This window comes from Equus asinus, chromosome 1, assembly GCF_041296235.1.
Source record: "Equus asinus isolate D_3611 breed Donkey chromosome 1, EquAss-T2T_v2, whole genome shotgun sequence".
In the NCBI taxonomy this organism is placed as follows: domain Eukaryota; kingdom Metazoa; phylum Chordata; class Mammalia; order Perissodactyla; family Equidae; genus Equus; species Equus asinus.
The window spans coordinates 76,456,162-76,528,250 of record NC_091790.1 but is presented as its reverse complement, the minus strand read 5'-3'; positions in this window follow the sequence as shown (position 1 = coordinate 76,528,250).

Genomic DNA, 72,089 nt, shown 5'->3' with positions numbered 1-72,089 from the left:
AAGAGATGTTCCCGGTAGGCTGTTAGAGCACTGTGCAGAGCGAGTTGTTTCTTAGCTTCCCAAAGAGCTGGAAGCAAGATGCTTTGGGGCCCTTCTCACCCTTTGGAAAGAACGCAGCACTTTGTGCCTTACAGCTCTAGGGCAATGTAGCACACCCAGAGCAGAAGTTCTTCTTCAGCCAGATCAGGCCTGCAAAGAAACTGCGTTTCACAGGCCTTTGTAAGAGATGTTCCCTGTAGGTTGTTAGAGCACTGTGCAGAGCGAGTTCTTTCTTAGCTTCCCAAAGACCTGGAAGCAAGATGCTTTGGGGGCCATCTGCCGTAAAGTAAAGAAGGCAGCACTTTGTGCCTTTCAGCTCTAGGGCAATGCAGCACACCCCGAGCAGAAGTTCTACTTCAGCCAGATCAGGCCTGCAAAGAAACTGCGTTTCACAGGCCTTTGTAAGAGATGTTCCCGGTAGGCTGTTAGAGCACTGTGCAGAGCGAGTTGTTTCTTAGCTTCCCAGAGAGCTGGAAGCAAGATGCTTTGGGGCCCGTTAATTGTATCCCCTGCTACTTTGCTGTAGTTGTTGATTATTTCTAATAGTTTTTCTGTGGATTCTTTGGGGTTTTCTATGTATAAGATCATGTCGTCTGCAAACAACGCGAGTTTTACTTCTTCGTTACCTATTTGGATTCCTTTCATTTTTTTTTTTCCTGCCGAATTGCTCTGGCCAGCACCTCCAGTACTATGTTGAATAGGAGTGGTGAAAGTGGGCACCCTTGTCTTGTTCCTGTCCTCAGAGGGATGGCTTTCAGCTTTTGTCCATTGAGTATGATGTTGGCTGTGGGTCTATCATATATGGCCTTTATTATGTTGAGGTACTTTCCTTCTATACCCATTTTACTGAGGGTTTTTATCATAAATGGGTGTTGGATCTTGTCGAATGCTTTCTCTGCGTCTATTGAGATGATCATGTGGTTTTTGTTTTTCATTTTGTTGATGTAGTGTATCACGTTGATTGACTTGCGGGTGTTGAACCATCCCTGTGTCCCTGGTATAAATCCCACTTGATCATGGTGTATAATCTTTTTGATGTATTGCTGTAATCGGTTTGCCAAAATTTTGTTGAGGATTTTTGCATCTATGTTCATCAGTGATATCGGCCTGTAGTTCTCCTTCTTTGTGTTGTCCTTGTCAGGTTGGGGGATCAGAGTGATGTTGGCTTCATAGAATGTGTTAGGGAGTTCTCCATCTTTCTCAATTTTCTGGAACAGTTTGAGGAGAATAGGTACAAAGAACTCACACTGCTTAACAACAAAAAAACAAACAACCCGATCAAAAAATGGGCAGAGGACATGAACAGACATTTCTCAAAAGAAGATATGAATATGGCCAATAGATACATGAAAAGTTCATCATCGCTCATCATCAGGGAAATGCAAATCAAAACTACACTAAGATATCACCTTACCCCCGTTAGATTGGCAAAAACATCCAAAACCAAGAACGACAAATGTTGGAGAGGTTGTGGAGAAAGAGGAACCCTCATACACTGTTGGTGGGAATGCAAACTGGTACAGCCACTATGGAAAACAGTATGGAGATTTCTCAAAATGTTAAAAATAGAAATACCCTATGACCCAGCCATCCCATTACTGGGTATCTATCCTAAGAACCTGATATCAGATATCTCAAGAGTCCGTTGCACCCCTATGTTCATCGCAGCATTATTTACAATAGCCAAGACGTGGAACCAGCCTACATGCCCAGAAACTGATGATTGGATAAAGAAGATGTGGTATATATACACAATGGAATACTACTCAGCCATAAAAAAAGACGACATTGGCCCATTCACAACAATGTGGATGGACCTCGAGGGCATTATGTTAAGCGAAATAAGTCAGTCAGAGAAAGACGAACTCTATATGACTCCACTCATAGGTGGAAATTAGTATATTGAGAAGGAGATCTGATCGGTGGTTACCAGGGAAAAGGGGGGTGGGGGGAGGGCACGGAGTGGGAAGTGGTGTTCCCACAACATGACTAACAAAAATGTACAACTGAAATTTCACAAGCTTGTAATCCATCATAACATTAATAAACAAAAAAAAAAAAAGATGCTTTGGGGCCCATCTGCCCCTATGGAAAGAACGCAGCACTTTGTGCCTTGCAGCTCTAGGGCAATGTAGCACACCCAGAGCAGAAGTTCTACTTCAGCCAGATCAGGCCCGCAAAGAAACTTCGTTTCACAGGCCTTTGTAAGAGATGTTCCCGGTAGGCTGTTAGAGCACTGTGCAGAGCGAGTTGTTTCTCAGCTTCCAAAAGAGTTGGAAGCAAGATGCTTTGGGGCTCATCTGCCCCTTTGAGATGAAGGCAGCACATTGTGCCTTGCAGCTCTAGGGCAATGTAGCACACCCAGAGCAGAAGTTCTACTTCAGCCAGATCAGGCCTGCAAAGAAACTGCGTTTCACAGGCCTTTGTAAGAGATGTTCCCGGTAGGCTGTTAGAGCACTGTGCAGAGCGAGTTGTTTCTTAGCTTCCCAAAGAGCTGGAAGCAAGATGCTTTGGGGCCCTTCTCACCCTTTGGAAAGAACGCAGCACTTTGTGCCTTACAGCTCTAGGGCAATGTAGCACACCCAGAGCAGAAGTTCTTCTTCAGCCAGATCAGGCCTGCAAAGAAACTGCGTTTCACAGGCCTTTGTAAGAGATGTTCCCTGTAGGTTGTTAGAGCACTGTGCAGAGCGAGTTCTTTCTTAGCTTCCCAAAGACCTGGAAGCAAGATGCTTTGGGGGCCATCTGCCGTAAAGTAAAGAAGGCAGCACTTTGTGCCTTTCAGCTCTAGGGCAATGCAGCACACCCCGAGCAGAAGTTCTACTTCAGCCAGATCAGGCCTGCAAAGAAACTGCGTTTCACAGGCCTTTGTAAGAGATGTTCCCGGTAGGCTGTTAGAGCACTGTGCAGAGCGAGTTGTTTCTTAGCTTCCCAGAGAGCTGGAAGCAAGATGCTTTGGGGCCCGTTAATTGTATCCCCTGCTACTTTGCTGTAGTTGTTGATTATTTCTAATAGTTTTTCTGTGGATTCTTTGGGGTTTTCTATGTATAAGATCATGTCGTCTGCAAACAACGCGAGTTTTACTTCTTCGTTACCTATTTCGATTCCTTTTATTCTTTTTTCCTGCCGACTTGCTCTGGCCAGCACCTCCAGTACTATGTTGAATAGGAGTGGTGAAAGTGGGCACCCTTGTCTTGTTCCTGTCCTCAGAGGGATGGCTTTCAGCTTTTGTCCATTGAGTCTGATGTTGGCTGTGGGTCTATCATATATGGCCTTTATTATGTTGAGGTACTTTCCTTCTATACCCATTTTACTGAGGGTTTTTATCATAAATGGGTGTTGGATCTTGTCGAATGCTTTCTCTGCGTCTATTGAGATGATCCTGTGGTTTTTGTTTTTCATTTTGTTGATGTAGTGTATCACGTTGATTGACTTGCGGGTGTTGAACCATCCCTGTGTCCCTGGTAGAAATCCCACTTGATCATGGTGTATAATCTTTTTGATGTATTGCTGTAATCGGTTTGCCAAAATTTTGTTGAGGATTTTTGCATCTATGTTCATCAGTGATATCGGCCTGTAGTTCTCCTTCTTTGTGTTGTCCTTGTCAGGTTGGGGGATCAGAGTGATGTTGGCTTCATAGAATGTGTTAGGGAGTTCTCCATCTTTCTCAATTTTCTGGAACAGTTTGAGGAGAATAGGTACAAAGAACTCACACTGCTTAACAACAAAAAAACAAACAACCCGATCAAAAAATGGGCAGAGGACATGAACAGACATTTCTCCAAAGAAGATAGGAATATGGCCAATAGACACATGAAAAGATGTTCATCATCGCTAATCATCAGGGAAATGCAAATCAAAACTACACTAAGATATCACCTTACCCCCGTTAGATCGGCAAAAACATCCAAAACCAAGAACGACAAATGTTGGAGAGGTTGTGGAGAAAGAGGAACCCTCATACACTGTTGGTGGGAATGCAAACTGGTACAGCCACTATGGAAAACAGTACGGAGATTTCTCAAAAAGTTAAAAATAGAAATACCCTATGACCCAGCCATCCCATTACTGGGTATCTATCCTAAGAACCTGATATCAGATATCTCAAGAGTCCGTTGCACCCCTATGTTCATCGCAGCATTATTTACAATAGCCAAGACGTGGAACCAGCCTACATGCCCAGAAACTGATGATTGGATAAAGAAGATGTGGTATATATACACAATGGAATACTACTCAGCCATAAAAAAAAGACGACATTGGCCCCTTCACAACAATGTGGATGGACCTCGAGGGCATTATGTTAAGCGAAATAAGTCAGTCAGAGAAAGACGAACTCTATATGACTCCACTCACAGGTGGAAATTAGTATATTGAGAAGGAGATCTGATCGGTGGTTACCAGGGAAAAGGGGGGGTGGGGGGAGGGCACGGAGGGGGAAGTGGTGTTCCCACAACATGACTAACAAAAATGTACAACTGAAATTTCACAAGCTTGTAATCCATCATAACATTAATAAACAAACAAACAAAAAAAAGATGCTTTGGGGCCCATCTGCCCCTATGGAAAGAACGCAGCACTTTGTTCCTTGCAGCTCTAGGGCAATGTAGCACACCCAGAGCAGAAGTTCTACTTCAGCCAGATCAGGCCCGCAAAGAAACTGCGTTTCACAGGCCTTTGTAAGAGATGTTCCCGGTAGGCTGTTAGAGCACTGTGCAGAGCGAGTTGTTTCTTAGCTTCCCAACGAGCTGGAAGCAAGATGCTTTAGGGGCCATCTGCCCTTAAGGAAAGAAGGCAGCACTTTGTGCCTTGCAGCTCTAGGGCAATGTAGCACACCCAGAGCAGAAGTTCTACTTCAGCCAGATCAGGCCTGCAAAGAAACTGCGTTACACAGGCCTTTGTAAGAGATGTTCCCGGTAGGCTGTTAGAGCACTGTGCAGAGCGAGTTGTTTCTTAGCTTCCCAAAGAGCTGGAAGCAAGATGCATTGGGGCCCTTCTCACCCTTTGGAAAGAAGGCAGCACTTTGTGCCTTACAGCTCTGGGGCAATGTAGCACACCCAGAGCAGAAGTTCTTGTTCAGCCAGATCAGGCCTGCAAAGAAACTGCGTTTCACGGGCCTTTGTAAGAGATGTTCCCTGTAGGCTGTAAGAGCACTGTGCAGAGCGACTAGTTTCTTAGCTTCCCAGAGAGCTGGAAGCAAGATGCTTTGGGGCCCATCTGCCCGTATGGAAAGAACGCAGCACTTTGTGCCTTGCAGCTCTAGGGCAATGCAGCACACCCCGAGCAGAAGTTCTACTTCAGCCAGATCAGGCCTGCAAAGAAACTGCGTTTCACAGGCCTTTGTAAGAGATGTTCCCGGTAGGCTGTTAGAGCACTGTGCAGAGAGAGTTGTTTCTTAGCTTCCCAGAGAGCTGGAAGCAAGATGCTTTGGGGCCCGTTAATTGTATCCCCTGCTACTTTGCTGTAGTTGTTGATTATTTCTAATAGTTTTTCTGTGGATTCTTTGGGGTTTTCTATGTATAAGATCATGTCGTCTGCAAACAACGCGAGTTTTACTTCTTCGTTACCTATTTGGATTCCTTTTATTTTTTTTTCCTGCCGAATTGCTCTGGCCAGCACCTCCAGTACTATGTTGAATAGGAGTGGTGAAAGTGGGCACCCTTGTCTTGTTCCTGTCCTCAGAGGGATGGCTTTCAGCTTTTGTCCATTGAGTATGATGTTGGCTGTGGGTCTATCATATATGGCCTTTCTTATGTTGAGGTACTTTCCTTCTATACCCATTTTACTGAGGGTTTTTATCATAAATGGGTGTTGGATCTTGTCGAATGCTTTCTCTGCGTCTATTGAGATGATCCTGTGGTTTTTGTTTTTCATTTTGTTGATGTAGTGTATCACGTTGATTGACTTGCGGGTGTTGGACCATCCCTGTGTCCCTGGTTTAAATCCCACTTGATCATGGTGTATAATCTTTTTGATGTATTGCTGTAATCGGTTTGCCAAAATTTTGTTGAGGATTTTTGCATCTATGTTCATCAGTGATATCGGCCTGTAGTTCTCCTTCTTTGTGTTGTCCTTGTCAGGTTGGGGGATCAGAGTGATGTTGGCTTCATAGAATGTGTTAGGGAGTTCTCCATCTTTCTCAATTTTCTGGAACAGTTTGAGGAGAATAGGTACAAAGAACTCACACTGCTTAACAACAAAAAAACAAACAACCCGATCAAAAAATGGGCAGAGGACATGAACAGACATTTCTCAAAAGAAGATATGAATATGGCCAATAGACACATGAAAAGATGTTCATCATCGCTAATCATCAGGGAAATGCAAATCAAAACTACACTAAGATATCACCTTACCCCCGTTAGATTGGCAAAAACATCCAAAACCAAGAACGACAAATGTTGCAGAGGTTGTGGAGAAAGAGGAACCCTCATACACTGTTGGTGGGAATGCAAACTGGTACAGCCACTATGGAAAACAGTATGGAGATTTCTCAAAAAGTTAAAAATAGAAATACCCTATGACCCAGCCATCCCATTACTGGGTATCTATCCTAAGAACCTGATATCAGATATCTCAAGAGTCCGTTGCACCCCTATGTTCATCGCAGCATTATTTACAATAGCCAAGACGTGGAACCAGCCTACATGCCCAGAAACTGATGATTGGATAAAGAAGATGTGGTATATATACACAATGGAATACTACTCAGCCATAAAAAAAGACGACATTGGCCCCTTCACAACAATGTGGATGGACCTCGAGGGCATTATGTTAAGCGAAATAAGTCAGTCAGAGAATGAACGACTCTATATGACTCCACTCATATGTGGAAATTAGTATATTGAGAAGGAGATCTGATCGGTGGTTACCAGGGAAAAGGGGGGGTGGGGGGAGGGCACGGAGTGGGAAGTGGTGTTCCCACAACATGACTAACAAAAATGTACAACTGAAATTTCACAAGCTTGTAATCCATCATTACAGTAATCAACAACAAAAAAAAAAAGATGCTTTGGGGCCCATCTGCCCCTATGGAAAGAACGCAGCACTTTGTTCCTTGCAGCTCTAGGGCAATGTAGCACACCCAGAGCAGAAGTTCTACTTCAGCCAGATCAGGCCCGCAAAGAAACTGCGTTTCACAGGCCTTTGTAAGAGATGTTCCCGGTAGGCTGTCAGAGCACTGTGCAGAGCGAGTTGTTTCTTAGCTTCCCAACGAGCTGGAAGCAAGATGCTTTAGGGGCCATCTGCCCTTAAGGAAAGAAGGCAGCACTTTGTGCCTTGCAGCTCTAGGGCAATGTAGCACACCCAGAGCAGAAGTTCTACTTCAGCCAGATCAGGCCTGCAAAGAAACTGCGTTTCACAGGCCTCTGTAAGAGATGTTCCCGGTAGGCTGTTAGAGCACTGTGCAGAGCGAGTTGTTTCTTAGCTTCCCAGAGAGCTGGAAGCAAGATGCTTTGGGGCCCGTTAATTGTATCCCCTGCTACTTTGCTGTAGTTGTTGATTATTTCTAATAGTTTTTCTGTGGATTCTTTAGGGTTTTCTATGTATAAGATCATGTCGTCTGCAAACAACGTGAGTTTTACTTCTTCGTTACCTGTTTGGATTCCTTTTATTTTTTTTTCCTGCCGAATTGCTCTGGCCAGCACCTCCAGTACTATGTTGAATAGGAGTGGTGAAAGTGGGCACCCTTGTCTTGTTCCTGTCCTCAGAGGGATGGCTTTCAGCTTTTGTCCATTGAGTATGCTGTTGGCTGTCTGTCTATCATATATGGCCTTTATTATGTTGAGGTACTTTCCTTCTATATCCATTTTACTGAGGGTTTTTATCATAAATGGGTGTTGGATCTTGTCGAATGCTTTCTCTGCGTCTATTGAGATGATCCTGTGGTTTTTGTGTTTCATTTTGTTGATGTAGTGTATCACGTTGATTGACTTGCGGGTGTTGAATCATCCCTGTGTCCCTGGTATAAATCCCACTTGATCATGGTGTATAATCTTTTTGATGTATTGCTGTAATCGGTTTGCCAAAATTTTGTTGAGGATTTTTGCATCTATGTTCATCAGTGATATCGGCCTGTAGTTCTCCTTCTTTGTGTTGTCCTTGTCAGGTTGGGGGATCAGAGTGATGTTGGCTTCATAGAATGTGTTAGGGAGTTCTCCATCTTTCTCAATTTTCTGGAACAGTTTGAGGAGAATAGGTACAAAGAACTCACACTGCTTAACAACAAAAAAACAAACAACCCGATCAAAAAATGGGCAGAGGACATGAACAGACATTTCTCCAAAGAAGATAGGAATATGGCCAATAGACACATGAAAAGATGTTCATCATCGCTAATCATCAGGGAAATGCAAATCAAAACTACACTAAGATATCACCTTACCCCCGTTAGATTGGCAAAAACATCCAAAACCAAGAACGACAAATGTTGGAGAGGTTGTGGAGAAAGAGGAACCCTCATACACTGTTGGTGGGAATGCAAACTGGTACAGCCACTATGGAAAACAGTACGGAGATTTCTCAAAAAGTTAAAAATAGAAATACCCTATGACCCAGCCATCCCATTACTGGGTATCTATCCTAAGAACCTGATATCAGATATCTCAAGAGTCCGTTGCACCCCTATGTTCATCGCAGCATTATTTACAATAGCCAAGACGTGGAACCAGCCTACATGCCCAGAAACTGATGATTGGATAAAGAAGATGTGGTATATATACACAATGGAATACTACTCAGCCATAAAAAAAAGACGACATTGGCCCCTTCACAACAATGTGGATGGACCTCGAGGGCATTATGTTAAGCGAAATAAGTCAGTCAGAGAAAGACGAACTCTATATGACTCCACTCACAGGTGGAAATTAGTATATTGAGAAGGAGATCTGATCGGTGGTTACCAGGGAAAAGGGGGGGTGGGGGGAGGGCACGGAGGGGGAAGTGGTGTTCCCACAACATGACTAACAAAAATGTACAACTGAAATTTCACAAGCTTGTAATCCATCATAACATTAATAAACAAACAAACAAAAAAAAGATGCTTTGGGGCCCATCTGCCCCTATGGAAAGAACGCAGCACTTTCTGCCTTGCAGCTCTAGGGCAATGTAGCACACCCAGAGCAGAAGTTCTACTTCAGCCAGATCAGGCCCGCAAAGAAACTGCGTTTCACAGGCCTTTGTAAGAGATGTTCCCGGTAGGCTGTTAGAGCACTGTGCAGAGCGAGTTGTTTCCTAGCTTCCCAAAGAGCTGGAAGCAAGATGCTTTGGGGCCCTTCTCACCCTTTGGAAAGAAGGCAGCACTTTGTGCCTTGCAGCTCTAGGGCAATGTAGCACACCCAAAGCAGAAGTTCTACTTCAGCCAGATCAGACCTGCAAAGAAACTGCGTTTCACAGGCCTTTGTAAGAGATGTTCCCGGTAGGCTGTTAGAGAACTGTGCAGAGCGAGTTGTTTCTTAGCTTCCCAAGGAGCTGGAAGCAAGATGCTTTAGGGGCCATCTGCCCTTAAGGAAAGAAGGCAGCACTTTGTGCCTTGCAGCTCTAGGGCAATGTAGCACACCCAGAGCAGTTGTTCTACTTCTGCCAGGTCAGGCCTGCAAAGAAACTTCGTTTCACAGGCCTTTGTAAGAGATGTTCCCTGTAGGCTGTAAGAGCACTGTGCAGAGCGACTAGTTTCTTAGCTTCCCAGAGAGCTGGAAGCAAGATGCTTTGGGGCCCATCTGCCCCTATGGAAAGAACGCAGCACTTTGTGCCTTGCAGCTCTAGGGCTATGCAGCACACCCCGAGCAGAAGTTCTACTTCAGCCAGATCAGGCCTGCAAAGAAACTGCGTTTCACAGGCCTTTGTAAGAGATGTTCCCGGTAGGCTGTTAGAGCACTGTGCAGAGCGAGTTGTTTCTTAGCTTCCCAGAGAGCTGGAAGCAAGATGCTTTGGGGCCCGTTAATTGTATACCCTGCTACTTTGCTGTAGTTGGTGATTATTTCTAATAGTTTTTCTGTGGATTCTTTGGGGTTTTCTGTGTATAAGATCATGTCGTCTGCAAACAACGCGAGTTTTACTTCTTCGTTACCTATTTGGATTCCTTTTATTTTTTTTTCCTCCCGAATTGCTCTGGCCAGCACCTCCAGTACTATGTTGAATAGGAGTGGTGAAAGTGGGCACCCTTGTCTTGTTCCTGTCCTCAGAGGGATGGCTTTCAGCTTTTGTCCATTGAGTATGATGTTGGCTGTGGGTCTATCATTTATGGCCTTTATTATGTTGAGGTACTTTCCTTCTATACCCATTTTACTGAGGGTTGTTATCATAAATGGGTGTTGGATCTTGTCGAATGCTTTCTCTGCGTCTATTGAGATGATCATGTGGTTTTTGTTTTTCATTTTGTTGATGTAGTGTATCACGTTGATTGACTTGCGGGTGTTGAACCATCCCTGTGTCCCTGGTAGAAATCCCACTTGATCATGGTGTATAATCTTTTTGATGTATTGCTGTAATCGGTTTGCCAAAATTTTGTTGAGAATTTTTGCATCTATGTTCATCAGTGATATCGGCCTGTAGTTCTCCTTCTTTGTGTTGTCCTTGTCAGGTTGGGGGATCAGAGTGATGTTGGCTTCATAGAATGTGTTAGAGAGTTCTCCATCTTTCTCAATTTTCTGGAACAGTTTGAGGAGAATAGGTACAAAGAACTCACACTGCTTAACAACAAAAAAACAAACAACCCGATCAAAAAATGGGCAGAGGACAGGAACAGACATTTCTCAAAAGAAGATATGAATATGGCCAATAGACACATGAAAAGATGTTCATCATCGCTAATCATCAGGGAAATGCAAATCAAAACTACACTAAGATATCACCTTACCCCCGTTAGATTGGCAAAAACAATCAAAACCAAGAACGACGAATGTTGGAGAGGTTGTGGAGAAAGAGGAACCCTCATACACTGTTGGTGGAAATGCAAACTGGTACAGCCACTATGGAAAACAGTATGGAGATTTCTCAAAAAGTTAAAAATAGAAATACCCTATGACCCAGCCATCCCATTACTGGGTATCTATCCTAAGAACCTGATATCAGATATCTCAAGAGTCCGTTGCACCCCTATGTTCATCGCAGCATTATTTACAATAGCCAAGACGTGGAACCAGCCTACATGCCCAGAAACTGATGATTGGATAAAGAAGATGTGGTATATATACACAATGGAATACTACTCAGCCATAAAAAAAGACGAAATTGGCCCCTTCACAACAATGTGGATGGACCTCGAGGGCATTATGTTAAGCGAAATAAGTCAGTCAGAGAAAGACGAACTCTATATGACTCCACTCATAGGTGGAAATTAGTATATTGAGAAGGAGATCTGATCGGTGGTTACCAGGGAAAAGGGGGGTGGGGGGAGGGCACGGAGGGGGAAGTGGTGTTCCCACAACATGAGTAACAAAAATGTACAACTGAAATTTCACAAGCTTATAATCCATCATAACATTAATAAACAAACAAACAAAAAAAAAAAGATGCTTTGGGGCCCATCTGCCCCTATGGAAAGAACGCAGCACTTTGTGCCTTGCAGCTCTAGGGCAATGTAGCACACCCAGAGCAGAAGTTCTACTTCAGCCAGATCAGGCCCGCAAAGAAACTGCGTTTCACAGGCCTTTGTAAGAGATGTTCGCGGTAGGCTGTTAGAGCACTGTGCAGAGCGAGTTGTTTCTTAGCTTCCCAAAGAGCTGGAAGCAAGATGCTTTGGGGCCTTTCTCACCCTTTGGCAAGAAGGCAGCACTTTGTGCCTTGCAGCTCTAGGGCAATGTAGCACACCCAGAGCAGAAGTTCTACTTCAGCCAGATCAGGCCTGCAAACAAACTGCGTTTCACAGGCATTTGTAAGAAATGTTCGCGGTAGGCTGTTAGAGCACTGTGCAGAGCGAGTTGTTTCTCAGCTTCCAAAAGAGTTGGAAGCAAGATGCTTTGGGGCTCATCTGCCCCTTTGAAAAGAAGGCAGCACTTTGTGCCTTGCAGCTCTAGCGCAATGTAGCACACGCAGAGCAGAAGTTCTACTTCAGCCAGATCAGGCCCGCAAAGAAACTGCATTTCACAGGCCTTTGTAAGAGATGTTCCCGGTAGGCTGTTAGAGCACTGTGCAGAGCGAGTTGTTTCTCAGCTTCCAAAAGAGTTGGAAGCAAGATGCTTTGGGGCCCATCTGCCCCTATGTAAAGAAGGCAGCACTTTGTGCCGTGCAGCTCTAGGGCAATGCAGCACACCCCGAGCAGAAGTTCTACTTAAGCCAGATCTGGCCTGCAAAGAAACTGCGTTTCACAGGCCTTTGTAAGAGATGTTCCCGGTAGGCTGTTAGAGCACTGTGCAGAGCGAGTTGTTTCCTAGCTTCCCAAAGAGCTGGAAGCAAGATGCTTTGGGGCCCTTCTCACCCTTTGGAAAGAAGGCAGCACTTTGTGCCTTGCAGCTCTAGGGCAATGTAGCACACCCAAAGCAGAAGTTCTACTTCAGCCAGATCAGAGCTGCAAAGAAACTGCGTTTCACAGGCCTTTGTAAGACATGTTCCCTGTAGGCTTTTAGAGAACTGTGCAGAGCGAGCTGTTTCTTAGCTTCCCAAGGAGCTGGAAGCAAGATGCTTTAGGGGCCATCTGCCCTTAAGGAAAGAAGGCAGCACTTTGTGCCTTGCAGCTCTAGGGCAATGTAGCACACCCAGAGCAGTTGTTCTACTTCTGCCAGGTCAGGCCTGCAAAGAAACTTCGTTTCACAGGCCTTTGTAAGAGATGTTCCCTGTACGCTGTAAGAGCACTGTGCAGAGCGACTAGTTTCTTAGCTTCCCAGAGAGCTGGAAGCAAGATGCTTTAGGGGCCATCTGCCCTTAAGGAAAGAAGGCAGCACTTTGTGCCTTGCAGCTCTAGGGCAATGTAGCACACCCAGAGCAGTTGTTCTACTTCTGCCATGTCAGGCCTGCACAGAAACTTCGTTTCACAGGCCTTTGTAAGAGATGTTCCCGGTAGGCTGTTAGAGCACTGTGCAGAGCGAGTTGTTTCTTAGCTTCCCAAAGAGCTGGAAGCAAGATGCTTTGGGGCCCTTCTCACCCTTTGGAAAGAAGGCAGCACTTTGTGCCTTGCAGCTCTAGGGCAATGTAGCACACCCAGAGCCGAAGTTCTACTTCAGCTAGATCAGACCTGCAAAGAAACTTCGTTTCACAGGCCTTTGTAAGAGATGTTCCCTGTAGGCTGTAAGAGCACTGTGCAGAGCGACTAGTTTCTTAGCTTCCCAGAGAGCTGGAAGCAACATGCTTTGGGGCCCGTTAATTGTATCCCCTGCTACTTTGCTGTAGTTGTTGATTATTTCTAATAGTTTTTCTGTGGATTCTTTGGGGTTTTCTATGTATAAGATCATGTCGTCTGCAAACAACGCGAGTTTTACTTCTTCGTTACCTATTTGGATTCCTTTTATTTTTTTTTCCTGCCGAATTGCTCTGGCCAGCACCTCCAGTACTATGTTGAATAGGAGTGGTGAAAGTGGGCACCCTTGTCTTCTTCCTGTCCTCAGAGGGATGGCTTTCAGCTTTTGTCCATTGAGTATGATGTTGGCTGTGGGTCTATCATATATGGCCTTTATTATGTTGAGGTACTTTCCTTCTACACCCATTTTACTGAGGGTTTTTATCATAAATGGGTGTTGGATCTTGTCGAATGCTTTCTCTGCGTCTATTGAGATGATCATGTGGTTTTTGTTTTTCATTTTGTTGATGTAGTGTATCACGTTGATTGACTTGCGGGTGTTGAACCATCCCTGTGTCCCTGGTAGAAATCCCACTTGATCATGGTGTATAATCTTTTTGATGTATTGCTGTAATCGGTTTGCCAAAATTTTGTTGAGGATTTTTGCATCTATGTTCATCAGTGATATCGGCCTGTAGTTCTCCTTCTTTGTGTTGTCCTTGTCAGGTTGGGGGATCAGAGTGATGTTGGCTTCATAGAATGTGTTACGGAGTTCTCCATCTTTCTCAATTTTCTGGAACAGTTTGAGGAGAATAGGTACAAAGAACTCACACTGCTTAACAACAAAAAAACAAACAACCCGATCAAAAAATGGGCAGAGGACATGAACAGACATTTCTCCAAAGAAGATAGGAATATGGCCAATAGACACATGAAAAGATGTTCATCATCGCTAATCATCAGGGAAATGCAAATCAAAACTACACTAAGATATCACCTTACCCCCGTTAGATTGGCAAAAACATCCAAAACCAAGAACGACAAATGTTGGAGAGGTTGTGGAGAAAGAGGAACCCTCATACACTGTTGGTGGGAATGCAAACTGGTACAGCCACTATGGAAAACAGTACGGAGATTTCTCAAAAAGTTAAAAATAGAAATACCCTATGACCCAGCCATCCCATTACTGGGTATCTATCCTAAGAACCTGATATCAGATATCTCAAGAGTCCGTTGCACCCCTATGTTCATCGCAGCATTATTTACAATAGCCAAGACGTGGAACCAGCCTACATGCCCAGAAACTGATGATTGGATAAAGAAGATGTGGTATATATACAGAATGGAATACTACTCAGCCATAAAAAAAAGACGACATTGGCCCCTTCACAACAATGTGGATGGACCTCGAGGGCATTATGTTAAGCGAAATAAGTCAGTCAGAGAAAGACGAACTCTATATGACTCCACTCACAGGTGGAAATTAGTATATTGAGAAGGAGATCTGATCGGTGGTTACCAGGGAAAAGGGGGGGTGGGGGGAGGGCACGGAGGGGGAAGTGGTGTTCCCACAACATGACTAACAAAAATGTACAACTGAAATTTCACAAGCTTGTAATCCATCATAACATTAATAAACAAACAAACAAAAAAAAGATGCTTTGGGGCCCATCTGCCCCTATGGAAAGAACGCAGCACTTTCTGCCTTGCAGCTCTAGGGCAATGTAGCACACCCAGAGCAGAAGTTCTACTTCAGCCAGATCAGGCCCGCAAAGAAACTGCGTTTCACAGGCCTTTGTAAGAGATGTTCCCGGTAGGCTGTTAGAGCACTGTGCAGAGCGAGTTGTTTCCTAGCTTCCCAAAGAGCTGGAAGCAAGATGCTTTGGGGCCCTTCTCACCCTTTGGAAAGAAGGCAGCACTTTGTGCCTTGCAGCTCTAGGGCAATGTAGCACACCCAAAGCAGAAGTTCTACTTCAGCCAGATCAGACCTGCAAAGAAACTGCGTTTCACAGGCCTTTGTAAGAGATGTTCCCGGTAGGCTGTTAGAGAACTGTGCAGAGCGAGTTGTTTCTTAGCTTCCCAAGGAGCTGGAAGCAAGATGCTTTAGGGGCCATCTGCCCTTAAGGAAAGAAGGCAGCACTTTGTGCCTTGCAGCTCTAGGGCAATGTAGCACACCCAGAGCAGTTGTTCTACTTCTGCCAGGTCAGGCCTGCAAAGAAACTTCGTTTCACAGGCCTTTGTAAGAGATGTTCCCGGTAGGCTGTTAGAGCACTGTGCAGAGCGACTTGTTTCTTAGCTTCCCAAAGAGCTGGAAGCAAGATGCTTTGGGGCCCTTCTCACCCTTGGGAAAGAAGGCAGCACTTTGTGCCTTGCAGCTCTAGGGCAATGTAGCACACCCAGAGCCGAAGTTCTACTTCTGCAAGATCAGACCTGCAAAGAAACTTCGTTTCACAGGCCTTTGTAAGAGATGTTCCCTGTAGGCTGTAAGAGCACTGTGCAGAGCGACTAGTTTCTTAGCTTCCCAGAGAGCTGGAAGCAAGATGCTTTGGGGCCCATCTGCCCCTATGGAAAGAACGCAGCACTTTGTGCCTTGCAGCTCTAGGGCTATGCAGCACACCCCGAGCAGAAGTTCTACTTCAGCCAGATCAGGCCTGCAAAGAAACTGCGTTTCACAGGCCTTTGTAAGAGATGTTCCCGGTAGGCTGTTAGAGCACTGTGCAGAGCGAGTTGTTTCTTAGCTTCCCAGAGAGCTGGAAGCAAGATGCTTTGGGGCCCGTTAATTTTATACCCTGCTCCTTTGCTGTAGTTGTTGATTATTTCTAATAGTTTTTCTGTGGATTCTTTGGGGTTTTCTATGTATAAGATCATGTCGTCTGCAAACAACGCGAGTTTTACTTCTTCGTTACCTATTTGGATTCCTTTTATTTTTTTTTCCTGCCGAATTGCTCTGGCCAGCACCTCCAGTACTATGTTGAATAGGAGTGGTGAAAGTGGGCACCCTTGTCTTGTTCCTGTCCTCAGAGGGATGGCTTTCAGCTTTTGTCCATTGAGTATGATGTTGGCTGTGGGTCTATCATATATGGCCTTTATTATGTTGAGGTACTTTCCTTCTATACCCATTTTACTGAGGGTTTTTATCATAAATGGGTGTTGGATCTTGTCGAATGCTTTCTCTGCGTCTATTGAGATGATCATGTGGTTTTTGTTTTTCATTTTGTTGATGTAGTGTATCACGTTGATTGACTTGCGGGTGTTGAACCATCCCTGTGTCCTTGGTATAAATCCCACTTGATCATGGTGTATAATCTTTTTGATGTATTGCTGTAATCGGTTTGCCAATATTTTGTTGAGGATTTTTGCATCTATGTTCATCAGTGATATCGGCCTGTAGTTCTCATTCTTTGTGTTGTCCTTGTCAGGTTGGGGGATCAGAGTGATGTTGGCTTCATAGAATGTGTTAGGGAGTTCTCCATCTTTCTCAATTTTCTGGAACAGTTTGAGGAGAATAGGTACAAAGAACTCACACTGCTTAACAACAAAAAAACAAACAACCCGATCAAAAAATGGGCAGAGGACATGAACAGACATTTCTCAAAAGAAGATATGAATATGGCCAATAGACACATGAAAAGATGTTCATCATCGCTAATCATCAGGGAAATGCAAATCAAAACTACACTAAGATATCACCTTACCCCCGTTAGATTGGCAAAAACATCCAAAACCAAGAAAGACGAATGTTGGAGAGGTTGTGGAGAAAGAGGAACCCTCATACACTGTTGGTGGGAATGCAAACTGGTACAGCCACTATGGAAAACAGTATGGAGATTTCTCAAAAAGTTAAAAACAGAAATACCCTATGACCCAGCCATCCCATTACTGGGTATCTATCCTAAGAACCTGATATCAGATATCTCAAGAGTCTGTTGCACCCCTATGTTCATCGCAGCATTATTTACAATAGCCAAGACGTGGAACCAGCCTACATGCCCAGAAACTGATGATTGGATAAAGAAGATGTGGTATATATACACAATGGAATACTACTCAGCCATAAAAAAAGACGACATTGGCCCCTTCACAACAATGTGGATGGACCTCGAGGGCATTATGTTAAGCGAAATAAGTCAGTCAGAGAAAGACAGACTCTATATGACTCCACTCATAGGTGGAAATTAGTATATTGAGAAGGAGATCTGATCGGTGGTTACCAGGGAAAAGGGGGGTTGGGGGGAGGGCACGGAGTGGGAACTGGTCTTCCCACAACATGACTAACAAAAATGTACAACTGAAATTTCACAAGCTTGTAATCCATCATAACATTAATCAACAAAAAAAAAAAAAAAGATGCTTTGGGGCCCATCTGCCCCTATGGAAAGAACGCAGCACTTTGTTCCTTGCAGCTCTAGGGCAATGTAGCACACCCAGAGCAGAAGTTCTACTTCAGCCAGATCAGGCCCGCAAAGAAACTGCGTTTCACAGGCCTTTGTAAGAGATGTTCCCGGTAGGCTGTTAGAGCACTGTGCTGAGCGAGTTGTTTCTTAGCTTCCCAACGAGCTGGAAGCAAGATGCTTTAGGGGCCATCTGCCCTTAAGGAAAGAAGGCAGCACTTTGTGCCTTGCAGCTCTAGGGCAATGTAGCACACCCAGAGCAGAAGTTCTACTTCAGCTATATCAGACCTGCAAAGAAACTTCGTTTCACAGGCCTTTGCAAGAGATGTTCCCGGTAGGCTGTAAGAGCACTGTGCAGAGCGACTAGTTTCTTAGCTTCCCAGAGAGCTGGAAGCATGATGCTTTGGGGCACATCTGGCCCTATGGAAAGAACGCAGCACTTTGTGCCTTTCAGCTCTAGGGCAATGCAGCACACCCCGAGCAGAAGTTCTACTTCAGCCAGATCAGGCCTGCAAAGAAACTGCGTTTCACAGGCCTTTGTAAGAGATGTTCCCGGTAGGCTGTTAGAGCACTGTGCAGAGCGAGTTGTTTCTTAGCTTCCCAGAGAGCTGGAAGCAAGATGCTTTGGGGCCCGTTAATTTTATACCCTGCTCCTTTGCTGTAGTTGTTGATTATTTCTAATAGTTTTTCTGTGGATTCTTTGGGGTTTTCTATGTATAAGATCATGTCGTCTGCAAACAACGCGAGTTTTAATTCTTCGTTACCTATTTGGATTCCTGTTATTTTTTTTTCCTGCCGAATTGCTCTGGCCAGCACCTCCAGTACTATGTTGAATAGGAGTGGTGAAAGTGGGCACCCTTGTCTTGTTCCTGTCCTCAGAGGGATGGCTTTCAGCTTTTGTCCATTGAGTATGATGTTGGCTGTGGGTCTATCATATATGGCCTTTATTATGTTGAGGTACTTTCCTTCTATACCCATTTTACTGAGGGTTTTTATCATAAATGGGTGTTGGATCTTGTCGAATGCTTTCTCTGCGTCTATTGAGATGATCATGTGGTTTTTGTTTTTCATTTTGTTGATGTAGTGTATCACGTTGATTGACTTGCGGGTGTTGAACCATCCCTGTGTCCCTGGTAGAAATCCCACTTGATCATGGTGTATAATCTTTTTGATGTATTGCTGTAATCGGTTTGCCAAAATTTTGTTGAGAATTTTTGCATCTATGTTCATCAGTGATATCGGCATGTAGTTCTCCTTCTTTGTGTTGTCCTTGTCAGGTTGGGGGATCAGAGTGATGTTGGCTTCATAGAATGTGTTAGAGAGTTCTCCATCTTTCTCAATTTTCTGGAACAGTTTGAGGAGAATAGGTACAAAGAACTCACACTGCTTAACAACAAAAAAACAAACAACCCGATCAAAAAATGGGCAGAGGACAGGAACAGACATTTCTCAAAAGAAGATATGAATATGGCCAATAGACACATGAAAAGATGTTCATCATCGCTAATCATCAGGGAAATGCAAATCAAAACTACACTAAGATATCACCTTACCCCCGTTAGATTGGCAAAAACAATCAAAACCAAGAACGACGAATGTTGGAGAGGTTGTGGAGAAAGAGGAACCCTCATACACTGTTGGTGGAAATGCAAACTGGTACAGCCACTATGGAAAACAGTATGGAGATTTCTCAAAAAGTTAAAAATAGAAATACCCTATGACCCAGCCATCCCATTACTGGGTATCTATCCTAAGAACCTGATATCAGATATCTCAAGAGTCCGTTGCACCCCTATGTTCATCGCAGCATTATTTACAATAGCCAAGACGTGGAACCAGCCTACATGCCCAGAAACTGATGATTGGATAAAGAAGATGTGGTATATATACACAATGGAATACTACTCAGCCATAAAAAAAGACGAAATTGGCCCCTTCACAACAATGTGGATGGACCTCGAGGGCATTATGTTAAGCGAAATAAGTCAGTCAGAGAAAGACGAACTCTATATGACTCCACTCATAGGTGGAAATTAGTTTATTGAGAAGGAGATCTGATCGGTGGTTACCAGGGAAAAGGGGGGTGGGGGGAGGGCACGGAGGGGGAAGTGGTGTTCCCACAACATGAGTAACAAAAATGTACAACTGAAATTTCAGAAGCTTATAATCCATCATAACATTAATAAACAAACAAACAAAAAAAAAAAGATGCTTTGGGGCCCATCTGCCCCTATGGAAAGAACGCAGCACTTTGTGCCTTGCAGCTCTAGGGCAATGTAGCACACCCAGAGCAGAAGTTCTACTTCAGCCAGATCAGGCCCGCAAAGAAACTGCGTTTCACAGGCCTTTGTAAGAGATGTTCGCGGTAGGCTGTTAGAGCACTGTGCAGAGCGAGTTGTTTCTTAGCTTCCCAAAGAGCTGGAAGCAAGATGCTTTGGGGCCTTTCTCACCCTTTGGCAAGAAGGCAGCACTTTGTGCCTTGCAGCTCTAGGGCAATGTAGCACACCCAGAGCAGAAGTTCTACTTCAGCCAGATCAGGCCTGCAAACAAACTGCGTTTCACAGGCATTTGTAAGAGATGTTCGCGCTAGGCTGTTAGAGCACTGTGCAGAGCGAGTTGTTTCTCAGCTTCCAAAAGAGTTGGAAGCAAGATGCTTTGGGGCTCATCTGCCCCTTTGAAAAGAAGGCAGCACTTTGTGCCTTGCAGCTCTAGCGCAATGTAGCACACCCAGAGCAGAAGTTCTACTTCAGCCAGATCAGGCCCGCAAAGAAACTGCATTTCACAGGCCTTTGTAAGAGATGTTCCCGGTAGGCTGTTAGAGCACTGTGCAGAGCGAGTTGTTTCTCAGCTTCCAAAAGAGTTGGAAGCAAGATGCTTTGGGGCCCATCTGCCCCTATGTAAAGAAGGCAGCACTTTGTGCCGTGCAGCTCTAGGGCAATGCAGCACACCCCGAGCAGAAGTTCTACTTCAGCCAGATCTGGCCTGCAAAGAAACTGCGTTTCACAGGCCTTTGTAAGAGATGTTCCCGGTAGGCTGTTAGAGCACTGTGCAGAGCGAGTTGTTTCCTAGCTTCCCAAAGAGCTGGAAGCAAGATGCTTTGGGGCCCTTCTCACCCTTTGGAAAGAAGGCAGCACTTTGTGCCTTGCAGCTCTAGGGCAATGTAGCACACCCAAAGCAGAAGTTCTACTTCAGCCAGATCAGAGCTGCAAAGAAACTGCGTTTCACAGGCCTTTGTAAGACATGTTCCCTGTAGGCTTTTAGAGAACTGTGCAGAGCGAGCTGTTTCTTAGCTTCCCAAGGAGCTGGAAGCAAGATGCTTTAGGGGCCATCTGCCCTTAAGGAAAGAAGGCAGCACTTTGTGCCTTGCAGCTCTAGGGCAATGTAGCACACCCAGAGCAGTTGTTCTACTTCTGCCAGGTCAGGCCTGCAAAGAAACTTCGTTTCACAGGCCTTTGTAACAGATGTTCCCGGTAGGCTGTTAGAGCACTGTGCAGAGCGAGTTGTTTCTTAGCTTCCCAAAGAGCTGGAAGCAAGATGCTTTGGGGCCCTTCTCACCCTTTGGAAAGAAGGCAGCACTTTGTGCCTTGCAGCTCTAGGGCAATGTAGCACACCCAGAGCCGAAGTTCTACTTCAGCTAGATCAGACCTGCAAAGAAACTTCGTTTCACAGGCCTTTTTAAGAGATGTTCCCTGTAGGCTGTAAGAGCACTGTGCAGAGCGACTAGTTTCTTAGCTTCCCAGAGAGCTGGAAGCAAGAAGCTTTGGGGCCCATCTGCCCCTATGGAAAGAACGCAGCACTTTCTGCCTTGCAGCTCTAGGGCAATGTAGCACACCCAGAGCAGAAGTTCTACTTCAGCCAGATCAGGCCCGCAAAGAAACTGCGTTTCACAGGCCTTTGTAAGAGATGTTCCCAGTAGGCTGTTAGAGCACTGTGCAGAGAGACTTGTTTCTTAGCTTCCCAAAGAGCTGGCAGCAAGATGCTTTGGGGCCCTTCTCACCCTTTGGCAAGAAGGCAGCACTTTGTGCCTTGCAGGTCTAGGTCAATGTAGCACACCCAGAGCAGAAGTTCTACTTCAGCCAGATCAGGCCTGCAAAGAAACTGCGTTTCACAGGCCTTTGTAAGAGATGTTCCCCGTAGGCTGTTAGACCACTGTGCAGAGCGAGTTCTTTCTTAGCTTCCCAAAGACCTGGAAGCAAGATGCTTTGGGGGCCATCTGCCCTTAAGGAAAGAAGGCAGCACTTTGTGCCTTGCAGCTCTAGGGCAATGTAGCACACCCAGAGCAGATGTTCTACTTCTGCCAGGTCAGGCCTGCAAAGAAACTGCGTTTCACAGGCCTTTGTAATAGATGTTCCCCGTAGGCTGTTAGAGCACTGTGCAGAGCGAGTTGTTTCTTAGCTTCCCAAACAGCCGGTAGCAAGACGCTTTGGGGGCAATCTGCACTTAAGTAAAGAAGGCAGCACTTTGTGCCTTGCAGCTCTACGGCATTGTAGCACACCCAGAGCAGTTGTTCTACTTCTGCCAGGTCAGTCGTGCAAAGAAACTGCGTTTCACAGGCCTTTGTAGGAGATGTTCCCGGTAGGCTGTTAGAGCACTGTGCAGAGCGAGTTGTTTCTTAGCTTCCCAAAGAGCCGGAAGCAAGATGCTTTGGGGCCCTTCTCACCCTTTGGAAAGAAGGCAGCACTTTGTGCCTTGCAGCTCTAGGGCAATGTAGCACACCCAGAGCAGAAGTTGTACTTCAGCCAGATCAGGCCTGCAAAGAAACTGCGTTTCACAGGCCTTTGTAAGAGATGTTCGCGGTAGGCTGTTAGAGCACTGTGCAGAGCGAGTTGTTTCCTAGCTTCCCAAAGAGCTGCAAGCAAGATGCTTTGGGGACCTTCTCACCCTTTGGAAAGAAGGCAGCACTTTGTGCCTTGCAGCTCTAGGGCAATGTAGCACACCCAGATCAGAAGTTCTACTTCAGCCAGATCATACCTGCAAAGAAACTGCGTTTCACAGGCCTATGTAAGAGATGTTCCCGGTAGGCTGTTAGAGCACTGTGCAGAGCGAGTTGTTTCTTAGCTTCCCAGAGAGCTCTAAGCAAGATGCTTTGGGGCCCGTTAACTTTATACCCTGCTACTTTGCTGTAGTTGTTGATTATTTCTAATAGTTTTTCTGTGGATTCTTTGGGGTTTTCTATGTATAAGATCATGTCGTCTGCAAACAACGCGAGTTTTACTTCTTCGTTACCTATTTGGATTCCTTTTATTTTTTTTTCCTGCCGAATTGCTCTGGCCAGCACCTCCAGTACTATGTTGAATAGGAGTGGTGAAAGTGGGCACCCTTGTCTTGTTCCTGTCCTCAGAGGGATGGCTTTCAGCTTTTGTCCATTGAGTATGATGTTGGCTGTGGGTCTATCATTTATGGCCTTTATTATGTTGAGGTACTTTCCTTCTATACCCATTTTACTGAGGGTTGTTATCATAAATGGGTGTTGGATCTTGTCGAATGCTTTCTCTGCGTCTATTGAGATGATCATGTGGTTTTTGTTTTTCATTTTGTTGATGTAGTGTATCACGTTGATTGACTTGCGGGTGTTGAACCATCCCTGTGTCCCTGGTATAAATCCCACTTGATCATGGTGTATAATCTTTTTGATGTATTGCTGTAATCGGTTTGCCAAAATTTTGTTGAGAATTTTTGCATCTATGTTCATCAGTGATATCGGCCTGTAGTTCTCCTTCTTTGTGTTGTCCTTGTCAGGTTGGGGGATCAGAGTGATGTTGGCTTCATAGAATGTGTTAGAGAGTTCTCCATCTTTCTCAATTTTCTGGAACAGTTTGAGGAGAATAGGTACAAAGAACTCACACTGCTTAACAACAAAAAAACAAACAACCCGATCAAAAAATGGGCAGAGGACAGGAACAGACATTTCTCAAAAGAAGATATGAATATGGCCAATAGACACATGAAAAGATGTTCATCATCGCTAATCATCAGGGAAATGCAAATCAAAACTACACTAAGATATCACCTTACCCCCGTTAGATTGGCAAAAACAATCAAAACCAAGAACGACGAATGTTGGAGAGGTTGTGGAGAAAGAGGAACCCTCATACACTGTTGGTGGAAATGCAAACTGGTACAGCCACTATGGAAAACAGTATGGAGATTTCTCAAAAAGTTAAAAATAGAAATACCCTATGACCCAGCCATCCCATTACTGGGTATCTATACTAAGAACCTGATATCAGATATCTCAAGAGTCCGTTGTACCCCTATGTTCATCGCAGCATTATTTACAATAGCCAAGACGTGGAACCAGCCTACATGCCCAGAAACTGATGATTGGATAAAGAAGATGTGGTATATATACACAATGGAATACTACTCAGCCATAAAAAAAGACGAAATTGGCCCCTTCACAACAATGTGGATGGACCTCGAGGGCATTATGTTAAGCGAAATAAGTCAGTCAGAGAAAGACGAACTCTATATGACTCCACTCATAGGTGGAAATTAGTATATTGAGAAGGAGATCAGATCGGTGGTTACCAGGGAAAAGGGGGGTGGGGGGAGGGCACGGAGGGGGAAGTGGTGTTCCCACAACATGAGTAACAAAAATGTACAACTGAAATTTCACAAGCTTATAATCCATCATAACATTAATAAACAAACAAACAAAAAAAAAAAGATGCTTTGGGGCCCATCTGCCCCTATGGAAAGAACGCAGCACTTTGTGCCTTGCAGCTCTAGGGCAATGTAGCACACCCAGAGCAGTTGTTCTACTTCTGCCAGGTCAGGCCTGCAAAGAAACTTCGTTTCACAGGCCTTTGTAAGAGATGTTCCCGGTAGGCTGTTAGAGCACTGTGCAGAGCGAGTTGTTTCTTAGCTTCCCAAAGAGCTGGAAGCAAGATGCTTTGGGGCCCGTCTCACCCTTTGGAAAGAAGGCAGCACTTTGTGCCTTGCAGCTCTAGGGCAATGTAGCACACCCAGAGCCGAAGTTCTACTTCAGTTAGATCAGACCTGCAAAGAAACTTCGTTTCACAGGCCTTTGTAAGAGATGTTCCCTGTAGGCTGTAAGAGCACTGTGCAGAGCGACTAGTTTCTTAGCTTCCCAGAGAGCTGGAAGCAAGATGCTTTGGGGCACATCTGCCCCTATGGAAAGAACGCAGCACTTTGTGCCTTGCAGCTCTAGGGCAATGCAGCACACCCCGAGCAGAAGTTCTACTTCAGCCAGATCAGGCCTGCAAAGAAACTGCGTTTCACAGGCCTTTGTAAGAGATGTTCCCGGTAGGCTGTTAGATCACTGTGCAGAGCGAGTTGTTTCTTAGCTTCCCAGAGAGCTGGAAGCAAGATGCTTTGGGGCCCGTTAATTTTATACCCTGCTACTTTGCTGTAGTTGTTGATTATTTCTAATAGTTTTTCTGTGGATTCTTTGGGGTTTTCTATGTATAAGATCATGTCGTCTGCAAACAACGCGAGTTTTACTTCTTCGTTACCTATTTGGATTCCTTTTATTTTTTTTTCCTGCCGAATTGCTTGGCCAGCACCTCCAGTACTATGTTGAATAGGAGTGGTGAAAGTGGGCACCCTTGTCTTGTTCCTGTCCTCAGAGGGATGGCTTTCAGCTTTTGTCCATTGAGTATGATGTTGGCTGTGGGTCTATCATATATGGCCTTTATTATGTTGAGGTACTTTCCTTCTATACCCATTTTACTGAGGGTTTTTATCATAAATGGGTGTTGGATCTTGTCGAATGCTTTCTCTGCGTCTATTGAGATGATCATGTGGTTTTTGTTTTTCATTTTGTTGATGTAGTGTATCACGTTGATTGACTTGCGGGTGTTGAACCATCCCTGTGTCCCTGGTAGAAATCCCACTTGATCATGGTGTATAATCTTTTTGATGTATTGCTGTAATCGGTTTGCCAAAATTTTGTTGAGTATTTTTGCATCTATGTTCATCAGTGATATCGGCCTGTAGTTCTCCTTCTTTGTGTTGTCCTTGTCAGGTTGGGGGATCAGAGTGATGTTGGCTTCATAGAATGTGTTAGGGAGTTCTCCATCTTTCTCAATTTTCTGGAACAGTTTGAGGAGAATAGGTACAAAGAACTCACACTGCTTAACAACAAAAAAACAAACAACCCGATAAAAAATGGGCAGAGGACATGAACAGACATTTCTCCAAAGAAGATATGAATATGGCCAATAGACACATGAAAAGATGTTCATCATCGCTAATCATCAGGGAAATGCAAATCAAAACTACACTAAGATATCACCTTACCCCCGTTAGATTGGCAAAAACATCCAAAACCAAGAACGACAAATGTTGGAGAGGTTGTGGAGAAAGAGGAACCCTCATACACTGTTGGTGTAAATGCAAACTGGTACAGCCACTATGGAAAACAGTATGGAGATTTCTCAAAAAGTTAAAAATAGAAATACCCTATGACCCAGCCATCCCATTACTGGGTATCTATCCTAAGAACCTGATATCAGATATCTCAAGAGTCCGTTGCACCCCTATGTTCATCGCAGCATTATTTACAATAGCCAAGACGTGGAACCAGCCTACATGCCCAGAAACTGATGATTGGATAAAGAAGATGTGGTATATATACACAATGGAATACTACTCAGCCATAAAAAAAGACGAAATTGGCCCCTTCACAACAATGTGGATGGACCTCGAGGGCATTATGTTAAGCGAAATAAGTCAGTCAGAGAAAGACGAACTCTATATGACTCCACTCATAGGTGGAAATTAGTATATTGAGAAGGAGATCTGATCGGTGGTTACCAGGGAAAAGGGGGGGTGGGGGGAGGGCACGGAGTGGGAAGTGGTGTCCCACAACATGACTAACAAAAATGTACAACTGAAATTTCACAAGCTTGTAATCCATCATAACATTAATAACCAAAAAAAAAAAAAGATGCTTTGGGGCTCATCTGCCCCTATGGAAAGAACGCACCACTTTGTGCCTTGCAGCTCTAGGGCAATGTAGCACACCCAGAGCAGAAGTTCTACTTCAGCCAGATCAGGCCCGCAAAGAACCTGCGTTTCACATGCCTTTGTAAGAGATGTTCGCGGTAGGCTGTTAGAGCACTGTGCAGAGCGAGTTGTTTCTTAGCTTCCCAAAGAGCTGGAAGCAAGATGCTTTGGGGCCCTTCTCCCCCTTTGGCAAGAAGGCAGCACTTTGTGCCTTCCAGCTCTAGGGCAATGTAGCACTCCCAGAGCAGAAGTTCTACTTCAGCCAGAACAGGCATGCAAAGAAACTGCGTTTCACAGGCCTTTGTAAGAGATGTTCCCTGTAGGCTGTTAGAGCACTGTGCAGAGCAAGTTGCTTCTCAGCTTCCAAAAGAGTTGGAAGCAAGATGATTGGGGCTCATCTACCTCTTTGAAAGGAAGGCAGCATTTTGTGCCTTGCAGCTCTAGGGCAATGTAGCACACCCAGAGCAGAAGTTCTACTTTAGCCAGATCAGGCCCGCAAAGAAACTGCATTTCTCAGGCCTTTGTAAGAGATGTTCCCCGTAGGCTGTTAGAGCACTGTGCAGAGCGAGTTGTTTCTTAGCTTCCCAAACAGCTGGAAGCAAGATGCTTTGGGGCCCTACTCACCCTTTGGAAAGAAGGCAGCACTTTGTGCCTTGCAGCTCTAGGGCAGTGTAGCACACCCAGAGCAGATGTTCTACTTCTGCCAGGTCAGGCCTGCAAAGAAACTGCGTTTCACAGGCCTTTGTAAGAGATGTTCCCGGTAGGCTGTTAGAGCACTGTGCAGAGCGAGTTGTTTCTCAGCTTCCCAAACAGCCGGAAGCAAGATGCTTTGGGGGCCATCTGCCCTTAAGGAAAGAAGGCAGCACTTTGTGCCTTGCAGCTCTAGGGCAATGCAGCACACCCAGAGCAGAAGTTCTACTTCAGCCAGATCAGGCCTGCAAAGAAACTGCGTTTCACAGGCCTTTGTAAGAGATGTTCCCGGTAGGCTGTTAGAGCACTGTGCAGAGCGAGTTGTTTCTTAGCTTCCCAGAGAGCTGGAAGCAAGATGCTTTGGGGACCGTTAATTTTATACCCTGCTACTTTGCTGTAGATGTTGATTATTTCTAATAGTTTTTCTGTGGATTCTTTGGGGTTTTCTATGTATAAGATCATGTCGTCTGCAAACAACGCGAGTTTTACTTCTTCGTTACCTATTTCGATTCCTTTTATTTTTTTTTCCTGCCGAATTGCTCTGGCCAGCACCTCCAGTTCTATGTTGAATAGGAGTGGTGAAAGTGGGCACACTTGTCTTGTTCCTGTCCTCAGAGGGATGGCTTTCAGCTTTTGTCCATTGAGTATGATGTTGGCTGTGGGTCTATCATATATGGCCTTTATTATGTTGAGGTACTTTCCTTCTATACCCATTTTACTGAGGGTTTTTATCATAAATGGGTGTTGGATCTTGTTGAATGCTTTCTCTGCGTCTATGGATATGATCATGTGGTTTTTGTTTTTCATTTTGTTGATGTAGTGTATCACGTTGATTGACTTGCGGGTGTTGAACCATCCCTGTGTCGCTGGTATAAATCCCACTTGATCATGGTGTATAGTGTTTTTGATGTATTGCTGTAATCGGTTTGCCAAAATTTTGTTGAGGATTTTTGCATCTATGTTCATCTGTGATATCGGCCTGTAGTTCTCCTTCTTTGTGTTGTCCTTGTCAGGTTTGGGGATCAGAGTGATGTTGGCTTCATAGAATGTGTTAGGGAGTTCTCCATCTTTCTCAATTTTCTGGAACAGTTTGAGGAGAATAGGTACAAAGAACTCACACTGCTTAACAACAAAAAAACAAACAACCCGATCAAAAAATGGGCAGAGGACATGAACAGACATTTCTCAAAAGAAGATATGAATATGGCCAATAGACACATGAAAAGATGTTCATCATCGCTAATCATCAGGGAAATGCAAATCAAAACTACACTAAGATATCACCTTACCCCCGTTAGATTGGCAAAAACATCCAAAACCAAGAACGACAAATGTTGGAGAGGATGTGGAGAAAGAGGAACCCTCATACACTGTTGGTGGGAATGCAAACTGGTACAGCCACTATGGAAAACAGTATGGAGATTTCTCAAAAAGTTAAAAATAGAAATACCCTATGACCCAGCCATCCCATTACTGGGTATCTATCCTAAGAACCTGATATCAGATATCTCAAGAGTCCGTTGCACCCCTATGTTCATCGCAGCATTATTTACAATAGCCAAGACGTGGAACCAGCCTACATGCCCAGAAACTGATGATTGGATAAAGAAGATGTGGTATATATACACAATGGAATACTACTCAGCCATAAAAAAAGACGACATAGGCCCCTTCACAACAATGTGGATGGACCTCGAGGGCATTATGTTAAGCGAAATAAGTCAGTCAGAGAAAGACGAACTCTATATGACTCCACTCATAGGTGGAAATTAGTATATTGAGAAGGAGATCTGATCGGTGGTTACCAGGGAAAAGGGGGGGTGGGGGAAGGGCACGGAGGGGGAAGTGGTGTTCCCACAACATGACTAACAAAAAGGTACAACTGAAATTTCACAAGCTTGTAATCCATCATAACATTAATAAAGAAAAAAAAAAAAAAAGATGCTTTGGGGCCCATCTGCCCCTATGGAAATAACGCAGCACTTTGTTCCTTGCAGCTCTAGGGCAATGTAGCACACGCAGAGCAGAAGTTCTACTTCAGCCAGATCAGGCCTGCAAAGAAACTGCGTTTCACAGGCCTTTGTAAGAGATGTTCCCTGTAGGCTGTTAGAGCACTGTGCAGAGCTAGTTGTTTCTTAGCTTCACAAAGAGCTGGAAGCAAGATGCTTTGGGGCCCTTCTCACCCTTTGGAAAGAAGGCAGCACTTTGTGCCTTGCAGCTCTAGGGCAATGTAGCACACCCAGAGCCGAATTCTACTTCAGCTAGATCAGACCTGCAAAGAAACTTCGTTTCACAGGCCTTTGTAAGAGATCTTCCCGGTAGTCTGTTAGAGCACTGTGCAGAGCGAGTTGTTTCTTAGCTTCCCAGAGAGCTGGAAGCAAGATGCTTTGGGGCCCGTTAATTGTATCACCTGCTACTTTGCTATAGTTGTTGATTATTTCTAATAGTTTTTCTGTGGATTCTTTGGGGTTTTCTATGTATAAGATCATGTCGTCTGCAAACAACACGAGTTTTACTTCTTCGTTACCTATTTCGATTCCTTTTATTTCTTTTCCCTGCCGAATTGCTCTGGCCAGCACCTCCAGTACTATGTTGAATAGGAGTGGTGAAAGTGGGCACCCTTGTCTTGTTCCTGTCCTCAGAGGGATGGCTTTCAGCTTTTGTCCATTGAGTATGCTGTTGGCTGTGGGTCTATCATATATGGCCTTTATTATGTTCAGGTACTTTCCTTCTATACCCATTTTACTGAGGGTTTTTATCATAAATGGGTGTTGGATCTTGTCGAATGCTTTCTCTGCGTCTATTGAGATGATCATGTGGTTTTTGTTTTTCATTTTGTTGATGTAGTGTATCACGTTGATTGACTTGCGGGTGTTGAACCATCCCTGTGTCCCTGGTATAAATCCCACTTGATCATGGTGTATAATCTTTTTGATGTATTGCTGTAATCGGTTTGCCAAAATTTTGTTGAGGATTTTTGCATCTATGTTCATCAGTGATATCGGCCTGTAGTTCTCCTTCTTTGTGTTGTCCTTGTCAGGTTTGGGGATCAGAGTGATGTTGGCTTCATAGAATGTGTTAGGGAGTTCTCCATCTTTCTCAATTTTCTGGAACAGTTTGAGGAGAATAGGTACAAAGAACTCACACTGCTTAACAACAAAAAAACAAACAACCCGATCAAAAAATGGGCAGAGGACATGAACAGACATTTCTCAAAAGAAGATATGAATATGGCCAATAGACACATGAAAAGATGTTCATCATCGCTAATCATCAGGGAAATGCAAATCAAAACTACACTAAGATATCACCTTACCCCCGTTAGATTGGCAAAAACATCCAAAACCAAGAACGACAAATGTTGGAGAGGTTGTGGAGAAAGAGGAACCCTCATACACTGTTGGTGGGAATGCAAACTGGTACAGCCACTATGGAAAACAGTATGGAGATTTCTCAAAAAGTTAAAAATAGAAATACCCTATGACCCAGCCATCCCATTACTGGGTATCTATCCTAAGAACCTGATATCAGATATCTCAAGAGTCCGTTGCACCCCTATGTTCATCGCAGCATTATTTACAATAGCCAAGACGTGGAACCAGCCTACATGCCCAGAAACTGATGATTGGATAAAGAAGATGTGGTATATATACACAATGGAATACTACTCAGCCATAAAAAAAGACGACATTGGCCCATTCACAAAAATGTGGATGGACCTCGAGGGCATTATGTTAAGCGAAATAAGTCAGTCAGAGAAAGACGAACTCTATATGACTCCACTCATAGGTGGAAATTAGTATATTGAGAAGGAGATCTGATCGGTGGTTACCAGGGAAAAGGGGGAGTGGGGGGAGGGCACGGAGGGGGAAGTGGTGTTCCCACAACATGACTAACAAAAATGTACAACTGAAATTTCACAAGCTTCTAATCCATCATAACATTAATAAACAAAAAAAAAAAAAGATGCTTTGGGGCCCATCTGCCCCTATGGAAAGAACGCAGCACTTTGTGCCTTGCAGCTCTAGGGCAATGTAACACACCCAGAGCAGAAGTTCTACTTCAGCCAGATCAGGCCCGCAAAGAAACTGCGTTTCACAGGCCTTTGTAAGAGATGTTCCCGGTAGGCTGTTAGAGAACTGTGCAGAGCGAGTTGTTTCTTAGCTTCCCAAAGAGCTGGAAGCAAGATGCTTTGGGGCCCTTCTCACCCTTTGGCAAGAAGGCAGCACTTTGTGCCTTGCAGCTCTAAGGCAATGTAGCACACCAAGAGCAGAAGTTCTACTTCAGCCAGATCAGGCATGCAAAGAAACTGCGTTTCACAGGCCTTTGTAAGAGATGTTCCCTGTAGGCTGTTAGAGCACTGTGCAGAGCAAGTTGTTTCTCAGCTTCCAAAAGAGTTGGAAGCAAGATGACTGGGGCTCATCTACCTCTTTGAAAGGAAGGCAGCATTTTGTGCCTTGCAGCTCTAGGGCAATGTAGCACACCCAGAGCAGAAGTTCTACTTCAGCCAGATCAGACCTGCAAAGAAACTGCGTTTCACAGGCCTTTGTAAGAGATGTTCCCTGTAGGCTGTTAGAGAACTGTGCAGAGCGAGTTGTTGCTTAGCTTCCCAAAGAGCTGGAAGCAAGATGCTTTGGGGCCCTACTCACCCTTTGGAAAGAAGGCAGCACTTTGTGCCTTGCAGCTCTAGGGCAATGTAGCACACCCAGAGCCGAAGTTCTACTTCTGCCAGGTCAGGCCTGCAAAGAAACTGCGTTTCACAGGCCTTTGTAAGAGATGTTCCCGGTAGGCTGTTAGAGCACTGTGCAGAGCGAGTTGTTTCTCAGCTTCCCAAACAGCCGGAAGCAAGATGCTTTGGGGGCCATCTGCCCTTAAGGAAAGAAGGCAGCACTTTGTGCCTTGCAGCTCTAGGGCAATGCAGCACACCCAGAGCAGAAGTTCTACTTCAGCCAGATCAGGCCTGCAAAGAAACTGCGTTTCACAGGCCTTTGTAAGAGATGTTCCCGGTAGGCTGTTAGAGCACTGTGCAGAGCGAGTTGTTTCTTAGCTTCCCAGAGAGCTGGAAGCAAGATGCTTTGGGGCCCGTTAATTTTATACCCTGCTAATTTGCTGTAGTTGTTGGTTATTTCTAATAGTTTTTCTGTGGATTCTTTGGGGTTTTCTATGTATAAGATCATGTCGTCTGCAAACAACGCGAGTTTTACTTCTTCGTTACCTATTTGGATTCCTTTTATTTTTTTTTCCTGCCGAATTGCTCTGGCCAGCACCTCCAGTACTATGTTGAATAGGAGTGGTGAAAGTGGGCACCCTTGTCTTGTTCCTGTCCTCAGAGGGATGGCTTTCAGCTTTTGTCCATTGAGTATGATGTTGGCTGTGGGTCTATCATATATGGCCTTTATTATGTTGAGGTACTTTCCTTCTATACCCATTTTACTGAGGGTTTTTATCATAAATGGGTGTTGGATCTTGTCGAATGCTTTCTCTGCGTCTATTGAGATGATCATGTGGTTTTTGTTTTTCATTTTGTTGATGTAGTGTATCACGTTGATTGACTTGCGGGTGTTGAACCATCCCTGTGTCGCTGGTATAAATCCCACTTGATCATGGTGTATAATCTTTTTGATGTATTGCTGTAATCGGTTTGCCAAAATTTTGTTGAGGATTTTTGCATCTATGTTCATCAGTCATATCGGCCTGTAGTTCTCCTTCTTAGTGTTGTCCTTGTCAGGTTTGGGGATCAGAGTGATGTTGGCTTCATAGAATGTGTTAGGGAGTTCTCCATCTTTCTCAATTTTCTGGAACAGTTTGAGGAGAATAGGTACAAAGAACTCACACTGCTTAACAACAAAAAAACAAACAACCCGATCAAAAAATGGGCAGAGGACAGGAACAGACATTTCTCAAAAGAAGATATGAATATGGCCAATAGACACATGAAAAGATGTTCATCATCGCTAATCATCAGGGAAATGCAAATCAAAACTACACTAAGATATCACCTTACCCCCGTTAGATTGGCAAAAACATCCAAAACCAAGAACGACAAATGTTGGAGAGGTTGTGGAGTAAGAGGAACCCTCATACACTGTTGGTGGGAATGCAAACTGGTACAGCCACTATGGAAAACAGTATGGAGATTTCTCAAAAAGTTAAAAATAGAAATACCTTGTGACCCAGCCATCCCATTACTGGGTATCTATCCTAAGAACCTGATATCAGATATCTCAAGAGTCCGTTGCACCCCTATGTTCATCGCAGCATTATTTACAATAGCCAAGACGTGGAACCAGCCTACATGCCCAGAAACTGATGATTGGATAAAGAAGATGTGGTATATATACACAATGGAATACTACTCAGCCATAAAAAAGACGACATTGGCCCCTTCACAACAATGTGGATGGACCTCGAGGGCATTATGTTAAGCGAAATAAGTCAGTCAGAGAAAGACGAACTCTATATGACTCCACTCATAGGTGGAAATTAGTATATTGAGAAGGAGATCTGATCGGTGGTTACCAGGGAAAAGGGGGGTGGGGGGAGGGCACAGAGGGGGAAGTGGTGTTCCCACAACATGACTAACAAAAATGTACAACTGAAATTTCACAAGCTTGTAATCCATCATAAGATTAATAAACAAACAAACAAAAAAAAAGATGCTTTGGGGCCCATCTGCCCCTATGGAAAGAACGCAGCACTTTGTGCCTTGCAGCTCTAGGGCAATGTAGCACACCCAGAGCAGAAGTTCTACTCCAGCCAGATCAGGCCCGCAAAGAAACTGCGTTTCACAGGCCTTTGTAAGAGATGTTCCCGGTAGGCTGTTAGAGCACTGTGCAGATAGACTTGTTTCTTATCTTCCCAAAGAGCAGGAAGCAAGATGCTTTGGGGCCCTTCTCCCCCTTTGGCAAGAAGGCAGCACTTTGTGCCTTGCAGCTATAGGGCAATGTAGCACACCCAGAGCAGAAGTTCTACTTCAGCCAGATCAGGCATGCAAAGAAACTGCGTTTCACAGGCCTTTGTAAGAGATGTTCCCTGTAGGCTGTTAGAGCACTGTGCAGAGCAAGTTGTTTCTCAGCTTCCAAAAGAGTTGGAAGAAAGATGATTGGGGCTCATCTACCTCTTTGAAAGGAAGGCAGCATTTTGTGCCTTGCAGCTCTAGGGCAATGTAGCACAGCCAGAGCAGAAGTTCTACTTCAGCCAGATCAGGCATGCAAAGAAACTGCGTTTCACAGGCCTTTGTAAGAGATGTTCCCCGTAGGCTGTTAGAGCACTGTGCAGAGCGAGTTGTTTCTTAGCTTCCCAAACAGCTGGAAGCAAGATGCTTTGGGGCCCTACTCACCCTTTGGAAAGAAGGCAGCACTTTGTGCCTTGCAGCTCTAGGGCAATGCAGCACACCCAGAGCAGAAGTTCTACTTCAGCCAGATCAGGCCTGCAAAGAAACTGCGTTTCACAGGCCTTTGTAAGAGATGTTCCCGGTAGGCTGTTAGAGCACTGTGCAGAGCGAGTTGTTTCTTAGCTTCCCAGAGAGCTGGAAGCAAGATGCTTTGGGGCCCGTTAATTTTATACCCTGCTAATTTGCTGTAGTTGTTGGTTATTTCTAATAGTTTTTCTGTGGATTCTTTGGGGTTTTCTAGGTATAAGATCATGTCGTCTGCAAACAACGCGAGTTTTACTTCTTCGTTACCTATTTGGATTCCTTTTATTTTTTTTTCCTGCCGAATTGCTCTGGCCAGCACCTCCAGTACTATGTTGAATAGGAGTGGTGAAAGTGGGCACCCTTGTCTTGTTCCTGTCCTCAGAGGGATGGCTTTCAGCTTTTGTCCATTGAGTATGATGTTGGCTGTGGGTCTATCATATATGGCCTTTATTATGTTGAGGTACTTTCCTTCTATACCCATTTTACTGAGGGTTTTTATCATAAATGGGTGTTGGATCTTGTCGAATGCCTTCTCTGCGTCTATTGAGATGATCATGTGGTTTTTGTTTTTCATTTTGTTGATGTAGTGTATCACGTTGATTGACTTGCGGGTGTTGAACCATCCCTGTGTCCCTGGTATAAATCCCACATGATCATGGTGTATAATCTTTTTGATGTATTGCTGTAATCGGTTTGCCAAAATTTTGTTGAGGATTTTTGCATCTATGTTCATCAGTGATATCGGCCTGTAGTTCTCCTTCTTTGTGTTGTCCTTGTCAGGTTTGGGGATCAGAGTGATGTTGGCTTCATAGAATGTGTTAGGGAGTTCTCCATCTTTCTCAATTTTCTGGAACAGTTTGAGGAGAATAGGTACAAAGAACTCACACTGCTTAACAACAAAAAAACAAACAACCCGATCAAAAAATGGGCAGAGGACATGAACAGACATTTCTCAAAAGAAGATATGAATATGGCCAATAGACACATGAAAAGATGTTCATCATCGCCAATCATCAGGGAAATGCTAATCAAAACTACACTAAGATATCACCTTACCCCCGTTAGATTGGCAAAAACATCCAAAACCAAGAACGACAAATGTTGGAGAGGTTGTGGAGTAAGAGGAACCCTCATACACTGTTGGTGGGAATGCAAACTGGTACAGCCACTATGGAAAACAGTATGGAGATTTCTCAAAAAGTTAAAAATAGAAATACCTTGTGACCCAGCCATCCCATTACTGGGTATCTATCCTAAGAACCTGATATCAGATATCTCAAGAGTCCGTTGCACCCCTATGTTCATCGCAGCATTATTTACAATAGCCAAGACGTGGAACCAGCCTACATGCCCAGAAACTGATGATTGGATAAAGAAGATGTGGTATATATACACAATGGAATACTACTCAGCCATAAAAAAGACGACATTGGCCCCTTCACAACAATGTGGATGCACCTCGAGGGCATTATGTTAAGCGAAATAAGTCAGTCAGAGAAAGACGAACTCTATATGACTCCACTCATAGGTGGAAATTAGTATATTGAGAAGGAGATCTGATCGGTGGTTACCAGGGAAAAGGGGGGTAGGGGGAGGGCACAGAGGGGGAAGTGGTGTTCCCACAACATGACTAACAAAAATGTACAACTGAAATTTCACAAGCTTGTAATCCATCCTAAGATTAATAAACAAACAAACAAAAAAAAAGATGCTTTGGGGCCCATCTGCCCCTATGGAAACAACGCAGCACTTTGTGCCTTGCAGCTCTAGGGCAATGTAGCACACCCAGAGCAGAAGTTCTACTTCAGCCAGATCAGGCCCGCAAAGAAACTGCGTTTCACAGGCCTTTGTAAGAGATGTTCCCGGTAGGCTGTTAGAGCACTGTGCAGAGCGAGTTGTTTCTTATCTTCCCAAACAGCCGGAAGCAAGATGCTTTGGGGCCCTTCTCCCCCTTTGGCAAGAAGGCAGCACTTTGTGCCTTGCAGCTCTAGGGCAATGTAGCACACCCAGAGCAGAAGTTCTACTTCAGCCAGATCAGGCATGCAAAGAAACTGCGTTTCACAGGCCTTTGTAAGAGATGTTCCCGGTAGGCTGTTAGAGCACTGTGCAGAGCGAGTTGTTTCCTAGCTTCCCAAAGAGCTGGAAGCAAGATGCTTTTGGTCCAGTCTCACCCTTTGGAAAGAAGGCAGCACTTTGTGCCTTGCAGCTCTAGGGCAATGTAGAACACCCAAAGCAGAAGTTCTACTTCAGCCACATCAGACCTGCAAAGAAACTGCGTTTCACAGGCCTTTGTAAGAGATGTTCCCTGTAGGCTGTTAGAGAACTGTGCAGACCGAGTTGTTTCTTAGCTTCCCAAGGAGCTGGAAGCAAGATGCTTTAGGGGCCATGTGCCCTTAAGGAAAGAAGGCAGCACTTTGTGCCTTGCAGCTCTAGGGCAATGTAGCACACCCAGAGCAGTTGTTCTACTTCTGCCAGGTCAGGCCTGCAAAGAAACTTCGTTTCACAGGCCTTTTTAAGAGATGTTCCCTGTAGGCTGTTAGAGCACTGTGCAGAGCGACTTCTTTCTTAGCTTCCCAAAGAGCTGGATGCAAGATGCTTTGGGGCCCTTCTCACCCTTAAGGAAAGAAGGCAGCACTTTGTGCCTTGCAGCTCTAGGGCAATGTAGCACACCCAAAGCAGAAGTTCTACTTCAGCCAGATCAGACCTGCAAAGAAACTGCGTTTCACAGGCCTTTGTAAGAGATGTTCCCTGTAGGCTGTTAGAGCACTGTGCAGAGCGAGTTGTTTCTTAGCTTCCCAGAGAGCTGGAAGCAAGATGCTTTGGGGCCCGTTAATTGTATACCCTGCTACTTTGCTGTAGTTGTTGATTATTTCTAATAGTTTTTCTGTGGATTCTTTGGGGTTTTCTATGTATAAGATCATGTCGTCTGCAAACAACGCGAGTTTTACTTCTTCGTTACCTATTTGGATTCCTTTTATTTTTTTTTCCTGCCGAATTGCTCTGGCCAGCACCTCCAGTACTATGTTGAATAGGAGTGGTGAAAGTGGGCACCCTTGTCTTGTTCCTGTCCTCAGAGGGATGGCTTTCAGCTTTTGTACATTGAGTATGATGTTGGCTGTGGGTCTATCATATATGGCCTTTATTATGTTGAGGTACTTTCCTTCTATACCCTTTTTACTGAGGGTTTTTATCATAAATGGGTGTTGGATCTTGTCGAATGCTTTCTCTGCGTCTATTGAGATGATCATGTGGTTTTTGTTTTTCATTTTGTTGATGTAGTGTATCACGTTGATTGACTTGCGGGTGTTGAACCATCCCTGTGTCCCTGGTATAAATCCCACTTGATCATGGTGTATAATCTTTTTGATGTATTGCTGTAATCGGTTTGCCAAAATTTTGTTGAGGATTTTTGCATCTATGTTCATCAGTGATATCGGCCTGTAGTTCTCCTTCTTTGTGTTGTCCTTGTCAGGTTGGGGGATCAGAGTGATGTTGGCTTCATAGAATGTGTTAGGGAGTTCTCCATCTTTCTCAATTTTCTGGAACAGTTTGAGGAGAATAGGTACGAAGAACTCACACTGCTTAACAACAAAAAAACAAACAACCCGATCAAAAAATGGGCAGAGGACATGAACAGACATTTCTCAAAAGAAGATATGAATATGGCCAATAGACACATGAAAAGATGTTCATCATCGCTAATCATCAGGGAAATGCAAATCAAAACTACACTAAGATATCACCTTACCCCCGTTAGATTGGCAAAAACATCCAAAACCAAGAACGACGAATGTTGGAGAGGTTGTGGAGAAAGAGGAACCCTCATACACTGTTGGTGGGAATGCAAACTGGTACAGCCACTATGGAAAACAGTATGGAGATTTCTCAAAAAGTTAAAAATAGAAATACCCTATGACCCACCCATCCCATTACTGGGTATCTATCCTAAGAACCTGATATCAGATATCTCAAGAGTCCGTTGCACCCCATGTTCATCACAGCATTATTTACAATAGCCAAGACGTGGAACCAGCCTACATGCCCAGAAACTGATGATTGGATAAAGAAGATGTGGTATATATACACAATGGAATACTACTCAGCCTTAAAAAAAGACGACATTGGCCCCTTCACAACAATGTGGATGGACCTCGAGGGCATTATGTTAAGCGAAATAAGTCAGTCAGAGAAAGACGAACTCTATATGACTCCACTCATAGGTGGAAATTAGTATATTGAGAAGGAGATCTGATCGGTGGTTACCAGGGAAAAGGGGGGGTGGGGCGAGGGCACGGAGGGGGAAGTGGTGTTCCCACAACATGACTAACAAAAATGTACAACTGAAATTTCACAAGCTTGTAATCCATCATAACATCAAGAAACAAAAAAAAAAAAAAAAAGATGCTTTGGGGCCCATCTGCCCCTATGGAAAGAACGCAGCACTTTGGGCCTTGCAGCTCTAGGGCAATGTAGCACACGCAGAGCAGAAGTTCTACTTCAGCCAGATCAGGCCTGCAAAGAAACTGCGTTTCACAGGCCTTTGTAAGAGATGTTCCCTGTAGGCTGTTGGAGCACTGTGCAGAGCTAGTTGTTTCTTAGCTTCCCAAACAGCTGGAAGCAAGATGCTTTGGGGCCCTTCACACCCTTTGGAAAGAAGGCAGCACTTTGTGCCTTGCAGCTCTAGGGCAATGTAGCACACCCAGAGCCGAAGTTCTACTTCAGCTAGATCAGACCTGCAAAGAAACTTCGTTTCACAAGCCTTTGTAAGAGATCTTCCCGGTAGGCTGTTAGAGCACTGTGCAGAGCGAGTTGTTTCTTAGCTTCACAGAGAGCTGGAAGCAAGGTGCTTTGGGGCCCGTTAATTTTATACCCTGCTACTTTGCTGTAGTTGTTGATTATTTCTAATAGTTTTTCTGTGGATTCTTTGGGGTTTTCTAGGTATAAGATCATGTCGTCTGCAAACAACGCGAGTTTTACTTCTTCGTTACCTATTTGGATTCCTTTTATTTTTTTTTCCTGCCGAATTGCTCTGGCCAGCACCTCCAGTACTATGTTGAATAGGAGTGGTGAAAGTGGGCGCCCTTGTCTTGTTCCTGTCCTCAGAGGGATGTCTTTCAGCTTTTGTCCATTGAGTATGCTGTTGGCTGTGAGTCTATCATATATGGCCTTTATTATGTTGAGGTACTTTCCTTCTATACCCATTTTACTGAGGGTTTTTATCATAAATGGGTGTTGGATCTTGTCGAATGCTTTCTCTGCGTCTATTGAGATGATCCTGTGGTTTTTGTTTTTCATTTTGTTGATGTAGTGTATCACGTTGATTGACTTGCGGGTGTTGAACCATCCCTGTGTCCCTGGTATAAATCCCACTTGATCATGGTGTATAATCTTTTTGATGTATTGCTGTAATCGGTTTGCCAAAATTTTGTTGAGGATTTTTGCATCTATGTTCATCAGTGATATCGGCCTGTAGTTCTCCTTCTTTGTGTTGTCCTTGTCAGGTTGGGGGATCAGAGTGATGTTGGCTTCATAGAATGTGTTAGGGAGTTCTCCATCTTTCTCAATTTTCTGGAACAGTTTGAGGAGAATAGGTACAAAGAACTCACACTGCTTAACAACAAAAAAACAAACAACCCGATCAAAAAATGGGCAGAGGACATGAACAGACATTTCTCCAAAGAAGATATGAATATGGCCAATAGACACATGAAAAGATGTTCATCATCGCTAATCATCAGGGAAATGCAAATCAAAACTACACTAAGATATCACCTTACCCCCGTTAGATTGGCAAAAACATCCAAAACCAAGAACGACAAATGTTGGAGAGGTTGTGGAGAAAGAGGAACCCTCATACACTGTTGGTGGGAATGCAAACTGGTACAGCCACTATGGAAAACAGTATGGAGATTTCTCAAAAAGTTAAAAATAGAAATACCCTATGACCCACCCATCCCATTACTGGGTATCTATCCTAAGAACCTGATATCAGATATCTCAAGAGTCCGTTGCACCCCTATGTTCATCGCAGCATTATTTACAATAGCCAAGACGTGGAACCAGCCTACATGCCCAGAAACTGATGATTGGATAAAGAAGATGTGGTATATATACACAATGGAATACTACTCAGCCTTAAAAAAGACGACATTGGCCCCTTCACAACAATGTGGATGGACCTCGAGGGCATTATGTTAAGCGAAATAAGTCAGTCAGAGAAAGACGAACTCTATATGACTCCACTCATAGGTGGAAATTAGTATATTGAGAAGGAGATCTGATCGGTGGTTACCAGGGAAAAGGGGGGGTGGGGCGAGGGCACGTAGGGGGAAGTGGTGTTCCCACAACATGACTAACAAAAATGTACAACTGAAATTTCACAAGCTTGTAATCCATCATAACATCAAGAAACAAAAAAAAAAAAAAAAAAGATGCTTTGGGGCCCATCTGCCCCTATGGAAAGAACACAGCACTTTGTGCCTTGCAGCTCTAGGGCAATGTAGCACATGCAGAGCAGAAGTTCTACTTCAGCCAGATCAGGCCTGCAAAGAAACTGCGTTTCACAGGCCTTTGTAAGAGATGTTCCCTGTAGGCTGTTGGAGCACTGTGCAGAGCTAGTTGTTTCTTAGCTTCCCAAGGAGCTGGAAGCAAGATGCTTTGGGGCCCTTCGCACCCTTTGGAAAGAAGGCAGCACTTTGTGCCTTGCAGCTCTAGGGCAATGTAGCACACCCAGAGCCGAAGTTCTACTTCAGCTAGATCAGACCTGCAAAGAAACTTCGTTTCACAAGCCTTTGTAAGAGATCTTCCCGGTAGGCTGTTAGAGCACTGTGCAGAGCGAGTTGTTTCCTAGCTTCACAGAGAGCTGGAAGCAAGGTGCTTTGGGGCCCGTTAATTTTATACCCTGCTACTTTGCTGTAGTTGTTGATTATTTCTAATAGTTTTTCTGTGGATTCTTTGGGGTTTTCTAGGTATAAGATCATGTCGTCTGCAAACAACGCGAGTTTTACTTCTTCGTTACCTATTTGGATTCCTTTTATTTTTTTTTCCTGCCGAATTGCTCTGGCCAGCACCTCCAGTACTATGTTGAATAGGAGTGGTGAAAGTGGGCACCCTTGTCTTGTTCCTGTCCTCAGAGGGATGGCTTTCAGCTTTTGTCCATTGAGTATGCTGTTGGCTGTGGGTCTATCATATATGGCCTTTATTATGTTGAGGTACTTTCCTTCTATACCCATTTTACTGAGGGTTTTTATCATAAATGGGTGTTGGATCTTGTCGAATGCTTTCTCTGCGTCTATTGAGATGATCCTGTGGTTTTTGTTTTTCATTTTGTTGATGTAGTGTATCACGTTGATTGACTTGCGGGTGTTGAACCATCCCTGTGTCGCTGGTATAAATCCCACTTGATCATGGTGTATAATCTTTTTGATGTATTGCTGTAATCGGTTTGCCAAAATTTTGTTGAGGATTTTTGCATCTATGTTCATCAGTGATATCGGCCTGTAGTTCTCCTTCTTTGTGTTGTCCTTGTCAGGTTTGGGGATCAGAGTGATGTTGGCTTCATAGAATGTGTTAGGGTGTTCTCCATCTTTCTCAATTTTCTGGAACAGTTTGAGGAGAATAGGTACAAAGAACTCACACTGCTTAACAACAAAAAAACAAACAACCCGATCAAAAAATGGGCAGAGGACATGAACAGACATTTCTCAAAAGAAGATATGAATATGGCCAATAGACACATGAAAAGATGTTCATCATCGCTAATCATCAGGGAAATGCAAATCAAAACTACAATAAGATATCACCTTACCCCCGTTAGATTGGCAAAAACATCCAAAACCAAGAACGACAAATGTTGGAGAGGTTGTGGAGAAAGAGGAACCCTCATACACTGTTGGTGGGAATGCAAACTGGTACAGCCACTATGGAAAACAGTATGGAGATTTCTCAAAAAGTTAAAAATAGAAATACCCTATGACCCAGCCATCCCATTACTGGGTATCTATCCTAAGAACCTGATATCAGATATCTCAAGAGTCCATTGCACCCCTATGTTCATCGCAGCATTATTTACAATAGCCAAGACGTGGAACCAGCCTACATGCCCAGAAACTGATGATTGGATAAAGAAGATGTGGTATATATACACAATGGAATACTACTCAGCCATAAAAAAGACGACATTGGCCCCTTCACAACAATGTGGATGGACCTCGAGGGCATTATGTTAAGCGAAATAAGTCAGTCAGAGAAAGACGAACTCTATATGACTCCACTCATAGGTGGAAATTAGTATATTGAGAAGGAGATCTGATCGGTGGTTACCAGGGAAAAGGGGGGTGGGGGGAGGGCACAGAGGGGGAAGTGGTGTTCCCACAACATGACTAACAAAAATGTACAACTGAAATTTCACAAGCTTGTAATCCATCATAAGATTAATAAACAAACAAACAAAAAAAAAGATGCTTTGGGGCCCATCTGCCCCTATGGAAAGAACGCAGCACTTTGTGCCTTGCAGCTCTAGGGCAATGTAGCACACCCAGAGCAGAAGTTCTACTCCAGCCAGATCAGGCCCGCAAAGAAACTGCGTTTCACAGGCCTTTGTAAGAGATGTTCCCGGTAGGCTGTTAGAGCACTGTGCAGATAGACTTGTTTCTTATCTTCCCAAAGAGCAGGAAGCAAGATGCTTTGGGGCCCTTCTCCCCCTTTGGCAAGAAGGCAGCACTTTGTGCCTTGCAGCTATAGGGCAATGTAGCACACCCAGAGCAGAAGTTCTACTTCAGCCAGATCAGGCATGCAAAGAAACTGCGTTTCACAGGCCTTTGTAAGAGATGTTCCCTGTAGGCTGTTAGAGCACTGTGCAGAGCAAGTTGTTTCTCAGCTTCCAAAAGAGTTGGAAGCAAGATGATTGGGGCTCATCTACCTCTTTGAAAGGAAGGCAGCATTTTGTGCCTTGCAGCTCTAGGGCAATGTAGCACACCCAGAGCAGAAGTTCTACTTCAGCCAGATCAGGCCCGCAAAGAAACTGCATTTCACAGGCCTCTGTAAGAGATGTTCCCCGTAGGCTGTTAGAGCACTGTGCAGAGCGAGTTGTTTCTTAGCTTCCCAAACAGCTGGAAGCAAGATGCTTTGGGGCCCTACTCACCCTTTGGAAAGAAGGCAGCACTTTGTGCCTTGCAGCTCTAGGGCAATGCAGCACACCCAGAGCAGAAGTTCTACTTCAGCCAGATCAGGCCTGCAAAGAAACTGCGTTTCACAGGCCTTTGTAAGAGATGTTCCCGGTAGGCTGTTAGAGCACTGTGCAGAGCGAGTTGTTTCTTAGCTTCCCAGAGAGCTGGAAGCAAGATGCTTTGGGGCCCGTTAATTTTATACCCTGCTAATTTGCTGTAGTTGTTGGTTATTTCTAATAGTTTTTCTGTGGATTCTTTGGGGTTTTCTATGTATAAGATCATGTCGTCTGCAAACAACGCGAGTTTTACTTCTTCGTTACCTATTTGGATTCCTTTTATTTTTTTTTCCTGCCGAATTGCTCTGGCCAGCACCTCCAGTACTATGTTGAATAGGAGTGGTGAAAGTGGGCACCCTTGTCTTGTTCCTGTCCTCAGAGGGATGGCTTTCAGCTTTTGTCCATTGAGTATGCTGTTGGCTGTGGGTCTATCATATATGGCCTTTATTATGTTGAGGTACTTTCCTTCTATACCCATTTTACTGAGGGTTTTTATCATAAATGGGTGTTGGATCTTGTCGAATGCTTTCTCTGCGTCTATTGAGATGATCCTGTGGTTTTTGTTTTTCATTTTGTTGATGTAGTGTATCACGTTGATTGACTTGCGGGTGTTGAACCATCCCTGTGTCGCTGGTATAAATCCCACTTGATCATGGTGTATAATCTTTTTGATGTATTGCTGTAATCGGTTTGCCAAAATTTTGTTGAGGATTTTTGCATCTATGTTCATCAGTGATATCGGCCTGTAGTTCTCCTTCTTTGTGTTGTCCTTGTCAGGTTTGGGGATCAGAGTGATGTTGGCTTCATAGAATGTGTTAGGGTGTTCTCCATCTTTCTCAATTTTCTGGAACAGTTTGAGGAGAATAGGTACAAAGAACTCACACTGCTTAACAACAAAAAAACAAACAACCCGATCAAAAAATGGGCAGAGGACATGAACAGACATTTCTCAAAAGAAGATATGAATATGGCCAATAGACACATGAAAAGATGTTCATCATCGCTAATCATCAGGGAAATGCAAATCAAAACTACAATAAGATATCACCTTACCCCCGTTAGATTGGCAAAAACATCCAAAACCAAGAACGACAAATGTTGGAGAGGTTGTGGAGAAAGAGGAACCCTCATACACTGTTGGTGGGAATGCAAACTGGTACAGCCACTATGGAAAACAGTATGGAGATTTCTCAAAAAGTTAAAAATAGAAATACCCTATGACCCAGCCATCCCATTACTGGGTATCTATCCTAAGAACCTGATATCAGATATCTCAAGAGTCCGTTGCACCCCTATGTTCATCGCAGCATTATTTACAATAGCCAAGACGTGGAACCAGCCTACATGCCCAGAAACTGATGATTGGATAAAGAAGATGTGGTATATATACACAATGGAATACTACTCAGCCATAAAAAAGACGACATTGGCCCCTTCACAACAATGTGGATGGACCTCGAGGGCATTATGTTAAGCGAAATAAGTCAGTCAGAGAAAGACGAACTCTATATGACTCCACTCATAGGTGGAAATTAGTATATTGAGAAGGAGATCTGATCGGTGGTTACCAGGGAAAAGGGGGGTGGGGGGAGGGCACAGAGGGGGAAGTGGTGTTCCCACAACATGACTAACAAAAATGTACAACTGAAATTTCACAAGCTTGTAATCCATCATAAGATTAATAAACAAACAAACAAAAAAAAAGATGCTTTGGGGCCCATCTGCCCCTATGGAAAGAACGCAGCACTTTGTGCCTTGCAGCTCTAGGGCAATGTAGCACACCCAGAGCAGAAGTTCTACTCCAGCCAGATCAGGCCCGCAAAGAAACTGCGTTTCACAGGCCTTTGTAAGAGATGTTCCCGGTAGGCTGTTAGAGCACTGTGCAGATAGACTTGTTTCTTATCTTCCCAAAGAGCAGGAAGCAAGATGCTTTGGGGCCCTTCTCCCCCTTTGGCAAGAAGGCAGCACTTTGTGCCTTGCAGCTATAGGGCAATGTAGCACACCCAGAGCAGAAGTTCTACTTCAGCCAGATCAGGCATGCAAAGAAACTGCGTTTCACAGGCCTTTGTAAGAGATGTTCCCTGTAGGCTGTTAGAGCACTGTGCAGAGCAAGTTGTTTCTCAGCTTCCAAAAGAGTTGGAAGCAAGATGATTGGGGCTCATCTACCTCTTTGAAAGGAAGGCAGCATTTTGTGCCTTGCAGCTCTAGGGCAATGTAGCACACCCAGAGCAGAAGTTCTACTTCAGCCAGATCAGGCCCGCAAAGAAACTGCATTTCACAGGCCTCTGTAAGAGATGTTCCCCGTAGGCTGTTAGAGCACTGTGCAGAGCGAGTTGTTTCTTAGCTTCCCAAACAGCTGGAAGCAAGATGCTTTGGGGCCCTACTCACCCTTTGGAAAGAAGGCAGCACTTTGTGCCTTGCAGCTCTAGGGCAATGCAGCACACCCAGAGCAGAAGTTCTACTTCAGCCAGATCAGGCCTGCAAAGAAACTGCGTTTCACAGGCCTTTGTAAGAGATGTTCCCGGTAGGCTGTTAGAGCACTGTGCAGAGCGAGTTGTTTCTTAGCTTCCCAGAGAGCTGGAAGCAAGATGCTTTGGGGCCCGTTAATTTTATACCCTGCTAATTTGCTGTAGTTGTTGGTTATTTCTAATAGTTTTTCTGTGGATTCTTTGGGGTTTTCTATGTATAAGATCATGTCGTCTGCAAACAACGCGAGTTTTACTTCTTCGTTACCTATTTGGATTCCTTTTATTTTTTTTTCCTGCCGAATTGCTCTGGCCAGCACCTCCAGTACTATGTTGAATAGGAGTGGTGAAAGTGGGCACCCTTGTCTTGTTCCTGTCCTCAGAGGGATGGCTTTCAGCTTTTGTCCATTGAGTATGATGTTGGCTGTGGGTCTATCATATATGGCCTTTATTATGTTGAGGTACTTTCCTTCTATACCCATTTTACTGAGGGTTTTTATCATAAATGGGTGTTGGATCTTGTCGAATGCCTTCTCTGCGTCTATTGAGATGATCATGTGGTTTTTGTTTTTCATTTTGTTGATGTAGTGTATCACGTTGATTGACTTGCGGGTGTTGAACCATCCCTGTGTCCCTGGTATAAATCCCACTTGATCATGGTGTATAATCTTTTTGATGTATTGCTGTAATCGGTTTGCCAAAATTTTGTTGAGGATTTTTGCATCTATGTTCATCAGTGATATCGGCCTGTAGTTCTCCTTCTTTGTGTTGTCCTTGTCAGGTTTGGGGATCAGAGTGATGTTGGCTTCATAGAATGTGTTAGGGAGTTCTCCATCTTTCTCAATTTTCTGGAACAGTTTGAGGAGAATAGGTACAAAGAACTCACACTGCTTAACAACAAAAAAACAAACAACCCGATCAAAAAATGGGCAGAGGACATGAACAGACATTTCTCAAAAGAAGATATGAATATGGCCAATAGACACATGAAAAGATGTTCATCATCGCTAATCATCAGGGAAATGCTAATCAAAACTACACTAAGATATCACCTTACCCCCGTTAGATTGGCAAAAACATCCAAAACCAAGAACGACAAATGTTGGAGAGGTTGTGGAGTAAGAGGAACCCTCATACACTGTTGGTGGGAATGCAAACTGGTACAGCCACTATGGAAAACAGTATGGAGATTTCTCAAAAAGTTAAAAATAGAAATATCTTGTGACCCAGCCATCCCATCACTGGGTATCTATCCTAAGAACCTGATATCAGATATCTCAAGAGTCCGTTGCACCCCTATGTTCATCGCAGCATTATTTACAATAGCCAAGACGTGGAACCAGCCTACATGCCCAGAAACTGATGATTGGATAAAGAAGATGTGGTATATATACACAATGGAATACTACTCAGCCATAAAAAAGACGACATTGGCCCCTTCACAACAATGTGGATGGACCTCGAGGGCATTATGTTAAGCGAAATAAGTCAGTCAGAGAAAGACGAACTCTATATGACTCCACTCATAGGTGGAAATTAGTATATTGAGAAGGAGATCTGATCGGTGGTTACCAGGGAAAAGGGGGGTGGGGGGAGGGCACAGAGGGGGAAGTGGTGTTCCCACAACATGACTAACAAAAATGTACAACTGAAATTTCACAAGCTTGTAATCCATCATAAGATTAATAAACAAACAAACAAAAAAAAAGATGCTTTGGGGCCCATCTGCCCCTATGGAAAGAACGCAGCACTTTGTGCCTTGCAGCTCTAGGGCAATGTAGCACACCCAGAGCAGAAGTTCTACTCCAGCCAGATCAGGCCCGCAAAGAAACTGCGTTTCACAGGCCTTTGTAAGAGATGTTCCCGGTAGGCTGTTAGAGCACTGTGCAGATAGACTTGTTTCTTATCTTCCCAAAGAGCAGGAAGCAAGATGCTTTGGGGCCCTTCTCCCCCTTTGGCAAGAAGGCAGCACTTTGTGCCTTGCAGCTATAGGGCAATGTAGCACACCCAGAGCAGAAGTTCTACTTCAGCCAGATCAGGCATGCAAAGAAACTGCGTTTCACAGGCCTTTGTAAGAGATGTTCCCTGTAGGCTGTTAGAGCACTGTGCAGAGCAAGTTGTTTCTCAGCTTCCAAAAGAGTTGGAAGCAAGATGATTGGGGCTCATCTACCTCTTTGAAAGGAAGGCAGCATTTTGTGCCTTGCAGCTCTAGGGCAATGTAGCACACCCAGAGCAGAAATTCTACTTCAGCCAGATCAGGCCCGCAAAGAAACTGCATTTCACAGGCCTCTGTAAGAGATGTTCCCCGTAGGCTGTTAGAGCACTGTGCAGAGCGAGTTGTTTCTTAGCTTCCCAAACAGCTGGAAGCAAGATGCTTTGGGGCCCTACTCACCCTTTGGAAAGAAGGCAGCACTTTGTGCCTTGCAGCTCTAGGGCAATGCAGCACACCCAGAGCAGAAGTTCTACTTCAGCCAGATCAGGCCTGCAAAGAAACTGCGTTTCACAGGCCTTTGTAAGAGATGTTCCCGGTAGGCTGTTAGAGCACTGTGCAGAGCGAGTTGTTTCTTAGCTTCCCAGAGAGCTGGAAGCAAGATGCTTTGGGGCCCGTTAATTTTATACCCTGCTAATTTGCTGTAGTTGTTGGTTATTTCTAATAGTTTTTCTGTGGATTCTTTGGGGTTTTCTATGTATAAGATCATGTCGTCTGCAAACAACGCGAGTTTTACTTCTTCGTTACCTATTTGGATTCCTTTTATTTTTTTTTCCTGCCGAATTGCTCTGGCCAGCACCTCCAGTACTATGTTGAATAGGAGTGGTGAAAGTGGGCACCCTTGTCTTGTTCCTGTCCTCAGAGGGATGGCTTTCAGCTTTTGTCCATTGAGTATGATGTTGGCTGTGGGTCTATCATATATGGCCTTTATTATGTTGAGGTACTTTCCTTCTATACCCATTTTACTGAGGGTTTTTATCATAAATGGGTGTTGGATCTTGTCGAATGCCTTCTCTGCGTCTATTGAGATGATCATGTGGTTTTTGTTTTTCATTTTGTTGATGTAGTGTATCACGTTGATTGACTTGCGGGTGTTGAACCATCCCTGTGTCCCTGGTATAAATCCCACTTGATCATGGTGTATAATCTTTTTGATGTATTGCTGTAATCGGTTTGCCAAAATTTTGTTGAGGATTTTTGCATCTATGTTCATCAGTGATATCGGCCTGTAGTTCTCCTTCTTTGTGTTGTCCTTGTCAGGTTTGGGGATCAGAGTGATGTTGGCTTCATAGAATGTGTTAGGGAGTTCTCCATCTTTCTCAATTTTCTGGAACAGTTTGAGGAGAATAGGTACAAAGAACTCACACTGCTTAACAACAAAAAAACAAACAACCCGATCAAAAAATGGGCAGAGGACATGAACAGACATTTCTCAAAAGAAGATATGAATATGGCCAATAGACACATGAAAAGATGTTCATCATCGCTAATCATCAGGGAAATGCTAATCAAAACTACACTAAGATATCACCTTACCCCCGTTAGATTGGCAAAAACATCCAAAACCAAGAACGACAAATGTTGGAGAGGTTGTGGAGTAAGAGGAACCCTCATACACTGTTGGTGGGAATGCAAACTGGTACAGCCACTATGGAAAACAGTATGGAGATTTCTCAAAAAGTTAAAAATAGAAATACCTTGTGACCCAGCCATCCCATTACTGGGTATCTATCCTAAGAACCTGATATCAGATATCTCAAGAGTCCGTTGCACCCCTATGTTCATCGCAGCATTATTTACAATAGCCAAGACGTGGAACCAGCCTACATGCCCAGAAACTGATGATTGGATAAAGAAGATGTGGTATATATACACAATGGAATACTACTCAGCCATAAAAAAGACGACATTGGCCCCTTCACAACAATGTGGATGGACCTCGAGGGCATTATGTTAAGCGAAATAAGTCAGTCAGAGAAAGACGAACTCTATATGACTCCACTCATAGGTGGAAATTAGTATATTGAGAAGGAGATCTGATCGGTGGTTACCAGGGAAAAGGGGGGTGGGGGGAGGGCACAGAGGGGGAAGTGGTGTTCCCACAACATGACTAACAAAAATGTACAACTGAAATTTCACAAGCTTGTAATCCATCATAAGATTAATAAACAAACAAACAAAAAAAAAGATGCTTTGGGGCCCATCTGCCCCTATGGAAAGAACGCAGCACTTTGTGCCTTGCAGCTCTAGGGCAATGTAGCACACCCAGAGCAGAAGTTCTACTCCAGCCAGATCAGGCCCGCAAAGAAACTGCGTTTCACAGGCCTTTGTAAGAGATGTTCCCGGTAGGCTGTTAGAGCACTGTGCAGATAGACTTGTTTCTTATCTTCCCAAAGAGCAGGAAGCAAGATGCTTTGGGGCCCTTCTCCCCCTTTGGCAAGAAGGCAGCACTTTGTGCCTTGCAGCTATAGGGCAATGTAGCACACCCAGAGCAGAAGTTCTACTTCAGCCAGATCAGGCATGCAAAGAAACTGCGTTTCACAGGCCTTTGTAAGAGATGTTCCCTGTAGGCTGTTAGAGCACTGTGCAGAGCAAGTTGTTTCTCAGCTTCCAAAAGAGTTGGAAGCAAGATGATTGGGGCTCATCTACCTCTTTGAAAGGAAGGCAGCATTTTGTGCCTTGCAGCTCTAGGGCAATGTAGCACACCCAGAGCAGAAGTTCTACTTCAGCCAGATCAGGCCCGCAAAGAAACTGCATTTCACAGGCCTCTGTAAGAGATGTTCCCCGTAGGCTGTTAGAGCACTGTGCAGAGCGAGTTGTTTCTTAGCTTCCCAAACAGCTGGAAGCAAGATGCTTTGGGGCCCTACTCACCCTTTGGAAAGAAGGCAGCACTTTGTGCCTTGCAGCTCTAGGGCAATGCAGCACACCCAGAGCAGAAGTTCTACTTCAGCCAGATCAGGCCTGCAAAGAAACTGCGTTTCACAGGCCTTTGTAAGAGATGTTCCCGGTAGGCTGTTAGAGCACTGTGCAGAGCGAGTTGTTTCTTAGCTTCCCAGAGAGCTGGAAGCAAGATGCTTTGGGGCCCGTTAATTTTATACCCTGCTAATTTGCTGTAGTTGTTGGTTATTTCTAATAGTTTTTCTGTGGATTCTTTGGGGTTTTCTATGTATAAGATCATGTCGTCTGCAAACAACGCGAGTTTTACTTCTTCGTTACCTATTTGGATTCCTTTTATTTTTTTTTCCTGCCGAATTGCTCTGGCCAGCACCTCCAGTACTATGTTGAATAGGAGTGGTGAAAGTGGGCACCCTTGTCTTGTTCCTGTCCTCAGAGGGATGGCTTTCAGCTTTTGTCCATTGAGTATGATGTTGGCTGTGGGTCTATCATATATGGCCTTTATTATGTTGAGGTACTTTCCTTCTATACCCATTTTACTGAGGGTTTTTATCATAAATGGGTGTTGGATCTTGTCGAATGCCTTCTCTGCGTCTATTGAGATGATCATGTGGTTTTTGTTTTTCATTTTGTTGATGTAGTGTATCACGTTGATTGACTTGCGGGTGTTGAACCATCCCTGTGTCCCTGGTATAAATCCCACTTGATCATGGTGTATAATCTTTTTGATGTATTGCTGTAATCGGTTTGCCAAAATTTTGTTGAGGATTTTTGCATCTATGTTCATCAGTGATATCGGCCTGTAGTTCTCCTTCTTTGTGTTGTCCTTGTCAGGTTTGGGGATCAGAGTGATGTTGGCTTCATAGAATGTGTTAGGGAGTTCTCCATCTTTCTCAATTTTCTGGAACAGTTTGAGGAGAATAGGTACAAAGAACTCACACTGCTTAACAACAAAAAAACAAACAACCCGATCAAAAAATGGGCAGAGGACATGAACAGACATTTCTCAAAAGAAGATATGAATATGGCCAATAGACACATGAAAAGATGTTCATCATCGCTAATCATCAGGGAAATGCTAATCAAAACTACACTAAGATATCACCTTACCCCCGTTAGATTGGCAAAAACATCCAAAACCAAGAACGACAAATGTTGGAGAGGTTGTGGAGTAAGAGGAACCCTCATACACTGTTGGTGGGAATGCAAACTGGTACAGCCACTATGGAAAACAGTATGGAGATTTCTCAAAAAGTTAAAAATAGAAATACCTTGTGACCCAGCCATCCCATTACTGGGTATCTATCCTAAGAACCTGATATCAGATATCTCAAGAGTCCGTTGCACCCCTATGTTCATCGCAGCATTATTTACAATAGCCAAGACGTGGAACCAGCCTACATGCCCAGAAACTGATGATTGGATAAAGAAGATGTGGTATATATACACAATGGAATACTACTCAGCCATAAAAAAGACGACATTGGCCCCTTCACAACAATGTGGATGGACCTCGAGGGCATTATGTTAAGCGAAATAAGTCAGTCAGAGAAAGACGAACTCTATATGACTCCACTCATAGGTGGAAATTAGTATATTGAGAAGGAGATCTGATCGGTGGTTACCAGGGAAAAGGGGGGTGGGGGGAGGGCACAGAGGGGGAAGTGGTGTTCCCACAACATGACTAACAAAAATGTACAACTGAAATTTCACAAGCTTGTAATCCATCATAAGATTAATAAACAAACAAACAAAAAAAAAGATGCTTTGGGGCCCATCTGCCCCTATGGAAAGAACGCAGCACTTTGTGCCTTGCAGCTCTAGGGCAATGTAGCACACCCAGAGCAGAAGTTCTACTCCAGCCAGATCAGGCCCGCAAAGAAACTGCGTTTCACAGGCCTTTGTAAGAGATGTTCCCGGTAGGCTGTTAGAGCACTGTGCAGATAGACTTGTTTCTTATCTTCCCAAAGAGCAGGAAGCAAGATGCTTTGGGGCCCTTCTCCCCCTTTGGCAAGAAGGCAGCACTTTGTGCCTTGCAGCTATAGGGCAATGTAGCACACCCAGAGCAGAAGTTCTACTTCAGCCAGATCAGGCATGCAAAGAAACTGCGTTTCACAGGCCTTTGTAAGAGATGTTCCCTGTAGGCTGTTAGAGCACTGTGCAGAGCAAGTTGTTTCTCAGCTTCCAAAAGAGTTGGAAGCAAGATGATTGGGGCTCATCTACCTCTTTGAAAGGAAGGCAGCATTTTGTGCCTTGCAGCTCTAGGGCAATGTAGCACACCCAGAGCAGAAGTTCTACTTCAGCCAGATCAGGCCCGCAAAGAAACTGCATTTCACAGGCCTCTGTAAGAGATGTTCCCCGTAGGCTGTTAGAGCACTGTGCAGAGCGAGTTGTTTCTTAGCTTCCCAAACAGCTGGAAGCAAGATGCTTTGGGGCCCTACTCACCCTTTGGAAAGAAGGCAGCACTTTGTGCCTTGCAGCTCTAGGGCAATGCAGCACACCCAGAGCAGAAGTTCTACTTCAGCCAGATCAGGCCTGCAAAGAAACTGCGTTTCACAGGCCTTTGTAAGAGATGTTCCCGGTAGGCTGTTAGAGCACTGTGCAGAGCGAGTTGTTTCTTAGCTTCCCAGAGAGCTGGAAGCAAGATGCTTTGGGGCCCGTTAATTTTATACCCTGCTAATTTGCTGTAGTTGTTGGTTATTTCTAATAGTTTTTCTGTGGATTCTTTGGGGTTTTCTATGTATAAGATCATGTCGTCTGCAAACAACGCGAGTTTTACTTCTTCGTTACCTATTTGGATTCCTTTTATTTTTTTTTCCTGCCGAATTGCTCTGGCCAGCACCTCCAGTACTATGTTGAATAGGAGTGGTGAAAGTGGGCACCCTTGTCTTGTTCCTGTCCTCAGAGGGATGGCTTTCAGCTTTTGTCCATTGAGTATGATGTTGGCTGTGGGTCTATCATATATGGCCTTTATTATGTTGAGGTACTTTCCTTCTATACCCATTTTACTGAGGGTTTTTATCATAAATGGGTGTTGGATCTTGTCGAATGCCTTCTCTGCGTCTATTGAGATGATCATGTGGTTTTTGTTTTTCATTTTGTTGATGTAGTGTATCACGTTGATTGACTTGCGGGTGTTGAACCATCCCTGTGTCCCTGGTATAAATCCCACTTGATCATGGTGTATAATCTTTTTGATGTATTGCTGTAATCGGTTTGCCAAAATTTTGTTGAGGATTTTTGCATCTATGTTCATCAGTGATATCGGCCTGTAGTTCTCCTTCTTTGTGTTGTCCTTGTCAGGTTTGGGGATCAGAGTGATGTTGGCTTCATAGAATGTGTTAGGGAGTTCTCCATCTTTCTCAATTTTCTGGAACAGTTTGAGGAGAATAGGTACAAAGAACTCACACTGCTTAACAACAAAAAAACAAACAACCCGATCAAAAAATGGGCAGAGGACATGAACAGACATTTCTCAAAAGAAGATATGAATATGGCCAATAGACACATGAAAAGATGTTCATCATCGCTAATCATCAGGGAAATGCTAATCAAAACTACACTAAGATATCACCTTACCCCCGTTAGATTGGCAAAAACATCCAAAACCAAGAACGACAAATGTTGGAGAGGTTGTGGAGTAAGAGGAACCCTCATACACTGTTGGTGGGAATGCAAACTGGTACAGCCACTATGGAAAACAGTATGGAGATTTCTCAAAAAGTTAAAAATAGAAATACCTTGTGACCCAGCCATCCCATTACTGGGTATCTATCCTAAGAACCTGATATCAGATATCTCAAGAGTCCGTTGCACCCCTATGTTCATCGCAGCATTATTTACAATAGCCAAGACGTGGAACCAGCCTACATGCCCAGAAACTGATGATTGGATAAAGAAGATGTGGTATATATACACAATGGAATACTACTCAGCCATAAAAAAGACGACATTGGCCCCTTCACAACAATGTGGATGGACCTCGAGGGCATTATGTTAAGCGAAATAAGTCAGTCAGAGAAAGACGAACTCTATATGACTCCACTCATAGGTGGAAATTAGTATATTGAGAAGGAGATCTGATCGGTGGTTACCAGGGAAAAGGGGGGTGGGGGGAGGGCACAGAGGGGGAAGTGGTGTTCCCACAACATGACTAACAAAAATGTACAACTGAAATTTCACAAGCTTGTAATCCATCATAAGATTAATAAACAAACAAACAAAAAAAAAGATGCTTTGGGGCCCATCTGCCCCTATGGAAAGAACGCAGCACTTTGTGCCTTGCAGCTCTAGGGCAATGTAGCACACCCCGAGTAGAAGTTCTACTCCAGCCAGATCAGGCCCGCAAAGAAACTGCGTTTCACAGGCCTTTGTAAGAGATGTTCCCGGTAGGCTGTTAGAGCACTGTGCAGAGCAAGTTGTTTCTTATCTTCCCAAACAGCCGGAAGCAAGATGCTTTGGGGCCCTTCTCCCCCTTTGGCAAGAAGGCAGCACTTTGTGCCTTGCAGCTCTAGGGCAATGTAGCACACCCAGAGCAGAAGTTCTACTTCAGCCAGATCAGGCCTGCAAAGAAACTGCGTTTCACAGGCCTTTGTAAGAGATGTTCCCGGTAGGCTGTTAGAGCACTGTGCAGAGCGAGTTGTTTCCTAGCTTCCCAAAGAGCTGGAAGCAAGATGCTTTTGGTCCAGTCTCACCCTTTGGAAAGAAGGCAGCACTTTGTGCCTTGCAGCTCTAGGGCAATGTAGAACACCCAAAGCAGAAGTTCTACTTCAGCCACATCAGACCTGCAAAGAAACTGCGTTTCACAGGCCTTTGTAAGAGATGTTCCCTGTAGGCTGTTAGAGAACTGTGCAGAGCGAGTTGTTTCTTAGCTTCCCAAGGAGCTGGAAGCAAGATGCTTTAGGGGCCATGTGCCCTTAAGGAAAGAAGGCAGCACTTTGTGCCTTGCAGCTCTAGGGCAATGTAGCACACCCAGAGCAGTTGTTCTACTTCTGCCAGGTCAGGCCTGCAAAGAAACTTCGTTTCACAGGCCTTTTTAAGAGATGTTCCCGGTAGGCTGTTAGAGCACTGTGCACAGCGACTTGTTTCTTAGCTTCCCAGAGAGCTGGAAGCAAGATGCTTTGGGGCCCGTTAATTTTATACCCTGCTACTTTGCTGTAGTTGTTGGTTATTTCTAATAGTTTTTCTGTGGATTCTTTGGGGTTTTCTATGTATAAGATCATGTCGTCTGCAAACAACGCGAGTTTTACTTCTTCGTTACCTATTTGGATTCCTTTTATTTTTTTTTCCTGCCGAATTGCTCTGGCCAGCACCTCCAGTACTATGTTGAATAGGAGTGGTGAAAGTGGGCACCCTTGTCTTGTTCCTGTCCTCAGAGGGATGGCTTTCAGCTTTTGTCCATTGAGTATGATGTTGGCTGTGGGTCTATCATATATGGCCTTTATTATGTTGAGGTACTTTCCTTCTATACCCATTTTACTGAGGGTTTTTATCATAAATGGGTGTTGGATCTTGTCGAATGCTTTCTCTGCGTCTATTGAGATGATCATGTGGTTTTTGTTTTTCATTTTGTTGATGTAGTGTATCACGTTGATTGACTTGCGGGTGTTGAACCATCCCTGTGTCCCTGGTATAAATCCCACTTGATCATGGTGTATAATCTTTTTGATGTATTGCTGTAATCGGTTTGCCAAAATTTTGTTGAGGATTTTTGCATCTATGTTCATCAGTGATATCGGCCTGTAGTTCTCCTTCTTTGTGTTGTCCTTGACAGGTTGGGGGATCAGAGTGATGTTGGCTTCATAGAATGTGTTAGGGAGTTCTCCATCTTTCTCAATTTTCTGGAACAGTTTGAGGAGAATAGGTACGAAGAACTCACACTGCTTAACAACAAAAAAACAAACAACCCGATCAAAAAATGGGCAGAGGACATGAACAGACATTTCTCAAAAGAAGATATGAATATGGCCAATAGACACATGAAAAGATGTTCATCATCGCTAATCATCAGGGAAATGCAAATCAAAACTACACTAAGATATCACCTTACCCCCGTTAGATTGGCAAAAACATCCAAAACCAAGAACGACGAATGTTGGAGAGGTTGTGGAGAAAGAGGAACCCTCATACACTGTTGGTGGGAATGCAAACTGGTACAGCCACTATGGAAAACAGTATGGAGATTTCTCAAAAAGTTAAAAATAGAAATACCCTATGACCCAGCCATCCCATTACTGGGTATCTATCCTAAGAACCTGATATCAGATATCTCAAGAGTCCGTTGCACCCCTATGTTCATCGCAGCATTATTTACAATAGCCAAGACGTGGAACCAGCCTACATGCCCAGAAACTGATGATTGGATAAAGAAGATGTGGTATATATACACAATGGAATACTACTCAGCCTTAAAAAAAGACGACATTGGCCCCTTCACAACAATGTGGATGGACCTCGAGGGCATTATGTTAAGCGAAATAAGTCAGTCAGAGAAAGACGAACTCTATATGACTCCACTCATAGGTGGAAATTAGTATATTGAGAAGGAGATCTGATCGGTGGTTACCAGGGAAAAGGGGGGGTGGGGCGAGGGCACGTAGGGGGAAGTGGTGTTCCCACAACATGACTAACAAAAATGTACAACTGAAATTTCACAAGCTTGTAATCCATCATAACATCAAGAAACAAAAAAAAAAAAAAAAAAGATGCTTTGGGGCCCATCTGTCCCTATGGAAAGAACACAGCACTTTGTGCCTTGCAGCTCTAGGGCAATGTAGCACACGCAGAGCAGAAGTTCTACTTCAGCCAGATCAGGCCTGCAAAGAAACTGCGTTTCACAGGCCTTTGTAAGAGATGTTCCCTGTAGGCTGTTGGAGCACTGTGCAGAGCTAGTTGTTTCTTAGCTTCCCAAGGAGCTGGAAGCAAGATGCTTTGGGGCCCTTCGCACCCTTTGGAAAGAAGGCAGCACTTTGTGCCTTGCAGCTCTAGGGCAATGTAGCACACCCAGAGCCGAAGTTCTACTTCAGCTAGATCAGACCTGCAAAGAAACTTCGTTTCACAAGCCTTTGTAAGAGATCTTCCCGGTAGGCTGTTAGAGCACTGTGCAGAGCGAGTTGTTTCCTAGCTTCAGAGAGCTGGAAGCAAGGTGCTTTGGGGCCCGTTAATTTTATACCCTGCTACTTTGCTGTAGTTGTTGATTATTTCTAATAGTTTTTCTGTGGATTCTTTGGGGTTTTCTAGGTATAAGATCATGTCGTCTGCAAACAACGCGAGTTTTACTTCTTCGTTACCTATTTGGATTCCTTTTATTTTTTTTTCCTGCCGAATTGCTCTGGCCAGCACCTCCAGTACTATGTTGAATAGGAGTGGTGAAAGTGGGCACCCTTGTCTTGTTCCTGTCCTCAGAGGGATGGCTTTCAGCTTTTGTCCATTGAGTATGCTGTTGGCTGTGGGTCTATCATATATGGCCTTTATTATGTTGAGGTACTTTCCTTCTATACCCATTCTACTGAGGGTTTTTATCATAAATGGGTGTTGGATCTTGTCGAATGCTTTCTCTGCGTCTATTGAGATGATCCTGTGGTTTTTGTTTTTCATTTTGTTGATGTAGTGTATCACGTTGATTGACTTGCGGGTGTTGAACCATCCCTGTGTCCCTGGTATAAATCCCACTTGATCATGGTGTATAATCTTTTTGATGTATTGCTGTAATCGGTTTGCCAAAATTTTGTTGAGGATTTTTGCATCTATGTTCATCAGTGATATCGGCCTGTAGTTCTCCTTCTTTTTGTTGTCCTTGTCAGGTTGGGGGATCAGAGTGATGTTGGCTTCATAGAATGTGTTAGGGAGTTCTCCATCTTTCTCAATTTTCTGGAACAGTTTGAGGAGAATAGGTACAAAGAACTCACACTGCTTAACAACAAAAAAACAAACAACCCGATCAAAAAATGGGCAGAGGACATGAACAGACATTTCTCCAAAGAAGATATGAATATGGCCAATAGACACATGAAAAGATGTTCATCATCGCTAATCATCAGGGAAATGCAAATCAAAACTACACTAAGATATCACCTTACCCCCGTTAGATTGGCAAAAACATCCAAAACCAAGAACGACAAATGTTGGAGAGGTTGTGGAGAAAGAGGAACCCTCATACACTGTTGGTGGGAATGCAAACTGGTACAGCCACTATGGAAAACAGTATGCAGATTTCTCAAAAAGTTAAAAATAGAAATACCCTACGACCCAGCCATCCCATTACTGGGTATCTATCCTAAGAACCTGATATCAGATATCTCAAGAGTCCGTTGCACCCCTATGTTCATCGCAGCATTATTTACAATAGCCAAGACGTGGAACCAGCCTACATGCCCAGAAACTGATGATTGGATAAAGAAGATGTGGTATATATACACAATGGAATACTACTCAGCCATAAAAAAGACGACATTGGCCCCTTCACAACAATGTGGATGCACCTCGAGGGCATTATGTTAAGCGAAATAAGTCAGTCAGAGAATGACGAACTCTATATGACTCCACTCATAGGTGGAAATTAGTATATTGAGAAGGAGATCTGATCGGTGGTTACCAGGGAAAAGGGGGGTAGGGGGAGGGCACAGAGGGGGAAGTGGTGTTCCCACAACATGACTAACAAAAATGTACAACTGAAATTTCACAAGCTTGTAATCCATCCTAAGATTAATAAACAAACAAACAAAAAAAAAGATGCTTTGGGGCCCATCTGCCCCTATGGAAACAACGCAGCACTTTGTGCCTTGCAGCTCTAGGGCAATGTAGCACACCCCGAGTAGAAGTTCTACTCCAGCCAGATCAGGCCCGCAAAGAAACTGCGTTTCACAGGCCTTTGTAAGAGATGTTCCCGGTAGGCTGTTAGAGCACTGTGCAGAGCAAGTTGTTTCTTATCTTCCCAAACAGCCGGAAGCAAGATGCTTTGGGGCCCTTCTCCCCCTTTGGCAAGAAGGCAGCACTTTGTGCCTTGCAGGTCTAGGGCAATGTAGCACACCCAGAGCAGAAGTTCTACTTCAGCCAGATCAGGCATGCAAAGAAACTGCGTTTCACAGGCCTTTGTAAGAGATGTTCCCGGTAGGCTGTTAGAGCACTGTGCAGAGCGAGTTGTTTCCTAGCTTCCCAAAGAGCTGGAAGCAAGATGCTTTTGGTCCAGTCTCACCCTTTGGAAAGAAGGCAGCACTTTGTGCCTTGCAGCTCTAGGGCAATGTAGAACACCCAAAGCAGAAGTTCTACTTCAGCCACATCAGACCTGCAAAGAAACTGCGTTTCACAGGCCTTTGTAAGAGATGTTCCCTGTAGGCTGTTAGAGAACTGTGCAGAGCGAGTTGTTTCTTAGCTTCCCAAGGAGCTGGAAGCAAGATGCTTTAGGGGCCATGTGCCCTTAAGGAAAGAAGGCAGCACTTTGTGCCTTGCAGCTTTAGGGCAATGTAGCACACCCAGAGCAGTTGTTCTACTTCTGCCAGGTCAGGCCTGCAAAGAAACTTCGTTTCACAGGCCTTTTTAAGAGATGTTCCCGGTAGGCTGTTAGAGCACTGTGCACAGCGACTTGTTTCTTAGCTTCCCAGAGAGCTGGAAGCAAGATGCTTTGGGGCCCGTTAATTTTATACCCTGCTACTTTGCTGTAGTTGTTGGTTATTTCTAATAGTTTTTCTGTGGATTCTTTGGGGTTTTCTATGTATAAGATCATGTCGTCTGCAAACAACGCGAGTTTTACTTCTTCGTTACCTATTTGGATTCCTTTTATTTTTTTTTCCTGCCGAATTGCTCTGGCCAGCACCTCCAGTACTATGTTGAATAGGAGTGGTGAAAGTGGGCACCCTTGTCTTGTTCCTGTCCTCAGAGGGATGGCTTTCAGCTTTTGTCCATTGAGTATGATGTTGGCTGTGGGTCTATCATATATGGCCTTTATTATGTTGAGGTACTTTCCTTCTATACCCATTTTACTGAGGGTTTTTATCATAAATGGGTGTTGGATCTTGGCGAATGCTTTCTCTGCGTCTATTGAGATGATCATGTGGTTTTTGTTTTTCATTTTGTTGATGTAGTGTATCACGTTGATTGACTTGCGGGTGTTGAACCATCCCTGTGTCCCTGGTATAAATCCCACTTGATCATGGTGTATAATCTTTTTGATGTATTGCTGTAATCGGTTTGCCAAAATTTTGTTGAGGATTTTTGCATCTATGTTCATCAGTGATATCGGCCTGTAGTTCTCCTTCTTTGTGTTGTCCTTGACAGGTTGGGGGATCAGAGTGATGTTGGCTTCATAGAATGTGTTAGGGAGTTCTCCATCTTTCTCAATTTTCTGGAACAGTTTGAGGAGAATAGGTACGAAGAACTCACACTGCTTAACAACAAAAAAACAAACAACCCGATCAAAAAATGGGCAGAGGACATGAACAGACATTTCTCAAAAGAAGATATGAATATGGCCAATAGACACATGAAAAGATGTTCATCATCGCTAATCATCAGGGAAATGCAAATCAAAACTACACTAAGATATCACCTTACCCCCGTTAGATTGGCAAAAACATCCAAAACCAAGAACGACGAATGTTGGAGAGGTTGTGGAGAAAGAGGAACCCTCATACACTGTTGGTGGGAATGCAAACTGGTACAGCCACTATGGAAAACAGTATGGAGATTTCTCAAAAAGTTAAAAATAGAAATACCCTATGACCCAGCCATCCCATTACTGGGTATCTATCCTAAGAACCTGATATCAGATATCTCAAGAGTCCGTTGCACCCCTATGTTCATCGCAGCATTATTTACAATAGCCAAGACGTGGAACCAGCCTACATGCCCAGAAACTGATGATTGGATAAAGAAGATGTGGTATATATACACAATGGAATACTACTCAGCCTTAAAAAAAGACGACATTGGCCCCTTCACAACAATGTGGATGGACCTCGAGGGCATTACGTTAAGCGAAATAAGTCAGTCAGAGAAAGACGAACTCTATATGACTCCACTCATAGGTGGAAATTAGTATATTGAGAAGGAGATCTGATCGGTGGTTACCAGGGAAAAGGGGGGGTGGGGCGAGGGCACGGAGGGGGAAGTGGTGTTCCCACAACATGACTAACAAAAATGTACAACTGAAATTTCACAAGCTTGTAATCCATCATAACATCAAGAAACAAAAAAAAAAAAAAAAAAGATGCTTTGGGGCCCATCTGCCCCTATGGAAAGAACGCAGCACTTTGGGCCTTTTAGCTCTAGGGCAATGTAGCACACGCAGAGCAGAAGTTCTACTTCAGCCAGATCAGGCCTGCAAAGAAACTGCGTTTCACAGGCCTTTGTAAGAGATGTTCCCTGTAGGCTGTTGGAGCACTGTGCAGAGCTAGTTGTTTCTTAGCTTCCCAAGGAGCTGGAAGCAAGATGCTTTGGGGCCCTTCGCACCCTTTGGAAAGAAGGCAGCACTTTGTGCCTTGCAGCTCTAGGGCAATGTAGCACACCCAGAGCCGAAGTTCTACTTCAGCTAGATCAGACCTGCAAAGAAACTTCGTTTCACAAGCCTTTGTAAGAGATCTTCCCGGTAGGCTGTTAGAGCACTGTGCAGAGCGAGTTGTTTCTTAGCTTCACAGAGAGCTGGAAGCAAGGTGCTTTGGGGCCCATTAATTTTATACCCTGCTACTTTGCTGTAGTTGTTGATTATTTCTAATAGTTTTTCTGTGGATTCTTTGGGGTTTTCTAGGTATAAGATCATGTCGTCTGCAAACAACGCGAGTTTTACTTCTTCGTTACCTATTTGGATTCCTTTTATTTTTTTTTCCTGCCGAATTGCTCTGGCCAGCACCTCCAGTACTATGTTGAATAGGAGTGGTGAAAGTGGGCACCCTTGTCTTGTTCCTGTCCTCAGAGGGATGGCTTTCAGCTTTTGTCCATTGAGTATGCTGTTGGCTGTGGGTCTATCATATATGGCCTTTATTATGTTGAGGTACTTTCCTTCTATACCCATTTTACTGAGGGTTTTTATCATAAATGGGTGTTGGATCTTGTCGAATGCTTGCTCTGCGTCTATTGAGATGATCATGTGGTTTTTGTTTTTCATTTTGTTGATGTAGTGTATCACGTTGATTGACTTGCGGGTGTTGAACCATCCCTGTGTCCCTGGTATAAATCCCACTTGATCATGGTGTATAATCTTTTTGATGTATTGCTGTAATCGGTTTGCCAAAATTTTGTTGAGGATTTTTGCATCTATGTTCATCAGTGATATCGGCCTGTAGTTCTCCTTCTTTGTGTTGTCCTTGTCAGGTTGGGGGATCAGAGTGATGTTGGCTTCATAGAATGTGTTAGGGAGTTCTCCATCTTTCTCAATTTTCTGGAACAGTTTGAGGAGAATAGGTACAAAGAACTCACACTGCTTAACAACAAAAAAACAAACAACCCGATCAAAAAATGGGCAGAGGACATGAACAGACATTTCTCCAAAGAAGATATGAATATGGCCAATAGACACATGAAAAGATGTTCATCATCGCTAATCATCAGGGAAATGCAAATCAAAACTACACTAAGATATCACCTTACCCCCGTTAGATTGGCAAAAACATCCAAAACCAAGAACGACAAATGTTGGAGAGGTTGTGGAGAAAGAGGAACCCTCATACACTGTTGGTGGGAATGCAAACTGGTACAGCCACTATGGAAAACAGTATGGAGATTTCTCAAAAAGTTAAAAATAGAAATACCCTATGACCCACCCATCCCATTACTGGGTATCTATCCTAAGAACCTGATATCAGATATCTCAAGAGTCCGTTGCACCCCTATGTTCATCGCAGCATTATTTACAATAGCCAAGACGTGGAACCAGCCTACATGACCAGAAACTGATGATTGGATAAAGAAGATGTGGTATATATACACAATGGAATACTACTCAGCCATAAAAAAGACGACATTGGCCCCTTCACAACAATGTGGATGGACCTCGAGGGCATTATGTTAAGCGAAATAAGTCAGTCAGAGAAAGACGAACTCTATATGACTCCACTCATAGGTGGAAATTAGTATATTGAGAAGGAGATCTGATCGGTGGTTACCAGGGAAAAGGGGGGGTGGGGCGAGGGCACGTAGGGGGAAGTGGTGTTCCCACAACATGACTAACAAAAATGTACAACTGAAATTTCACAAGCTTGTAATCCATCATAACATCAAGAAACAAAAAAAAAAAAAAAAAAGATGCTTTGGGGCCCATCTGTCCCTATGGAAAGAACACAGCACTTTGTGCCTTGCAGCTCTAGGGCAATGTAGCACACGCAGAGCAGAAGTTCTACTTCAGCCAGATCAGGCCTGCAAAGAAACTGCGTTTCACAGGCCTTTGTAAGAGATGTTCCCTGTAGGCTGTTGGAGCACTGTGCAGAGCTAGTTGTTTCTTAGCTTCCCAAGGAGCTGGAAGCAAGATGCTTTGGGGCCCTTCGCACCCTTTGGAAAGAAGGCAGCACTTTGTGCCTTGCAGCTCTAGGGCAATGTAGCACACCCAGAGCCGAAGTTCTACTTCAGCTAGATCAGACCTGCAAAGAAACTTCGTTTCACAAGCCTTTGTAAGAGATCTTCCCGGTAGGCTGTTAGAGCACTGTGCAGAGCGAGTTGTTTCCTAGCTTCACAGAGAGCTGGAAGCAAGGTGCTTTGGGGCCCGTTAATTTTATACCCTGCTACTTTGCTGTAGTTGTTGATTATTTCTAATAGTTTTTCTGTGGATTCTTTGGGGTTTTCTAGGTATAAGATCATGTCGTCTGCAAACAACGCGAGTTTTACTTCTTCGTTACCTATTTGGATTCCTTTTATTTTTTTTTCCTGCCGAATTGCTCTGGCCAGCACCTCCAGTACTATGTTGAATAGGAGTGGTGAAAGTGGGCACCCTTGTCTTGTTCCTGTCCTCAGAGGGATGGCTTTCAGCTTTTGTCCATTGAGTATGCTGTTGGCTGTGGGTCTATCATATATGGCCTTTATTATGTTGAGGTACTTTCCTTCTATACCCATTTTACTGAGGGTTTTTATCATAAATGGGTGTTGGATCTTGTCGAATGCTTTCTCTGCGTCTATTGAGATGATCCTGTGGTTTTTGTTTTTCATTTTGTTGATGTAGTGTATCACGTTGATTGACTTGCGGGTGTTGAACCATCCCTGTGTCGCTGGTATAAATCCCACTTGATCATGGTGTATAATCTTTTTGATGTATTGCTGTAATCGGTTTGCCAAAATTTTGTTGAGGATTTTTGCATCTATGTTCATCAGTGATATCGGCCTGTAGTTCTCCTTCTTTGTGTTGTCCTTGTCAGGTTTGGGGATCAGAGTGATGTTGGCTTCATAGAATGTGTTAGGGTGTTCTCCATCTTTCTCAATTTTCTGCAACAGTTTGAGGAGAATAGGTACAAAGAACTCACACTGCTTAACAACAAAAAAACAAACAACCCGATCAAAAAAGGGGCAGAGGACATGAACAGACATTTCTCAAAAGAAGATATGAATATGGCCAATAGACACATGAAAAGATGTTCATCATCGCTAATCATCAGGGAAATGCAAATCAAAACTACACTAAGATATCACCTTACCCCCGTTAGATTGGCAAAAACATCCAAAACCAAGAACGACGAATGTTGGAGAGGTTGTGGAGAAAGAGGAACCCTCATACACTGTTGGTGGGAATGCAAACTGGTACAGCCACTATGGAAAACAGTATGGAGATTTCTCAAAAAGTTAAAAATAGAAATACCCTATGACCCAGCCATCCCATTACTGGGTATCTATCCTAAGAACCTGATATCAGATATCTCAAGAGTCCACCCCTATGTTCATCGCAGCATTATTTACAATAGCCAAGACGTGGAACCAGCCTACATGCCCAGAAACTGATGATTGGATAAAGAAGATGTGGTATATATACACAATGGAATACTACTCAGCCATAAAAAAGACGACATTGGCCCCTTCACAACAATGTGGATGGACCTCGAGGGCATTATGTTAAGCGAAATAAGTCAGTCAGAGAAAGACGAACTCTATATGACTCCACTCATAGGTGGAAATTAGTATATTGAGAAGGAGATCTGATCGGTGGTTACCAGGGAAAAGGGGGGTGGGGGGAGGGCACAGAGGGGGAAGTGGTGTTCCCACAACATGACTAACAAAAATGTACAACTGAAATTTCACAAGCTTGTAATCCATCATAAGATTAATAAACAAACAAACAAAAAAAAAGATGCTTTGGGGCCCATCTGCCCCTATGGAAAGAACGCAGCACTTTGTGCCTTGCAGCTCTAGGGCAATGTAGCACACCCAGAGCAGAAGTTCTACTCCAGCCAGATCAGGCCCGCAAAGAAACTGCGTTTCACAGGCCTTTGTAAGAGATGTTCCCGGTAGGCTGTTAGAGCACTGTGCAGATAGACTTGTTTCTTATCTTCCCAAAGAGCAGGAAGCAAGATGCTTTGGGGCCCTTCTCCCCCTTTGGCAAGAAGGCAGCACTTTGTGCCTTGCAGCTATAGGGCAATGTAGCACACCCAGAGCAGAAGTTCTACTTCAGCCAGATCAGGCATGCAAAGAAACTGCGTTTCACAGGCCTTTGTAAGAGATGTTCCCTGTAGGCTGTTAGAGCACTGTGCAGAGCAAGTTGTTTCTCAGCTTCCAAAAGAGTTGGAAGCAAGATGATTGGGGCTCATCTACCTCTTTGAAAGGAAGGCAGCATTTTGTGCCTTGCAGCTCTAGGGCAATGTAGCACACCCAGAGCAGAAGTTCTACTTCAGCCAGATCAGGCCCGCAAAGAAACTGCATTTCACAGGCCTCTGTAAGAGATGTTCCCCGTAGGCTGTTAGAGCACTGTGCAGAGCGAGTTGTTTCTTAGCTTCCCAAACAGCTGGAAGCAAGATGCTTTGGGGCCCTACTCACCCTTTGGAAAGAAGGCAGCACTTTGTGCCTTGCAGCTCTAGGGCAATGCAGCACACCCAGAGCAGAAGTTCTACTTCAGCCAGATCAGGCCTGCAAAGAAACTGCGTTTCACAGGCCTTTGTAAGAGATGTTCCCGGTAGGCTGTTAGAGCACTGTGCAGAGCGAGTTGTTTCTTAGCTTCCCAGAGAGCTGGAAGCAAGATGCTTTGGGGCCCGTTAATTTTATACCCTGCTAATTTGCTGTAGTTGTTGGTTATTTCTAATAGTTTTTCTGTGGATTCTTTGGGGTTTTCTATGTATAAGATCATGTCGTCTGCAAACAACGCGAGTTTTACTTCTTCGTTACCTATTTGGATTCCTTTTATTTTTTTTTCCTGCCGAATTGCTCTGGCCAGCACCTCCAGTACTATGTTGAATAGGAGTGGTGAAAGTGGGCACCCTTGTCTTGTTCCTGTCCTCAGAGGGATGGCTTTCAGCTTTTGTCCATTGAGTATGATGTTGGCTGTGGGTCTATCATATATGGCCTTTATTATGTTGAGGTACTTTCCTTCTATACCCATTTTACTGAGGGTTTTTATCATAAAGGGGTGTTGGATCTTGTCGAATGCCTTCTCTGCGTCTATTGAGATGATCATGTGGTTTTTGTTTTTCATTTTGTTGATGTAGTGTATCACGTTGATTGACTTGCGGGTGTTGAACCATCCCTGTGTCCCTGGTATAAATCCCACTTGATCATGGTGTATAATCTTTTTGATGTATTGCTGTAACCGGTTTGCCAAAATTTTGTTGAGGATTTTTGCATCTATGTTCATCAGTGATATCGGCCTGTAGTTCTCCTTCTTTGTGTTGTCCTTGTCAGGTTTGGGGATCAGAGTGATGTTGGCTTCATAGAATGTGTTAGGGAGTTCTCCATCTTTCTCAATTTTCTGGAACAGTTTGAGGAGAATAGGTACAAAGAACTCACACTGCTTAACAACAAAAAAACAAACAACCCGATCAAAAAATGGGCAGAGGACATGAACAGACATTTCTCCAAAGAAGATATGAATATGGCCAATAGACACATGAAAAGATGTTCATCATCGCTAATCATCAGGGAAATGCTAATCAAAACTACACTAAGATATCACCTTACCCCCGTTAGATTGGCAAAAACATCCAAAACCAAGAACGACAAATGTTGGAGAGGTTGTGGAGTAAGAGGAACCCTCATACACTGTTGGTGGGAATGCAAACTGGTACAGCCACTATGGAAAACAGTATGGAGATTTCTCAAAAAGTTAAAAATAGAAATACCTTGTGACCCAGCCATCCCATTACTGGGTATCTATCCTAAGAACCTGATATCAGATATCTCAAGAGTCCGTTGCACCCCTATGTTCATCGCAGCATTATTTACAATAGCCAAGACATGGAACCAGCCTACATGCCCAGAAACTGATGATTGGATAAAGAAGATGTGGTATATATACACAATGGAATACTACTCAGCCATAAAAAAGACGACATTGGCCCCTTCACAACAATGTGGATGCACCTCGAGGGCCTTATGTTAAGCGAAATAAGTCAGTCAGAGAAAGACGAACTCTATATGACTCCACTCATAGGTGGAAATTAGTATATTGAGAAGGAGATCTGATCGGTGGTTACCAGGGAAAAGGGGGGTAGGGGGAGGGCACAGAGGGGGAAGTGGTGTTCCCACAACATGACTAACAAAAATGTACAACTGAAATTTCACAAGCTTGTAATCCATCCTAAGATTAATAAACAAACAAACAAAAAAAAAGATGCTTTGGGGCCCATCTGCCCCTATGGAAACAACGCAGCACTTTGTGCCTTGCAGCTCTAGGGCAATGTAGCACACCCCGAGTAGAAGTTCTACTCCAGCCAGATCAGGCCCGCAAAGAAACTGCGTTTCACAGGCCTTTGTAAGAGCTGTTCCCGGTAGGCTGTTAGAGCACTGTGCAGAGCGAGTTGTTTCTTATCTTCCCAAACAGCCGGAAGCAAGATGCTTTGGGGCCCTTCTCCCCCTTTGGCAAGAAGGCAGCACTTTGTGCCTTGCAGCTCTAGGGCAATGTAGCACACCCAGAGCAGAAGTTCTACTTCAGCCAGATCAGGCCTGCAAAGAAACTGCGTTTCACAGGCCTTTGTAAGAGATGTTCCCGGTAGGCTGTTAGAGCACTGTGCAGAGCGAGTTGTTTCCTAGCTTCCCAAAGAGCTGGAAGCAAGATGCTTTTGGTCCAGTCTCACCCTTTGGAAAGAAGGCAGCACTTTGTGCCTTGCAGCTCTAGGGCAATGTAGAACACCCAAAGTAGAAGTTCTACTTCAGCCACATCAGACCTGCAAAGAAACTGCGTTTCACAGGCCTTTGTAAGAGATGTTCCCTGTAGGCTGTTAGAGAACTGTGCAGAGCGAGTTGTTTCTTAGCTTCCCAAGGAGCTGGAAGCAAGATGCTTTAGGGGCCATGTGCCCTTAAGGAAAGAAGGCAGCACTTTGTGCCTTGCAGCTCTAGGGCAATGTAGCACACCCAGAGCAGTTGTTCTACTTCTGCCAGGTCAGGCCTGCAAAGAAACTTCGTTTCACAGGCCTTTTTAAGAGATGTTCCCGGTAGGCTGTTAGAGCACTGTGCACAGCGACTTGTTTCTTAGCTTCCCAGAGAGCTGGAAGCAAGATGCTTTGGGGCCCGTTAATTTTATACCCTGCTACTTTGCTGTAGTTGTTGATTATTTCTAATAGGTTTTCTGTGGATTCTTTGGGGTTTTCTATGTATAAGATCATGTCGTCTGCAAACAACGCGAGTTTTACTTCTTCGTTACCTATTTGGATTCCTTTTATTTCTTTTTTCCTGCCGAATTGCTCTGGCCAGCACCTCCAGTACTATGTTGAATAGGAGTGGTGAAAGTGGGCACCCTTGTCTTGTTCCTGTCCTCAGAGGGATGGCTTTCAGCTTTTGTCCATTGAGTATGATGTTGGCTGTGGGTCTATCATATATGGCCTTTATTATGTTGAGGTACTTTCCTTCTATACCCATTTTACTGAGGGTTTTTATCATAAATGGGTGTTGGATCTTGTCGAATGCTTTCTCTGCGTCTATTGAGATGATCATGTGGTTTTTGTTTTTCATTTTGTTGATGTAGTGTATCACGTTGATTGACTTGCGGGTGTTGAACCATCCCTGTGTCCCTGGTATAAATCCCACTTGATCATGGTGTATAATCTTTTTGATGTATTGCTGTAATCGGTTTGCCAAAATTTTGTTGAGGATTTTTGCATCTATGTTCATCAGTGATATCGGCCTGTAGTTCTCCTTCTTTGTGTTGTCCTTGACAGGTTGGGGGATCAGAGTGATGTTGGCTTCATAGAATGTGTTAGGGAGTTCTCCATCTTTCTCAATTTTCTGGAACAGTTTGAGGAGAATAGGTACGAAGAACTCACACTGCTTAACAACAAAAAAACAAACAACCCGATCAAAAAATGGGCAGAGGACATGAACAGACATTTCTCAAAAGAAGATATGAATATGGCCAATAGACACATGAAAAGATGTTCATCATCGCTAATCATCAGGGAAATGCAAATCAAAACTACACTAAGATATCACCTTACCCCCGTTAGATTGGCAAAAACATCCAAAACCAAGAACGACGAATGTTGGAGAGGTTGTGGAGAAAGAGGAACCCTCATACACTGTTGGTGGGAATGCAAACTGGTACAGCCACTATGGAAAACATTATGGAGATTTCTCAAAAAGTTAAAAATAGAAATACCCTATGACCCAGCCATCCCATTACTGGGTATCTATCCTAAGAACCTGATATCAGATATCTCAAGAGTCCGTTGCACCCCTATGTTCATCACAGCATTATTTACAATAGCCAAGACGTGGAACCAGCCTACATGCCCAGAAACTGATGATTGGATAAAGAAGATGTGGTATATATACACAATGGAATACTACTCAGCCTTAAAAAAAGACGACATTGGCCCCTTCACAACAATGTGGATGGACCTCGAGGGCATTATGTTAAGCGAAATAAGTCAGTCAGAGAAAGACGAACTCTATATGACTCCACTCATAGGTGGAAATTAGTATATTGAGAAGGAGATCTGATCGGTGGTTACCAGGGAAAAGGGGGGGTGGGGCGAGGGCACGGAGGGGGAAGTGGTGTTCCCACAACATGACTAACAAAAATGTACAACTGAAATTTCACAAGCTTGTAATCCATCATAACATCAAGAAACAAAACAAAACAAAAAAAGATGCTTTGGGGCCCATCTGCCCCTATGGAAAGAACGCAGCACTTTGGGCCTTGCAGCTCTAGGGCAATGTAGCACACGCAGAGCAGAACTTCTACTTCAGCCAGATCAGGCCTGCAAAGAAACTGCGTTTCACAGGCCTTTGTAAGAGATGTTCCCTGTAGGCTGTTGGAGCACTGTGCAGAGCTAGTTGTTTCTTAGCTTCCCAAGGAGCTGGAAGCAAGATGCTTTGGGGCCCTTCGCACCCTTTGGAAAGAAGGCAGCACTTTGTGCCTTGCAGCTCTAGGGCAATGTAGCACACCCAGAGCCGAAGTTCTACTTCAGCTAGATCAGACCTGCAAAGAAACTTCGTTTCACAAGCCTTTGTAAGAGATCTTCCCGGTAGGCTGTTAGAGCACTGTGCAGAGCGAGTTGTTTCTTAGCTTCACAGAGAGCTGGAAGCAAGGTGCTTTGGGGCCCGTTAATTTTATACCCTGCTACTTTGCTGTAGTTGTTGATTATTTCTAATAGTTTTTCTGTGGATTCTTTGGGGTTTTCTAGGTATAAGATCATGTCGTCTGCAAACAACGCGAGTTTTACTTCTTCGTTACCTATTTGGATTCCT